The 72089-nt window shown below is 34.9% G+C and overlaps 1 protein-coding gene across 2 annotated transcripts; it reads left to right on the top strand.

The window, feature by feature from the left end:
- Positions 1 to 11952: 11952 nt before the first annotated feature.
- LOC143238705 (uncharacterized) lies at positions 11953 to 68775 on the top strand. 2 transcript variants are annotated; one of them, XM_076479167.1, is made up of 3 exons: positions 11953 to 12664; positions 52841 to 53025; positions 62907 to 68775. In XM_076479167.1, exons 1-3 carry the CDS (start codon positions 12289 to 12291, stop codon positions 63900 to 63902), a joined length of 1557 nt encoding a protein of 518 aa, XP_076335282.1. In that variant the 5' UTR covers positions 11953 to 12288; the 3' UTR covers positions 63903 to 68775. The 2 variants fall into 2 exon arrangements, with proteins under 2 accessions (XP_076335282.1, XP_076335284.1); XM_076479169.1 differs by lacking the exon at positions 11953 to 12664 and adding an exon at positions 37818 to 37925.
- Positions 68776 to 72089: the final 3314 nt, after the last annotated feature.

Here is a 72089-nt window from a genome sequence, read left to right as displayed (position 1 = left end):
ATTTTGCAGAATGTGTTCCAGGTATTATTTTGTAATTCAACGAATTTTGCAGAATGTGTAATTCAACGAATTTTGCAGAATGTTTCCAGGTACTATTTTATAATTCAACGAATTTTGCAGAATGTGTAATTCAACGAATTTTGCAGCATGTGTTCCAGGTTTACAGAAGGTATTTTGTAATTCAACGAATTTTGCAGAATGTGTTCCAGGTATTATTTTGTAATTCAACGAATTTTGCAGAATGTGTTTCAGGTACTATTTTGTAATTCAACGAATTTTGCAGAAGGTATTCCAGGTGCTATTTTGTAGTTCAACGAATTTTGCAGAAGGTATTCCAGGTGCTATTTTGTAATTCAACGAATTTTACAGAAGGTATTCCAGGTGCTATTTTGTAATTCAACGAATTTTGCAGAATGTGTTCCAGGTGCTATTTTGTAATTCAACGAATTTTGCAGAATGTGTTTCAGGTACTATTTTGTAATTCAACGAATTTTGCAGAATGTGTTCCAGGTGCTATTTTGTAATTCAACGAATTTTGCAGAATGTGTTCCAGGTGCTATTTTGTAATTCAACGAATTTTCAACGAATTTTGCAGAATGTGTTCCAGGTGCTATTTTGTAATTCAACGAATTTTGCAGAATGTGTTTCAGGTGCTATTTTGTAATTCAACGAATTTTGCAGAATGTGTTCCAGGTGCTATTTTGGTAATTCAATAAAGTTTATAGAATTTCTTCCCCGTGCTGTTCTCGTAAGTCAATGAATTTACAGAATGTTTTCAACGTGTTGCCCTAATGATTTAAAACAGGTTTGTAGACAGAATTTACTTTCTATCTGAATATTATGAAGCATTTTCTTTGTGCCAATTGTTCGACACTCGTCACAAATTCGTTGTTTCAAGTGTTCGATGTTCCTAATCTTTGTACACACATACCGATAAAAACAATTCACGGGAGCCAAGTCCCGAAATATTGGGCCTCATTCTTCAGAAGGTGTCATTCAACTGTAAACCATCTATGGTCTCAAACATTTAAGGCACCCTGTATAAAATTCCGGATTCAAAATCCACGACGTGTAGAAACAGCACACCAGATCTACCTCCTGTTTCCTACAAGTCATTATCCAAGAGGCTTTTCGTTGAGCCAGATGACGATAGACAAAGAATTTTCTGAGACACTATTTATACATCTAGTATTATACATTAAAAGTTATGCGCCTCTCATTTCCTTTTACTACCAAAATTACGATCCATTTCTCCGCATTATCTGGCTTAAATTCCTCAAGGCAGATGTTTGCGTTTAAAAAAAAACAAACCATTAACAACAAATCATTCAAGTTAAAAATCATTAATTGATGACTTTTATCGTATCCTGGACGATTACAACACGCCATCAAGCAGTCTTTGTTATCTAATGGAAACGTTTTTCACCTCTCTCTCTGTATATATATATCAATAAGTGTTATTATACTCAGTCATGTAAAGCATGATTGTACGAAGCATCATCATTACGTTCTTTATTTTATATTTTGAAATATTTTTCCGCATTTTGAGACTTCATTTCAATGGATGGTTTCGATGCAGGTGTTTTTACAATAACAGATCAGTAGCCCACCTCTTCTTGTGCCTATCTAAAATAATCGTTTAACGTTGATACGAGCACGTGTATTTTTCCTTCACCTGCGCGGTTTTTGTTACAATCGAAATTTATCAGTTGTCTCTTTCGTCTTATCTTAATACAATAGATGTATGTCATTCAGGAAACGTGTGTACTTGCTATCTGTGTATGGCCATCTTTAGCGAAATGACGAACGTTTTTCTTTACGCGATTATGCTCTCAGGTTGCCGATAATTTAAAACAAATTACTTAAATAAATGTTGTTTTTAATTGAAAGACGATAGAATTTGTTTGAGCGACGAACCCTTGAAGCGAAGCCCGGCACGGCCAGGTGGTTAAAGCATCCGAGTCGTAATCTTAGGTTTGCGGGTTCGAATCCCTGTCGCACCAAACAAACTCGCTCTTTCAACAGTGGGGAGGGTTATAGCGTGACGGTGAATCCCACTATTCTTTGGTGAAAGAGTAGCCCAAGAGTTGGCGGTGGGTGGTGATGACTAGCTGCCCTTCCCTCTAGTCTTACACTGCTAAATTAGGAAGGCTAGCGTAGATAGTCCTTGTGTAGCTTTGTGCGAAATTCAAACCAAATAAACCCTTGAGACATCATTATTTTTGGCCCCCCGCTAGTACAGCGGTATGTCTCCGGCTTTACAACGCTAAAATCAGGGGTTCGATTCCCCTCGGTGGGCTGAGCAGATAGCCTTTGTGGCTTTGCTGAAAAGAAAACACACTCATTATTTTTGTCTCCGGGGTATTCTTAAAGAACATGACGCACTCCCGTTTCAGTTTACACGTATGTTAAGACTATCGAATAGAGATGTACTCTAATTGAGCTCACGCATTAACCTTTAAATGGCCAGTGCGAGGCGTTTATCGACCCTTCTGCTTTACTACTGGGCCTAGCAACTAGAAAGTCGATTTGGAACCTGTAGCTCGCCGGTTCGAATCCCATAAGCAAACGTACTTGCTCTTTCAGTCCTCGGAGCGTTATATGTTTCAGTCTATCTCACTATTCATTGATAAAACAGTTGGCGGTTGGTCGTGCTGACAAGCTAAGTGCTTTCGTTCTAGCCTGTCACTTTTGAATTACGGAATTACTTTTCGCAAAATTTTGAAAACATTCAGGTTTACGGATACATAAACGTACGTAGTATACTACACACGCTTAAAAGGTGCCTTCTGAATTGCGTTTTTTAAATACTGTAGGGCTAAGCCAAGTATTGTCTTCTGTTTATCTCCCCCTTAGTACCGTAGCGCTAAGCCTAGCGTCGTCTTCTATTTACCTTTTTCTTATTACTGTAACGCTAAGTCCAGCGTTGTATTCTGTCTACTCCGATAGTGCTAAACCTAGTGTTGTTTCTGGTTGTCTCCTCTTCACTACTTTATCGCTGAGGTAATGTTGTTTTTATGACTGCCAACTCTTTACTACTGTAGCTTTAAGCCTAGCATTGTCTCCTGGTTGCCTCCTCTTTACTACTTTAGGGCTAAGGTAACGTTGTCTTCAGGCTACCTCCGATTTACTATTGTAGCGCAAAGCCTAGTTTTGTCTTCTAACATTAATATCTAGTTGAGACCAATCATACTGATACTTAGTTGAGACTAATCATATTAATACCTAGTTCAGATCAATCATATTAATACCTAGTTCAGACTAATCATATTAATACCTAGTTCAGATCAATTATATTAATACCTAGTTCAGACTAATCATATTAATACTTAGTCCAGATAAATCATTTTAATATCTAGTTCACATGAATTATATTAATACCTAGTTCAGACTAATCATATTAATACCTAGTTCAGATCAATCATATTAATACGTAGTTCAGATCAATCATTAATACCTAGTTCAGATCAATCATATTAATACCTAGTTGAAATAAATGGTATTAATACCTAGTACAGATAAATCATATTAATACCTATTTCAGATCAATTATATTAATACCTAGTTCAGATAAATCATATTAATACCTAGTTCAGATCAATTATATTAATACTTAGTTCAGATCAATCATTAATACCTAGTTCAGATAAACATTATTAATACTAGTTCAGATAAACATTATTAATACCTAGTTCAGATAAATCATATTAATACCTAGTTCAGATCAATCATTAATACCTAGTTCAGATCAGTCATTAATACCTAGTTCAAATAAATCATATTAATACCTAGTTCAGATCAATCATTAATACCTAGTTCAGATAAACATTATTAATACCTAGTTCAAATAAATTATATTAATACCTAGTTCAGACTAATCATATTAATATCTAGTTGAAATAAATGGTATTAATATCTAGTTCAGGATAATCACATTAATACTTAGTTGACACTAATCATATTAATACCTAGTTCAGATAAACATTATTAATACCTAGTTTAAATAAATTATATTAATACCTAGTTCAGACTAATCATATTAATATCTAGTTCAGACTAATCATATTAATATCTAATTCAGATCAATCATATTAATATCTAGTTCAGACTAATCATACAATTTTATAAGGTATTAGTTTTCACCTTGTTTTGATTTATGACATTATGTAATTACTTCACGTCAGTTTGTTGTATAGAATTGTTTTTTTTTATATAGTGTTTATGTTTTACTTCTGATCTATATGGTTGGCAACTTACTTTTGATTACATACGGGTTTCTAAACTACGGCTCTCAAACACTCATTCCTCCGATAAGTTATTTGCACGTTTAAACTAATATTTGATCAGATTTTGAACTATAATGTTCCGAGTGTGTCCAGACTGTGAAGCTGTTGGATCATGGTTCACATCCTGTTGCAGCAAAAACTCATTCTGCACTTTGAAACAAGTCAGATCTCACTATTCGGTCAGGCTGGAGTAGCCCAAGGAATAGCAAGGGCAAATGTTGATTGGTTATCTTTCTTCCAGTCTGTCCGTTTGAGATTAAGAATGGCTATTTAAGGAAAGTCATTGTGTAGCTTTGTGTGAAATTTAAACGAAGAGAGAGAAAGTTATGGCGCTAGGAATGATGGGTATATTTAGTACTAACAGAGTTGTTTCATGGTGAATTCTCGACAATTCTACAGTGTAGTGTTATCACAATATTCTTATGATTGAAAGATGAAGAATATTTATATAGATAATTTATATAGTAAAATAGCTAAATGATGCAGATACACAGATATTTCAATTATCTTCATGGAAGCAGAAGTACAGCGTTTAAGATAGCATCAGGCTTCAAACCAAGTCTAGAGCAATGCTGTCATTTGCAAAATGAAGGCTGTGTTAACGAAAAGAACCCTTCGACCCAAAAACAACCCTTTGTGGTGAAGATGAGATTTTTCTTGGTGCTGTTAACACGGTGATAAATGACTCATTGAAGTTCGTGAGGTATTACAGCCAAAAGCTTTCCAATCCTATCTTCAAATTAATAGTTATCTTCATGCGAAAGATGATGAAAAAAACTGGAATCATGGAACTTCAATTTCACCACATAACTGTTTAAGCTAACTGGAGAATGTCTTCAATTTAACCACATACGTACGTCCGGATTGGTAGGTCATTTGCCTGAATGTTGTGCTCTTGCGTGACCTTTGCACCAGGTCAAATGTAACAGGGGTGTCAAGCAATATTACAGAATTCGACGAAAAATGAAGTGATACCCAAGGTAACAAGAGGATAGAACATCGATCTTATAAACTGTACTCAATCCTGAGAAAAACACATGAAAATTGCCTAATAACAAAAAACAAATTACATGAATAGATATAACTGACAGTGTTATAATCTCTTAAAAATGTGAATATGTGTGTGTGTGTATTAAAATCAAGTACAAGATTCTAATTTTAAAAAAGGAAAGATGCTTATTTATTGCCAATCGTTGTAAATATTCATTAACTCATAATAGAAAGTGTCTGTGTTCATACGAATAAACACACATATAATTTAGTAACTCGTTTCGATTATATATGTCGGATCGTTCTGTCTTTAATCATTCTGAGCTTCTACTTTTGAGACGCTTTTTATTTTTCGTACATTTTGCACAATAAAAAATAAATATTCTTTACTTACGTAGTATGCCGTTTCGTCTTAATTATCCTTTTAATAAACTGTATAAGCATCCTTGTAAGGACTAGGAATTGCGCAAGTAAGCTCTTTTCTTTTTTTTCAACAGAACCTGCTAGATGGCGCAACAACCTCGAATAGATGTTTTAAGTATTCCACTGCTATATGAGTCATTAGTTTACTGATTAAACACAGCCTACAAAATAACTATCTCCTCTCTCATTAAGTGTATATATTTGTACAAATATGCGCAATAAATGTTCTTTAGGTATTTGTCACTGTCATACAGTGTTCCATGTCATTGTATACGTTCTTTCAATAAATTAGATACATACTATCTTATTCGACTTAGTTGTTACGAGATATGGAAATGAAATTACATAAAAATTTAATGATTTCTCACATTGGGGACTTTAGCCACACCTCACGAGGTAAAAAAAAAAAAGAAGACAAAAATCATCTCTTAGATTTTGTGGTAACATCGAGAAACTATTTTTGGTTCTAGGCTACATTCCCAAATGTATTCACTTGACACGTTCGTGAGCAGGTCTAGAATTTGAAAAACTCATTAGCGGAAGTGTCTCTTTAGTTATAGCGTTGCAACTGGTCAAAACTATTTAAAATATAATATACTCTAACGTAATGTATCAATTTATTGAGTATAATCTAAGGATGAGGTAAGTGATGGGTAGCAGTAAAAACGTACTTTAATGAAAATAGATCAAAGGTCTTCTATAGCATTAATTCAGCATTTGAACTCAGTTAACGTTTCGTTTTCTCATGTCGTCCTTTTGAAACATATACGTAGTATCACTTACACTTCATTCTATGACCTGTACTTTTACTCATAGGTCAGTCGCGTCCTTATTGATAAAACAAGGGTTCATAATGTAGAAAAGCTTCACCGTATCAGTCGCTATGTGTAAATAGTGTGTTATGACGAATAGGAGCTGAAGTCGGTGTTATTTGTTAGTGTAAAGTCACTCTTTTCACCGCGGGAACCGAACCCCGTATTTTAGCGTTACAAGTCCGTAAGATTACCGAGGACTCACTGAAGGGCAGGGAAAAGAGAATATAAACTTCCCGGTGTATAACAGTGTATTACGGTCATTAGAGGAAAACAAAACTTACTTACGTTAATGTTTTTAATGTCCACCCTCACCCAGTTGCACAGCGGGATGTCCACGGATTTATACGGCTAGAATCCGGGTTTCGGTACTCGTGGTGACCAGAGCGTAGATAACACATCGTGTAACTTTGTGCTTAGCTACAAACAAAGAAACACCTGCATGATCTCGACAGACTACCTCAAACAAATGCATATATTTCATTGGTGTATAAAATCATATGGCTTGTGGCAGAACACTAAACTTATTATAGTAAATAATAAAATGTCATCTTGACAGTTAGCCTAAAGGACAATCCAAAAGAGCCTTCAAAAATACCCTAAGTATTTCTAATGACGAATGACAAATTTTTCAAAACACCAGCCTCTTGATGGTGTATGCACTTACTATCTTGTTACTTTCAATGCAAGGAAAACATGTTTTATTCTATCGAGTTCAAAATTTGTTTTGAAACTGACATTTACAGAATAATATATTTTATTTTAGAGTGAAAAGTAAAAAGAAACATGAAGAAAATATCTAAGAGACACTCACCTTTCTAGTTGTTTTTGTCTTCGTTAACTCATTTATATTTATACTTTAACACCTCGGGCACTATTTTATTACGCGTATTATATAAACAATTAGCAGCTTATAAAAGGTTCTACTAATGAAGGACGTTGAACCCTGAAATATATAAACTCGGTTTTCTCTCTTTTTTTAACCAAGTTGTTCTTAATTTTTGCCCGAAAGTCAAGCTCCTCTCCCTAGTGGCTGAAACAGTTCTGTTTCTTTGTCCAAAATCATGCCACCCTCCCCAACTGGTTTAGCAGTAGATCTGCTAAAGTAGATCTGTTATAAGAAGTCTTATAACGCCAAAGAAACAGATTTCGATATCTGTGATTGGCACAACACGGATAGTTTGTTGTGTGGTTTTGCTCTTAGAAACAACTGAAATGAAACTAGAATCATGAGAAACATTTGGATATAAAGCAATGACATCAAATGACGCTTAAAGAACTTGGTCCACAAAATCTTTAATGTCTTTGATATAACTTTTCACATACGAAATAAAATATTTTTAAACAATATTCATAAATTATTCAATGATTCAATAGTTTTATTTCTTGCCTCTCATAGCGACTTAACATACGTAAAAGATTTGGTAGCCAATTATATTACAGAATTTTTCTCACTAAGCGTTCTCTGAGCATTTTTCATTTATAAAAGTTTTTATTTTCATAATGATTAATGTTATTAAGTGGTTCTAACAGTTTTTGGGGAAAATTATTTGAGTTTGCTTATAAATATTAATAGTGATTTAAAGTCAATATAAACACAAATTTCATTGACTTTATGTACGAAAAGAGTAAACGTTTAAAGTTTTCTTATTCTAAATGTTTCATTTTTAGTAAGTTTATGATAAAACTGTAATGATAACATCCGACTCTCCTCTGCAAACCTACTTTGAATAATACGTGTGTTACTTATATCTTCGTTAGGTCGTTCGATTGTGAGATACCGCGCGGTGACTCGGCGGTAAGTCAATAGGCTCATAACACTAAAAAATCGGGTTATGACAATCTCGGTGGGCAGAGCACAGTAAACATATTGTGTAACTTTGTACTTTGTAACAAATAAACAAAAATCATAGTGCGCTCTGCGCATCTCCAAAGTAAATCAGACTGTTACGTAAGTGCTTTGTAAATAATGATATGTTACATTATATTTATAATTAGTGTAAAATAATGATATGTTTCATTATATTTATAGTTAGTGTAAAATAATGATATGTTTCATTATATTTATAGTTAGTGTAAAATAATGATATGTTTCATTATATTTATAGTTAGTGTAAAATAATGATATGTTTCATTATATTTATAGTTAGTGTAAAATAATGATATGTTTCATTATATTTATAGTTAGTGTAAAATAATGATATGTTTCATTATATTTATAGTTAGTGTAAAATAATGATATGTTTCATTATATTTATAGTTAGTGTAATATAATGATGTGTTTCATTATATTTATAGTTAGTGTAAAATAATGATATGTTTCATTATATTTATAGTTAGTGTAAAATAATGATGTGTTTCATTATATTTATAGTTAGTGTAAAATAATGATATGTTTCATTATATTTATAGTTAGTGTAAAATAATGATATGTCTCATTATGTTTATAATTAGTGTAAAATAATGATATGTTTCATTATGTTTATAGTTAGTGTAAAATAATGATATGTTTCATTATATTTATAGTTAGTGTAAAATAATGATATGTTTCATTATGTTTATAGTTAGTGTAAAATAATGATATGTTTCATTATATTTATAGTTAGTGTAAAATAATGATATGTTTCATTATATTTATAGTTAGTGTAAAATAATGATATGTTTCATTATATTTATAGTTAGTGTAAAATAATGATATGTTTCATTATATTTATAGTTAGTGTAAATAAGTATTTTTATTTTATTCTTTATAATATTACATAATTATTATCTTAATAAATATTACACGTGTGAAGATTATTTTAGATTGTTGATTTAGTGCATAGATTGGGGCTAATCTAAGTTACATAAGCTGATAGAACCTCGTGTGATGTTCTTTGGATTACGGTCTGCAGTGTCACTAACAGCGAATATACTTATCCAATAACACAATGCAAACTAATTATGTAGGGTTTAGTTTTCTGATTAATAACAATAAGTACCGTTATCCACTTAACTATGCAAGCCTTACTCTTATCTTCCTTACTCAATAAGCTATGTTTTAAACTAATTTAATTCTGTTCTGAGAAATCAGCTTAAGGTGTGGATGATTTACAGCATACTTTAACTTTCTGTAGTTTCATTGGTCTGCTTGTTGTTTAGATTGAAAACGTCAGCACCAGTAATATATAATTTTGATATGACAATACTAGTTTACATATTCATACTTTGAGCCTGAAGATTCATTGTTCATGGTTCATTACCGAAAGTAAACAAAAGTCTCCACTCTTTGAGGCTTGGGTGCCTTATAAAAGTTCACTGTCAGACAGGAACAGCCCAAGTGTTGGTTGGCGTTGAGTGTTTTTGTCTAGTTACCTTGCCTTTGGTTCTTATCGATACAAAATTAGGGATAGTCAAGCGTATAGAGCCCTTTGTGAACAGCTTTGGACGAACAAACGCCTCTGATCCGATGTTGTATAACAAGATATTGAGCAGTAAGATAAAACGTCATTTCATTATAGCTCTTTGTTCCACCTTAGCAGACGGGGTTACCCAAATATAACTTAGCGAAAGAAAACAGAATCAAATAAGAGACAGAAGAACATTGAAATTTCAAAAGGACGCTGGTACTCAAGTTATCCTACAAAATGATGCTGGTACGCAAGTTATCCTATTGATTTCAATTGATTTACGTGTGAATCGGACTTCAGATCTGAGGGTCGCGGGTTCGAGACGTGATACCATCAAACACTTTTCGTACGTTCAGTTGTGAGTGTGTTATAAAAGTTACAGTCAATCTCGCTATTTGGTGAGATTAGCCACTTCAGATGACGGTTGCTATGGATGGGTGCGTTTCCTATGACCGAAAGTTCAGAATAAGGGGTGACTTATGGCTAGAGAAACAGACGATGTTTGACCTGGTAGGTTTGAGTGTGTGCGTATCGTGCAGATGAACGAATAACTAACTACTCATCAATGTGATAAACAACCTAAAGGTCCAGGTTAGCAGCAACTCCAAAACTCGACGTAACGTAATCAATAATTCCGTGACACATTAAGAGATTCATTACACCCTTTGAAACGTAGCCCTAAAATATTGTATTTTTATTATGGATAAGACATAGTTGAAAAGCACAGAATCTAAAAGAATAAAATCTGAATGAACAAATTACAAAACCATTTTGCTCGGCATGGCCAGGTGGTTAGGGTACTCCACTCGTAATCCGAGGGTCGCGGGTTCGAATCCCAGTCTCAACCAAACATGCTCGCCCTTTCAGTCGTGGGGGCGTTATAAAGTGACGGTCAATTTCCCTATTCGTTTATAAAAGAGTAGCCCAGCAGTTGGCAATAGGTGGTAATGATTAGTTGCCTTATTTCTAGTCTTACACTGCTAAATTAGGGACAACTGGCGCAGATAGCCCTCGTGTATTTTTGCGCGAAAATTAAAAACAAACCAAACTATTTAAAAAAAAAAAAGAAACAGTAATTTTCATTGTTATATCTTTTCATAGTGGAGTAAGTCAAGTAACCTGAATATTAAACAGAAAATTATTAATATACAGACGGCTGTATTACAAATATATACTGAAAGACCTCTAAGTGAATTAGGATCTCAGGACTTAATTATATATATATATACTCTTCGACCTTCATTAGACGTGGGATTATTTAGCTTTAGGGCTCAATATTATATACTTAAATATCTCCAGCGGAAGTATGACTCATTAGCTTTTCGTTTTTAATACCAGTTTGAACAAGCAGCTGGAAATCTCAAATTTCGGATTGTTCTTGTATTATAATTTCAAACTGTGGGTCATACCAATAAAAATAATTTAATGATACATTTAACGAAAGCAAGGGGGAGACAGTACCGTCCTTAGTCAAATCATATAACAGCTCCAGGATTTCTAGGAGTGAAAGTAGCATATTCAGTCCTACTAGTCTTAAATTAAAATGTCTCGTTCGTTCTTTTAACTGCATTAGAGTTTGAAATTTTACCTACCAACCTCTGACTACCTCGTCTTCTCGAATAACTGCTGTAATATTTATTTACCTCACAGTGTGTTTGGATGATTCACTGGTGTCAGTTTACTTTTATAGTTTAAAGTTGTATGGTACCGGATTTGGTGCGATTTAAAAAAAAATCATTTTTTATTAGTTTTTACTTTTTTGACAAAGATGTCTGGAGTTTCTTTCTTTTCGAAACAAAGTTGTCAAGCGAGTTGCAAAGATCAACTTGTTGATTGTTTTCCATTCTTACTAAAGGGTAGTTTGATAATTTGCGTTTGTTTGTCTTATTCTCATTAAACACGCCCTTCTAATCTATCATAACTACTTTTCTTCTGCCTATTCATTAAGGATTCCTATGATTGGATAATCTAGGGCACGCCTTAAAAGACAGGCGTGGTTTGGCACAGATGGATTAGCGACAGCCGCTGCGCAGGCTTACTAAGCTCAAGCTCTATCAGCTCTCAGAGAGTTATGGACCTGACAGGTTGCTATGCCAACGGTTGATTATCGACGCAAGTTAGTGGGTGATAACCGTGTATGTGTGTGAGGGACTATGGTTTGAAGAAACAGTTTCTTAGGGTGAAATTGGCAGAAGGAAGAATGAAACACAACAGTCACCACGGGTGAACGTGGGTCCTCATTGTTGTAGCTTACGCTAAAGTATGAAAAGTTAGTTGTCGGTGGCCACAAACTGGCCATCATTTTTTCTCCGCTAATTCTCTGTGATTGCACTCTAGAGCCAGTCCTCAGCAAAACGAATAAAAGTAACAGTTATCGGTAGAGGTAAAATGGATACTAGACTCTTAGAATCAGCATTTGGACAAAACCATAGCCACTTGTTTGCCAGATTTGGACGACCAATCCCTTCTCCATACGCTCATTTCGCAGCCCCACTGGCAAGCTACGCTGCCGTAGCTTTGGCAAACCCGTACGGTTACCGACATACTCACCCTGGTTCGCACGGAGGTTTCTCAGGTGCGGCCCCGGGCTTCCCCTACACTCTTGACGGCCTGATCGGCTCTGCCTCTGCTCACGCCAACAGCCTTTCCGCCGTTCCTGCATTAACTGTGACCTCTGCCCATTCGAGAAGCAGTCCGGTATCAACACACGTTAGGCTTACCGACGAATCTGCGGTGGACTCGAAAGGAAGTCCGATCAAAAAAGGTAGGAAAGTTTCCACCTTTTTCTTGTACGCAAGCCTAAAACTATAAGCAAACATTTATTTTTGCCCCTCTAACCAAGAGATAGTATCATACACATAAAAAGTAATATTCTACATTTGTGATATTTGTCTCTGATTTCTCCCGTCCTATATTTAAATAATTTGGGATACCAGACAAGAGCGTCATTTCTTTAAAAATAATCAAAACAAAACAAATAATTAGTAAAAAGCAAAACTCTACTGGTTTTATGCTTTTATGCGTAAATCATAAATATATCAGATCGTCATTCAATGTGACACAAACATGTCGCATGCAACTTGTCACGTTCAGGTTGGCGCTCAACTTGTCAAAAACACGTGTCTCGTTAAAACACCGTGTAAATTATCCAGCCAGTTGACAGACAGCTTGTCACAAATATGTGTCTTACTCGTAAGGATTAAGTATCCAGTTGACAATTAACCTGCCACAAACGTGTATCTAGTTGGTCTTTTTACATGCATACCATTCAACCAGTTGATAGTCGACATGATAAAAGCACGTGAATTATTCCTGTTTGTTTTTTTCTTGTTTTTTTTTCAGATCAAATTATGCGATCAGTGGAGTCACTGTGACTCAATTATAGATCCTGTCAGTAATTTTTTTCGCGTAGATTATGTATTCAGTTGACAGTTGTGTGTCACAAATGTGTCTCGTTAGTGTTTTTTATCATTGAAAATGTTCATCCATTTGACAGTTAACATGGCTGTCTTCGAGCTGACATTACGTTGACACACAATCTGTAAGAAACATATGTCGTTTGTTTCTTTAACGGATTATTTTTAATGCTAACAGAGAGGAATATTTTTTCGCCAAACTGAACAAAGGGTTGAAAATATACACTGAACAGATGTGGGACTTGTTTAGCGTCACAGATGTGAAAATACAGACTGTTTATTGCACAAATAAATAGTGATGTAATGCAATATACTCAGTTCGACTGTCAGTTTATCAAGTATAGAAATTAAATAAATAAATAAACAACAACATATAACGTGCTACTGTTTAACGTTAAATTATCGTTATCACGATGGCTGTACGTTTATCGTCAAATAGGAATTTTTATAAGAATTTCTGAGTTAAAAAGTTCGCATCGTAATGCATCAGCTAAGCCATATTTGTTACACTTGTTACTGACGACGCCTTTCGCTCGGTTACAGAGCTCTTTAGAGTGGTTGGGATACGGCTGATGTTATAGTGTATGATTAAGTCACTGTGTTATCATATTGTTTAAAAACAAGAACTGTTTCGGGGTTAACTGGGTTGACTTGGTGAAGTGTAATTTTGTCATTTTATGTACTACGTCTCTATACATCAGAATTAGGACAAGGTATTTTTACAATACATTTTATTGTTTAACTTCTAGGGAATTTTTTTAGTGAATGACCTTTAGCCTTAATCAGAAAACCTGAAGATCCAACAGTTGAATTAATAATTCATCTCACAGTATATCACTATAAATTATTCAGTTCAAACTTTTACGTGAATTTGTAGATTTTCATCTCAGTGCCTACGTTTACGTGGGCCTAAAACGTCTTACTGGTTGACGTGTCGGGCTGCGGGATCAAAAATCCAGGGTTTAAGGCGTTATGCTAGTAAATATCCTCTATGTTTTTGGTTGTGGAGAGATGGGTGAAAGTTACTGTCAACATTTCTAAGCCCCATTTGATGAGTAGTTCAAAATTAGGTTTGGGTGCACCTAATTCTTAGAGGTGTCTAGTCTGGATTTTAGTTCACGTACGGGTATGCTATAAACTCCTATTTATTTTCCTTGCGAGTATATGTACTTTTACTCATTATTGTGCAGGGGCTTACGGGCTTTTAAGACCAGATCTGGAGGCGGAACAGTACTTAGTGTGCTGGAAATGTGAATCCGCAAGTCCGTGGTTAGCGATCCAAATCCGTTAAAAAGGGCGTTTGGTCTTTTTAAGCCATGGGTGCGAAGTGACGACAAGACAAGAATAGTTCAAAAGTTAGTGGTGGGTGCTGTTGACTAACTGCCTTCTCCCCAGTCCATCAGTTTCAATTTTGGACGGCTATGTCCAAAATAGAAAAAAAAAGACCAGTGTTTTCGTGCGTCAATCGGACATTTTTGCATAAAGGAACCCGAAGGCGTATGTATGTACGGCAAGCGACTGAACGAGGCAAAGGTCGAACGAACCGCTAACGTTTCCTCCTATGTCGGCGCTACCAGAAGATAAATGTGTTACTATAACACGTTTTTCCGATAAGTCGGTAAAAAGAACAAAAGTAAACACTTATGTGGAGATTGCGAAAGTTATGGTTGGAGCTAAACGGCAAGTTTTGCACGTTGTAGTTTTTAAATAAAAATAGTATTTAATACAAGGATCTTAAAATCCTGCGTATATACGCTTGTAGTATCTGCGCATAGATATTTGTTACCAAGTACAGTATATCTATCGTTAGCGTTAACAAGTGCACAGAATCAAGTATAGTTTCGCTTGAAACTCCAAAGCACTATGCCATATATGTCCTAAAAACGACAGTTCTCATAAAGTATTAAGAACCCTAGAAACACAAAAAATCAGATGAAAACATTATCTAAGTGTGATAACTTTGTGTGAGTATCTACCATAATGGAGAATACATTGAATCCGACATGAGTTGAGCCTCTTGGTTCGCCTCACGTGACGAGGAAAGAAGTACATGCACTTGGAAATAACGTCAATTTCTTCAAAGTTATAAAGTAGGTGAAAGCCTGTTATGTCTATATTTAGCCTTGTAGTTTAACACATGCTGTGAGGTATCGTAAAATTTAATATTATGACTGAGTCATTAGATTACGTCTGGCCTGTTTATGATACATACGTACATATGTATGCAACTTACACTTCCATTAAGATGCGTCTGGCCTGTTTGTGATACATACATACTTACATATATATATATATAAAACTTACACTTTTATTAACATAACGACGACTACTTAGCAGTCCCTGTTTTCACGTGGCTCTTAATACATAGCATGAGAGTTCTACATTACATGTATGGTACAGCGTACATATGTTGTTCTAAAGTACAAAATTATGCTACAAAATTTGTAAAGAATTCCAAGTTCCATATATTTGTCTACATACATTATGACACACGAAAGTTTAAAACTAGCAACGCTTTTAAATTAACTCCAAAGCTCCATCGATTTAGCCTCTCGGTAATTTAGTGGCAAGCCCAAGGATTTATAACGGTAACATTAGAGGCTTGATCCCCGAGATGGTCACAGCACATATACCCCAGCTGTATTATTTTATGCTTTGCAATTAGACAAACAATCAAAGCATCGATTTTTTTTTTAACAATAAGATTATTTCTTTCTGCACAGGTAGCCCTCTATTGAGCGAACTTCAACAAAATTGACCATTATTTTGTTTTTCTATTTACCACTCAGGCTAAATATGCAACGATAAACGATAGCTATCTCTAATCCACCATAAAATTATATGCTTTATTAACTGTTGTTTAATAACGCTTTTCTAACTCATGGAATATTGTATACCAGACTCAAACTATTTTTGTGTGCGATTACAATGCCAGAAAGATGACTCGTATGCTAGTGTGCTGTTAATATTTTTGTCGAATTGTCTTTTCATATGAATTGTTCCCTGGCGGGTCAGCTATAAGTTTACGCACAGGGCTTACAGTCTAAAATCATAAACTCGATTCCTCACGGTGAAGGGGGCGTCGTATCTTTCTTTATCATATTATAATTACAACGATCAACAGATGTGTGACGTATGAATAATTTAGCCTGTGGCGTTGATAGGAAGGTAAACTAGACAAACTAATTAATGTCACACAAACACTTCCTTGTAGAACGATGAGCGTCAATTACTTTTGCCAGATATTAATCAATAATTCATTACAAACAGGCTTATTTTGTATCGGAGAAATTAGGGTCATATTGCATACAAAAGCTGAGACACACGTTTAAAGTAACAGTATTATTTTAATGCACGTGGGCTTGCATACAACTTTTAATTACGTTTGTTAGACTTTGAGACGACGTAAGCATGTTTCTTTGTGATTGATTCTAATGCTCGTTAAGCGAATTCATCCATCTGTCTTTATTACTTTGAGAAAACAAATTTTTCTTTCGTTCTCCTAATTGCGAACGAGAATTACCCTTTACTTTTATTGTTTTAAGACAAAAACAAGAGAAGAACCATCTTTTCATCTCTGTTGCCCATATTCCGTCTTATAATCTTGAAAGAAAACCATCCTTCCATCTTTATTTCCTTGAGAGAAAAGAGGAAACCGTTTTTCCATGTTATAAACCTTGAAAGAGAGTTATCAATTAATCTGTATAGATTGAATAAAAAACTCTACACGTGGTCGTGAAAAACATTTTTTTATCTTTTCATCCTTGGTTACGAGTTCGAATCCCCGTTACACCAAACATGCTCGCCCATTCAGCCGTGGGGACGTTATAATGTGACGGTTAATCCCACTATTCGTTGGTAAAAGAGTAGCCCAAGAGTTGGCGGTGGGTGGTGATGACTAGCTGCCTTCCCTCTAGTCTTGCACTGCTAAATTAGAAACGGCTAGCGCAGATAACCCTCGTGTAGCTTGGCACGAAATCCAAAAACAAACAAAATTTGGTATTGTTCCGTTTTAAACTTTGTTGTAAATTACACGGTGTTGTGTATTTATCTAATATTTATTTTACTTTGAATACGACCTTCTTACATTAATAATATACAAATAGAAAAGGCACTAACTCTGAACTTTTCGTTGACAAGTAAGTAGCACAGAAAATTTTAATAATAGATAGTAAATGACAATATTATTTTGGATTTTCTGTTGTTTTTTATCATTCAATGGTTACTGATGCGAACGCAGAGACCTCTAGCGACAAATTAAATACACGCCTGACAGCTCTTCGGGCACACACCGATAGCGTTAGTAAAATTATTCGTTCTGTGTGTAGTAAAATAATTTCCTTATATTTGTTTGAAACGACATCATAATTAAACTTGAGGATATAGTCGTGTCTTTGTTTTTAGTGATTTTTGCTTTTTATTTTACACAAACAAAAGATAACATAATATCTGATACTCAAGTTTAACTGTTAGGCGGATGGTACGTTTATAACAAGGATATAGGGGTAATTTTATGTGCACGGTATAAAGTATTATTGTTTCTTTTATAATATGAAATAATATTCTGTATGAATTTATAATTTCTATTATTATCGCCTCCCGCTAGTTCAGCGGTAAGCTACGGATTTACGACGCTAAAATCAGCGGTTCGATTCCCCTCGATGTGATCAGCAGATAGCCCGATGTGGCTTTGCTATAAGAAAACAAACACACAAACATACACTCTATAATAATTATTATTATTGTGAAAGCATAGATATAGATGTCTTATATTTTCAAACTTGGACTGGTGAGTGTAGTTTTATTTATTAAAATGTCCAGGTATCTATGGGTATTTATGCACAAATATGACTACTAGATATGTAATCAATATGCTGTATACCGTTCTGACATGTATAAGTTAATCGATTAAAACAATAAACTGCTCATTCACTGTTCCATTGACAATAACAACAACAGTGAGCAACAACAAATAACAGTGAACAATTTCTTTACAAGTACCTTTATTTATCCAAGCTCAGAAAATAAAGTCACACAAAGTATGACTTGAAACTACCAGAAAAATGTATTTTGCTTTGAAGGATCCATAATTTTTGGAATGTATAGATAGACAGGCTCCATTTAAAGATCGCGGGTTCGAATCCCCGTCGCACCAAAGATTCTCGCCCTCTCAGGTGTGGGGGCGTTATAATGTGACGGTCAGTCGCACTATTCGTTGGTAAAAGAGCAGCCCAAGGGTTGGCAGTGGGTGGTGATGACTAGCTGCCTTTCCCCTAGTCTTACACTGCTAAATTAGGGACGGCTAGTGCAGATAGTCCTCGAGTAGCTTTGCGAGAAATTCAAAAACAAACAAACATCCATTTAAAGAATGGCACAGATGTTAGAACTCCCTGGAGAGAAGCTTTATTATACAGATCTCCAAAACTGTAAACCACGTGAACGCATTAAATTAACAAATGTGTGTATATATACATATTTTTATATGTTTGTATCGTTTACTTCACTCAACAAACAAATTACACGAGACTCTAATGGTTTTATAGTCTTGAAATTTTTACATGTTCCTATATGCTTAATCCTAAAATGATATCCGTTTTTCTCCACCAAACGTCATATGTACTTTTACGTAAGTGAATCATTTTCACTGAAATCGGGTCACATTTTGTTATGTTTAAAATGTTGACAACCACTGCCTGTAGATTTCTCTAAACCAATCGCGACGTGGAAGTCTTATCGATTATTCTAGAACCTAAATATGACAAGCATGATGATAAAAAATGTTCATTGTGATAAGCGAAATAATAATTTGGTCCAGATAATTTTACCAGATCTGTAAAAAAATCCTTACGTGATACAAAAAAATAAATATTATTTGCGATAGCTGCTAAAGTGAATTATGGAAAATCCATTATAAAAACCAAAATAGTCCTGTTATACATTTCTTTTATACTCTGATAGATATTTTTGAACTCACCAACTTACAGTTGTACTCAATTAAATGCACTATAATTATACGTTGAGATTTCTGTACAACTTATAATTACACCAAATTAAACGTACTGCTATTACATGTTAAACTTCCTGTACAACTTACAATTACACCAAATTAAACGTAGTTATTACATGCCAAACTTCCTGTACAACTTACAATTACACCAAATTAAACGTAGTTATTACATGCTAAACTTCCTGAACAACTTACAGTTACACCAACTTAAACGTTCTGCTATTACATGTTAAAATCTCTGTACAACTTACAATTACACCAAATTAAATATACTGTTATTACATGTTAAATTTCCTGTACAACTTACAATTACACCAAATTAAATATACTGTTATTACATGTTAAATTTCCTGTACAGCTTACAATTACACCAAATTAAACGTACTGTTATTACATGTTAAATTTCCTGTACAACTTACAATTACACCAAATTAAACGTAGTTATTACATGCTAAACTTCCTGAACAACTTACAGTTACACCAAATTAAACGTTCTGCTATTACATGTTAAAATCTCTGTACAACTTACAATTACACCAAATTAAATATACTGTTATTACATGTTAAATTTCCTGTACAACTTACAATTACACCAAATTAAACGTACTGTTATTACATGTTAAATTTCCTGTACAACTTACAATTACACCAAATTAAACGTACTGTTATTACATGTTAAATTTCCTGTACAACTTACAATTACACCAAATTAAATATACTGTTATTACATGTTAAATTACCTGTACAACTTACAATTACACCAAATTAAACGTACTGTTAGTACATGTTAAATTTCCTGTACAACTTACAATTACACCAAATTAAATATACTGTTATTACATGTTAAACTCCTTGTACTACGAGGAATAAGAAGATATCAAACTTTGATACTTTTCTAATGTTTCGCAGGTTTTACTTAGAAATTCCTCTTGTAAAGTTTCATAAGAACAAACTTATTTGTTCTTTGTGTAATAGGCCATTTTATTTCATTTCTACTCGGCTTCACACATGATTGTTTCGAATGCATTTAAAAGTTTAAAGTTCAAACCCATTTCTGTACGCTATTAAGAACAAAGCTACACACCGCGGGCAAGCAAGCCTAATGCTTAAGACTTCAAGCCTTCAGACTGCGCCACCGAGGATCTGGGAAATTTACAAATGAAACTAAACATAATTAAAGTTGAAACCGTAGCTGTTGTCTTTTACAGTTTTTACTTTATATTTCCTATAAGAATGTGCGTGTTTTGTGAAGGCGTTTTGAAGAGGTGTGAAACAAGATGTGAAAATCATGACATGCTGTTTGTCAAAGTTATGGTTAACGTTCGAAAGCAATTTTGAGTTATTATTATTTTTAATGTTAAGTATGAACCGTATTTTGAGTTTTAATAAATATGTTTATGGTCAAAGGACTTCGATTTTTATTTTTTGCTTTTTACTGTACCTTTACAAAATGTCCAATATATATGAATATTGTAGAACTGTATTTGTCATACACATATTTATGAGTCTCCTGGTTAATCTCGTGGTATTTAATCTTTAAAGAGAAAAGCTAGGAAAACTGTTTTAGGCCTAAATGATAAAGAAGCCTTATCCGAAATTATACTGTCGAAAGAAGTCAGTTTAAGTGAATAATATATAATGCATAACTCAGATAAAACGCCTCGATTTATAGTAACCAGATCTATTTTAAACACACGTGATTGTATGGTTTGGATACCATAAATAATAATAGAACGTGGTAAGAGGGAATGGCTCTGGTGCATAACAGATTACGATATATTATATATGTAATAAAAGAGTGCTTCATATATTTAAAATGTGTATCATGAGAAACATTGCAAAATCCCGCAAAAAGTAATAACACATATTTAGGAAGACGGTATCTGCAGAAAACAATGTTTCTTACTAAATACTGGCTTCAACTTGTATAAAAACCGCAGCGACACCCATCACTAGGATCAATGAACGTCAATCGTTTTGAAATAACTCGAAACAGAATTTCACGTTTGTCTTTAGAGAACGTTCTAACTCAGAATAAACTTCGAAATATGGCTTGTACTGTTTACGCGTATCACCGTCACTGGATGTCTCGTCTCACGCGTGTAGGTCTGGGTGGTAGTTTAGTCACCCACTAAAGGTGAGCATATGTTATGTTAAGAACATGGATGTCCGTTTACTGCTGAAAATCTGTTCGCTTCCGCTAATGAAAAGAGAAAGACGGCATTACTATTTTAGGCCTTGCAATGCCATTTGATATATTAACGTAAGAAATAGATATCACAGCTTCGGGCTTCAGTGTAATTTGATGTTCGTACAATAAGATTGAAGTGATAGTCTGTTAAGCCTCGTGTTTGATTTGTTTGTGTTATGAAGCACAAATCAAAGAGTGGGCGACCTGTGATGTGTCCACCACTGGTATCAAAACCCGGTTTTTAAATAAGTCTTCTGACCTCTCGCTAAGCCGTTAACACTAATATTCTGATTCCGACGGTCCGTCTATCATTCTGTTTATCGTACACATACACTTTATGAAACTATATTGTATATCTGCTATCTTTATGGGATTGGATTCTTTATTAACAGGACAGCTGGTGATCGTTTATTATACTGCTATGGAGTTTAAAACATTTACATGGCTCTACTTATTATATATAAATAGCGACAGACCCGCAGGTGACAGCAGGCAGTTTTGTGTTATTTATATACAGTTATCCAGCACTTTTGTTTTGAGCATTTTATAACCTTTGCGACTGAGTTTGGCATTTAGCATTCTACTGGTTTCTGTGACACATTATTTGTCAGGTAATTTATTACTACTTAACGAGGTTATGGCAACCTCCGATAGGTGGGGGGATATGTTAGAACTGTTAAGATAATTTTTTTTTTTTTCTAGGGGCAAAAGTACATCTCATACAAACTCATGTATGAAAAACTTTTTCGCGTAATTGCTTTTGGTATTATTATGTTAATACATTTTGATAAGCCAGACTTCCAAGTTTTGAACTGAAACAATCATATGAGATAAAGCCTGTAAAATGTAAAATGATATTATTTTAGGCCTTATAATGTTTCATGTATTTGTGTAAGAGGAGTAGTTCACTTTAAGCCTTAATGCAATTATATTTCGATGTTAGAAACGTAAGATAAAGTAACTTTAAGCTTTAATATAATTTATTTTGAGCCCTATTGTAGTTATATTTGTATGTAAGAAACGTAAGATAAAGTAACTTTTTTTAAGCTTTAATATAATTTATTTTGAGCCCTATTGTAGTTATATTTGTATGTAAGAAACGTAAGATAAAGTAACTTTAAACTTTAATATAATTTATTTTGAGCCCTATTGTAGTTATATTTGTATGTAAGAAACGTAAGATAAAGTAACTTTAAGCTTTAATATAATTTATTTTGAGCCCTATTGTAGTTATATTTCGATGTAAGAAACGTAAGATGAAGTAACTTTAAGCTTTAATATAATTTGTTATTCGCACAATATTAAATTTAGAACAAGAGCTTGAGAGGTAAAGAGAACTGAGTGACAAAACCAGACTGGAGGTCTTAGTGACACCTTTCAAATGTTTGTTATTTTTACTGAAAACTGTGCATTTCAGTGGTACCCAAGGCTGTTGTTGTACCGTTTTAACGTTTTTTGTGCATGTATAGGTACTCTCCAGTGGTACAGTGGTATGTCTGGAGACTCACACTGCTAAAAACCGTGATTCAATACCCGTGGTGGGCAGAATACAAACAGCCCACTGTGTAGGTTTGTGCTTAATACCAAACATACAAACACATACAGGAGCACTTGCCTTCACCCGCCTAGAGTGGAGAGGTATAATGTTATGGTTTGTTGTAGTATAGTTTCTTGTGTTAAGAAAATAAAAACTGATATAAAACACACAATCGTACTGCAGTTTTTACCATATACACTCATGAAAATATCACTTTCTGTTTTGTGTCATTAAAATTTACTGATGATTTTGAAACTCCTTTGGTTAAAACATCATGCAATTTGATAAAACAAAAGCATTCTAACATTATCAATGTTTAATTTGTATTCATACAAGTAAGGAACATTGCACTTTGCAATCTTTATTTTGTACAATGAAAGCATGATATATCAAGTAAGAAAAGTTACTATAAATAATGGGCCCAACATGGACAGGTGGTTAAGACATTCGACTCGTAATCTAAGTGTCGGGAGTTCGACTCCCCGTCACACTTAAGATGCTCATCCTTTCAGCCGTGATGGCATTATAATGTGACGGGCAATCCAACTATTCGTTCATAAAAGAGTAACCCAAGAGTTGGCGGTGGATGGTGATAACTATCTGCCTTATATCTAGTCTTACACTTCCAAATTAGGGACGCCTAGAGAAAATGGTCCGAATGTAGCTTTGCGCGAAATTAAAAAGAACAACAATCATTTTAGCAAAAGTGGCGCTAGTGATACTTGTAGCGAATCAACATTGTTAACTTAGTTTACACTGATATGGAAACAGGATACGTTAGTTTTCATTCCCTTGTTTGTAAAGCACTCTATACTTTCAGGATAGGGTTCCAGATATTCCTGCTTTCTTCAGAACTATATTTGTCGTTTGTCATATGACTAATTTTAGGAAGACTCGAAAGGTTTTACATGTATATATGCATAGAACTGAACTATTTTAAAGCTTTCAGTGATTGTTTTGGATTGTTTACTAAATCCTGTCAGTCTATGACCGTTATTATCATAAGTTATTTTATACACTTCTAAACGGTGTTAGATCTATCTTATGGCAAATTTCAATCAAGTGTATTGTTTTCATACTTTTTGTGTTTGGCGGTGGGTGTTGATAACTATCTGCCTTTCGTTTAGTCTTACACTGCAAAAATAGGGACGGCCATCGTAGATAGCCCTCGTGTAGCTTTGTGCGAAATTGAAAACAAACCATTATTAGAAATAACGAATATATCAAAAGTACGTTCGTTATTTAATGCACAAAGCTGGCAGAGAGCGCTGTAAAAATGAAATGAAACGAGAAATTAAATAAAGAAATAACAAAGAGAAAGGTTATGTTCAACGTTTAAGATAGATAGTCTTTATTTGGAGATCTGTGAAGATAATGTTTATGGCTAACGATTTGACCTATGGCTTGCAACAAGACCACTATTTAGAGGAGATCTTTGGTCAACAGCTCGGCAAGTCGATCTTTTACAGGACAACTGTGAGAAAGAAGACAATGGTCATCTCGTTTCGTCCAGCTTATTGTTAACAGGACCACTGTGAGAAAAAAAGACCATTCATTGTTTCGACTAGTCGAAATTCAACATGACAACTGTGAAAAAGAAACAGAAAAAAAAAAATGACCATCTTTCCAAGTAGTCGACCTTTGTTAAGACGAACGTTGTGGAGAGAAATATTATGGTCAAATATTTTTTGACAAGCGGTGATAATTGAGCCAGAAACGTTATAATCGTGTTTATATTTTTATATTTGATCAAGCTGTATGCCTATCATTTGTGTTATTCAATATTTAGTAAGAACGTTTTTCTAGATGCTGTAAGTCTCTGCAAAAGACGTTTCTGAGACTTGACCATTTTTAGATTAACACAACAGGCCTCTGGACATCAAAGTTGGTAATAATTGGTACATTCCTATCCAAATATCTATAGATAGGCATTCTTGTAATAATCAGAATGATAGGGGAGATATCCTTGAAAGTTGGTTTGTGTGTTTCTCCTTAGTGAATATCTTAGATCGTTAAGCGATAAAATATCACATAAGTACACACTTGGAGCTCCAAAGTAAACGTTGTTACTGATTATAGGTCGTTACCTGGTGATTTGGTCCCTGGAAATTGATATGTGACCTCTCTACACGTGAGCCGGTTCTGGTGTGAGTCCTGACCCCAAAGTCACGGATGTAGGATTGGCAGGCCTTTGGCGCCGTAATTTTAACAGTACAGTGTTACTTAAACATAAAGCAAGCAATATTTACTTTTCGCTAGAACAAACGGCACTTATAATTGTAGTTGTTCAAGCCGCTATACGGTACTTCAAGTACATTCTCTTGGTAAAGAAAGGAGCGTTTCTTTCTAATACGGATTGCGTTCGGAAGAGCACGTGTTGGCTATCTAATATTCAATGAGCTAGGTAAGTAAACCGTACAGTTATGATTTTCCTCACAGAACTGAAGTATCGAATCAAGGATATTTAGAGCGCTATATATATCTTGATGTAACTTTCCTATAAACGTTTTCATCTTAGTATATTGTAAGGAGTCCAAAAGATGGCAGCACATGCTGTCAAAATTCCTCTCAAGGACGTGACTTGACTACGAATAGGGTAGTAACACAACACTTTTAGCAAGTGACACTAAAATCTAATTTATATGTATCGTGAATCGAATGGATACACATGTAACTGAGAAGTCAATTTGTTCTACAAGTATGCTAATTATCACGTAACAGAAAAGTCGCACACTAATAATCAAACTTTTTAAAGGTAATTTTCCGGTGATTCCAGACTTTAACTTAAGCTTTGTTACGATTTTTAATACACCTAGTTAGGACCAATAATTATAGTCGCCATCTACACGTAAAAGTAGACATTAACAATCGAAGGCCATCCTGAGATTGGAACTCCCTGTATACAAAAGAAGGAAACTCATGTATTCACTTGATACGTTTCTTCTTATTTCAAGTATATTTCTTGTGCAAATTGACAATTAGATTTCACTTATCCTTCCTTCCACATAGGTATTTTCTTGTACAAGCGTAAGTAGATTTTTTATATGGAATTATTTCTTTGTATATCCTGACGTGTAGGCCACTTTTCTCCATAGAGATATTTCTTTGTATATCCTGACGTGTAGGCCACTTTTCTCCATAGAGATATTTCTTTGTATATCCTGACGTGTAGGCCACTTTTCTCCGTAGAGATATTTCATTGTATACCCTGACGTGTAGGCCACTTTTCTCCATAAAGATATTTCTTTGTATACCCTGACGTGTAGGCCACTTTTCTCCAAAGACATATTTCTTTGTATACCCTGACGTGTAGGCCACTTTTCTCCATAGAGATATTTCTTTGTATACCCTGACGTGTAGGTCGCTTTTCTTTATTGAGATATTTCTTTGTATATCCTGACGTGTAGGCTACTTTTCTCCATAAAGATATTTCTTTGTATACCCTGACGTGTAGGCCACTTTTCTCCATAGAGATATTTCTTTGTATACCCTGACGTGTAGGCCATTTTTCTCCATAGAGATATTTCTTTGTATACCCTGACGTGTAGGCCACTTTTCTCCATAGAGATATTTCTTTGTATATCCTGACGTGTAGGCCACTTTTCTCCATAAAGATATTTCATTGTATACCCTGACGTGTAGGTCACTTTTCTCCATGGAGATATATTTCTTTGTATACCCTGACGTGTAGGTCACTTTTCTCCATAGAGATATTTCTTTGTATATCCTGACGTGTAGGCCACTTTTCTCCATAGAGATATTTCATTGTATACCCTGACGTGTAGGTCACTTTTCTCCATGGAGATATATTTCTTTGTATACCCTGACGTGTAGGCCACCCTTTTCCATGAAGACATTTCTTTGTATATCCTGATGTATAGATTATCTTTCTCCATGAAGACATTTTTTGTTTATCCTGTTTTGTACAGACACCTATCTTAATGTAGTTGTTTCTTTGCTTATACGTTTATATATACTGAAAACACGCTTTGATTAAAGTGTAAACACTCCAGTTAAGATAAATGAAGTGAAAAAGAAATAAACAAATCTTTGTATGTCTACTACGAAAAACATAAAACCGTAGTAGAGTTGTTAAAAATGTTTAGGAAACCACTGAGAATTTCTAGTTGAGATTTCACGAGCATTTACAAATATAAAGAACTTTGTGTAATATCGATTCATTTCAGCACTTATGTAATGAAGCAATATTTACAGTTGTTTTCATTGAATTAAAACATTTAATTGTCGATGGCTGAAATTATTATCTGTATTTTAACACTTCTAAAATATTTTTTATTATAATTATCTGGATCGAATTCACATTTTTCAAATATGCTGATAACATAGCAAGAGGCCGTCTCTGCTGAAACTCCGCCTTCCTTCGTAATTGACGTTGTCAGTTTTAGCTACAGACAGCCGTCAACGAAAAGCCGCGAAAAGTGAACAAAATGTAAACTGAAGGCATTTAAAAAATAATAACTGCCATGTACAAACCAAACGTTATATTTATATATGAGTGCGTTATCTTAGTGCCTTTAAATTGTAATTTATTTCTTGTTTAACAACTTGAAAAATATTATCTTCTGTTTATTTGCTCTACGCTCTTGCTTGAAAGTTACTTCTATTTTTACAAGTAAAAACAATTGTTCACAAATTTTCAAGTCATAAATATTTAATTTTTAACCTGCGACAACAAAATATACTATGGATGAACACCAAACATGTTACAGTTTATTAGGATGAATTATCAACCACGAAACGAAGGGCAACCCTGTGATTGCCTTATTACCATATAATATGACATAGATATGGTCATTAATTACAAATCTATGTTTTAGCTTTTTCTGATCGGGAGTTGATATTAAATCTCAGATTTTAAAATTTTAATCTGTGACACGTGTTCTAATAATCTGATTTTGTTCTCCTTTACAAACGTTTACGTAATGAGCTTTGAAGTTCTACAAGCTTTGCATACATTAACTAAAAATTGCGCTACAGAAATCATGGTTGAAAAATGTGTACATTTCATTATTACTCCAGTGTTGTCTAATGTTAACAAAACTGTATTTTCATGTCCCGTGTTCTTAGTATTTTCAAGTACTTAAGTTATACACTCAAACAAATCTGTAAACCAGATCTGAGAACTGCGTGTTTCCTTAAAATATGTGCTCATAGAATGTTTATTTTCTTTTTAAGTTCTGTTTACAGAACTCCACCACTTAAAACATGACTGTGTCAATTTAACTTTATCAGTTTTGTTTCCAACGTCCTCTCAGTAATCCAGCCCTTTCTATTCAGACACTGTCCTATTGTTTATACGTCCACAGAATCCTAACCCTTACTTTATAACTGTGCCTATAGAACTATAACTCCACGTTTACAATTGTGTCCAAAGCACTCCTCTCTTTCCATCAGCGTTCGTAGAACTCCAGCCGTTTCAGAGCTGTCTCCACAGATTTCGAAACTCTTGCTTTGCATTTGTGTCTACGGAACTCGATCCATATTTTTACAGCCAGTGTTCACAGAATCCCATTCCTTTTACAGCTCTCCAGTGACTTCAAAACCCTTGCTTTACAGATGCGTCCGTAGAACGTGAACTATTCAGAGAACTCCAGACCTTCTACACTTGGGTATACGGTTTAACCTTTTGCAAACTTTACGGCTGTGTTAATTATTATTTAAACGTTTATTTTTAATGATACTCGTTTTTAAGTAGGTAAATATAAGTTATTTCAAGATTCTCAGAATGGACAAGACACCCAGTGAAGACGTGGCTTTGAGGATGTAAAGATTAAATTAGTTTTTCATCAAAAACTCACTATTAACGTCACTTCGCACCTATATAAACCACTAGAGAATCAATGCGGGTTTCAACATCATGGACTTGTTTTCGTACGCGTCCTGTAACCCTGCTGTGCGCTGCTGTATGCAACATTTCATAGATCAACCCATGCATGTGGGCAGGATGTTTCGTAACAACGATCACCACGAAACTGATCATAAACCTGTCGAATCTTCGCTGAGCTGCTCGCGTTGATAAGTGGCAATGCCAGTTTGAAAATGTAAAACTGAAAGAAAATGTTATGTATCACAAGCAGTGGTTTCAAATGACATAGCGTTAAGACCTCGACTGTACTAAGTACTCTGAATTTACGAGTTGGATACATACACTTTCGTGTAAATATGCTTCTAACCAACTTGTGTTATGGACCATGCTTTTTGGACCACTTCAGACAGAAGACGAACGATTTGGAATTTTTCACTTAATGAGCTCTCTACTAAAGCCCAAACTATCTAACAACTCGCGCACCTACGACGTCGTGAATTCTCACACACGTGATTAAATAGATCTTTGGGATAAGAATATATAGCTTTAAAGAAAATTTTCTATAAAACTCATAATAAAACTGAAGCCCCCCGCTAGTACAGCGGTAAGTCTACGGATTTACAACGGCAAAAGTAGAGGTTCGATCCCCTCGGTGGGCTCACCAGATAGCCCGATGTGGTTTTGCTGTAAGTAAACAAACAATAAAACTGAAATTCTTTAACACATCAGTTGTATGTGGCCATGTCTTATTAACGCCATGACCATACACCATGCAATGTTTTTTTTGTCTTTTCAATGCCTGAAATAAAATAAGATTTAAGGCGTTCTCTGGTGGACTCTGATTCTGAGTAAACGTAATAGTGCGTAGTACTCTACATACAGTGTAGTGGAAAGTGTACTGTAGCTTATATTCTCAGTATGTATTTTTGAGAAGCTTGAATCAGGACTGAATTTTATTAATAAATCAAATACAATTCAATATTTGACAACTATGGTTTGACCAATACACAAACACAAGCAACTGGTAGGTAAGATAGAAATGTCTAATTCTAACTTCTAATAAAGACGAATTCTTTTTTGTTAAATGGTAGATCAAATATTTATTAATGCATAAACTGAAATAGGTTTACATACACATGTTAAAATTGCTATTGTCATAGTGCCACAGTTTCAACCCTGTATTTTTAAATGAGACATTCGTTTTTCTCCCTCGGTCAGGGGCCACTTTCGCTCCGCCCTACAGTAATCCACTTCAGGATGTTTTATCACAATAAGTATCCACTAAGAGATCAATTTTGCCGTTTGTAGCATTTCATAGGCTGAAGGTTTTCATTCTACAGTTTCTCGTGTAGCTAACAACTACGAAACAAAACAAAAAAGGAGTAACAATAGATAGAATGTATACTAATTAATTAGAAAAAATCAATAGTTATGATGTTTTCTAATTAATTAGAAAAAATCAATAGTTATGATGTTTACTAATTAAGTAGAAAAATCAATGGTTATGATGTTTTCTAATTAATTAGAAAAATCAATAGTTATGATGTTTACTAATTAATTAGAAAAAAATCAATAATTAAAAGTGTGTTTGTATTTAGCAAAAGCGAAGGAAGTTATCGCCTCACTCCACTAAGGTGAATCAAACCCCCTATTTGTAGCATTAGAAACCCGTAGACTTGCCGCTGTACTAGCGGGAAATGATAGTTATGTTCTTTAGAAATAAGCTATAAAAGCAGTATTAATAGTTAGGACGCTTAGTAACAAATTAGAATAAATGAAATATTTTCTCTGCAGTGCTTCCGCATGTAAACTGATTATATCTGCTTGGAGCAGAGTGCATGTATCGTGTTCCATTCAACATAGTATTATATATTTGATGTTAGGGTTATCAACTTTTCATTCTATCATAAAGTGCTGATTTATCAACAGTTTCTGGTAGAGGAGGGTAACTAATAGGTGCAATACACTAGGATGCCGAAAAACCTGTAGATACACATTTCTTAGGTTATAGAGGTTAACAATTTTCGTAATGGATACTATTATTTTTTATTTGAAAATCATCTTTCATTCCCCGTCTTGTCAGAGTTTGAATCAGACTAGTAGTTTACACACACACACACATTTTGTAACACATCTGAACCTATCTTACAGCATTTAATATAGACACGCATAATTAATTGTCAATTATAAATAACATTCTTCACCAGTACAGGGTTGGTCTTATGGAATAAGTCCGTGAGCATTCGGTTAATAAAGGTATCTGTTCTTTTTATTGCAGATAGGTGGCAATTTTATATACTTTAATTTTTTATTATTATTAATATGTTTTTTTTCATCGAACGTGATAATAATTGTTAGTTTGTTTGTTTTTTGAATTTCGCGCAAATTTACACGAGAGATATCTGCGATAGCTGTCCCTAATTATGCAGTGTAGGACTAGAGGGAGGGCAGCTAGTCATCACCACCCACTGCCAACTCTTGGGCTACTCTTTTATCAACGAATAGGGGGATTCACTGTAACATTATAACGTCCCCACGGCTGAAAGGGCGAGCACGTTTGGTGCGACAGGGATTCGAACCCGTGACCCTCAGATGACGAGTCGAGTGCCTTAATCACCTGGCCATGCCGGGCCGTGTGTGTTTCTTATAGAAAAGACACATTGGGCTATCTGCTGAGTTCACCGAGAGGAATCGAACCCCTGATTTGAGCGTTGTAAATCCTTAGCCTTACCGTTGTACCGGCGAAGGACATGTGACAATAATATCGAACTGAATGTTGTATTTATCCGCCACATACGATTATTAATTTGTCTCGTGCGCATTCAGCGAACACTCATACGTTAGGATATATTTAGTCAGTTATAATTTCTTAAATACATTTCTACGTTACCGAAAAACTGAAGCGTTTAAATGAATTTAACCAATATTCTGTAATGAACTTTCTTTCTTTAGTTAATATACAGACGCATGGCCCTATGTTATTTCATACTTACCCAATGGGGCACGGCATGGCCAAGTGTGGTAAGGCGTTCGACTCGTAATTCGAGGGTCGCGGGTTCGAATCCCGGTCGCACCAAACATGCTCGCCCTTTCAGCCGGGGAGGCGTTATAAAGTGACGGTCAATCCCACTATTCGTTGGTAAAAAAAGTAGCCCAAGAGTAGGCGGTGGGTGGTGATGACTAGCTGCTTTCCCTCTAGTTTTATACTGCTAAATTAGGGACGGCTAGCGCAGATAGCCCTCGAGTAGCTTTGTGCGAAATTCCAAAACAACCTTACCCAATGCACTGATAGTACCACTGTTGGAAATTTACTTTCCAAGAGAAGCTAACAGAAATCATTTTCTTATTTTCCACCTACTTTAGATTTCTACTGGTCATAAAAACTCACAGATTGAATTCAATAGTTCAGACGTATATAAATGAAATTATGAAATGGTAATAAATTCGAGGCTGGGCGTTAAATAGTACTTAGAGTTTTTTACTCTATATCGAAAGGCCCAAGGTTCGAGACCTGATGCTGCTGAATGTGGTACCCTCTGTCAGCTGTGCGACAGTTCGTGTGGCGACGGGTCTACCGGCTGACTGGTTTAAATTTAAAGGGGCTAGATCCTCAATCTTAAAGAGTCCTTCATCTGGCCGTTTTCATCCTGTGAACAAAGGTGCCTCCATGTTTTGTTTATGTGATGACACATCAGAGTATTAGATGTGACGTCATGATTATTTTACTTACTTTAAAAAGATGTAACTGACATAAAACAATTTAATAACATTTATAAATTACGGGTTAAACAATACAAAAACACAAGCAATTGGTATAAAAGACAGAAAGGCCTAATTATAATGTTTATATTAAGTATAAATAAATGAAGACGAATTGATTTTTGTAAAATGGCTGATCAGATATTCATGAATGCATAAACTGAAATAGGTTTACATGAAACAGCGACAATTGCTACTGTCATAGTTTTAAACATATATGTTTAATGAGACATCCATTTTTTTTCTCTGAATCGGGGGTCCCCTTCAATCAGTCGGTCACATTAATCTGCCTCAAGGCGTTTTATCACAATAAGTATCCACTAAGGGATCAGTTTTACCATTTGTAGCATTCCATGTTTTGCTTATTTTTAAGAATGTGTAATTGACATAAAACAAGTTTCCTTGAATATTTTATTTTCTCATAATTTTACATGATTTTTTTTTATTCTTTGCTCTTCAAACATATTTTTAGATTGCGTTGATATAGATCAATTTGCTGCCTTTACAAATTTGAGATTCTCTTGTTTGTACAACCACAGGTAAAAATGTGACAAGCTGTTAAATAGATTACTCTAAAAACTAAAAATATTACAGTATAAAAGCACTAACTTCTCTCTACATGTCCACGGACTTACAACGCTAAAATCAGGTGTTCGATTCCCCTAGGTGGACTCAGCAGATAACCTGATGTGGCTTTGCTATAAGAAAACACACACACTCTCTCTACATAGGCAAATATTTCGATTAACTTAGTGTAAACGCTTTTCACTGGTTAAACGTGACTATATTTATCATGAAACAATTCTATTAGTTTTATTATGTTCTTTAACACTACATTTTTATTCATCTCTTTAGAGTTTTCTGACAATAATAGTGTATTTTTACTATTTGTGGTTATGGTTGAAGTACTAGAATACACTGTTCTAAACACAAACCTTAATGAGTAAAAAAAAAGTACAATAAAGCAAATAGTATTGATTTGTGAAATGGATAATTAATTATAAGAGAAAATATAGTTTCTAAATTATTTTTAGCTACTCGGAAACTTTATTTATAATCATTTTATTAAGGTCACAAGTTATGCACTTTATTTCTGGGTTTTTTTTTCATCTGATAAGTGCTCTTTTATTGGATAATTCTTTTGTGTTAAAAATAAAAAAAAAAATAATTCAATAGAGTTTTATAACAAGAACCAGAACCAGTTTTGTTCCTGACTCCTTTTCTTTGTTCTTGTTTGCTGATTCTTCAGCTTAAATGTGTCCTCTCACGTGGAATATCTTAAGTTAAACACAAGTTAATTAATCAGGAAAACGTTTCGTTTTTGTTGTTGTTTTTAATCAGTAATTTCTCGTAATGGCAAAGCAATCATATATTAACATATTGTGCCATAATTTTAAAATATGATCCTTGACGCCCCCTATTAGCACAACGGCATGTCTGCGGACTCATACTGCTAGAAATCTGGTTTCGATACCTGTGGTCGGCAGAGCACAGATAGCCCACTGTGTAATCTGGTGATTAATTACAAATAATCAGTCAATATATCAACGATTCTTGGCTCGAAACCAATAGCTAATCAAGTCACGTGAACCAAAACTTCATATTAAATTGGTTTATTTTCAATTTCGCAAAAGCTACATGAGGGCTATCTGCGCTAGCCGTCCCCAATTTAGCAGCTAGTCATCACCACTCACCGGCAACTTTTGGGCTACTCTTTTGCCAACGAATAATGGGATTGACTGTCACATTACAAGACCCAAACGGCTGAAAGAACGAGCAAGTGTGCTGTGACAGGGATTCGAACCCGCGACCCTCGGATTACGAGTCGAGTGCCTGAACCATTTGGCCATGCCAGGCTCAAGACATTACTGGAAATATAAAATATTGTTAACATCTCACTGATGAAACAATGGATTCTAATATTCACTTAAAAACAGCCTTCGAACGTTATATTCATTTAATTATACTTATTGTCCGGTTGATATTTATTTAAGTTTCTTTCTAAGTTGGTAACTAGCTCCCTTTCTGATCGGTAGTTCACATATTGTAATTCCACCTGTTAATAACTACTCTGATCGGAAATTGACATATTGTAATTCCACGTGTTAGTAACTACTCTGATCGGAAACTGACATATTGTAATTCCACGTGTTAATAACTACTCTGATCGGAAACTGACATATTGTAATTCCACGTGTTAATAACTACTCTGATCGGAAACTGACATATTGTAATTCCACGTGTTAATAACTACTCTGATCGGAAACTGACATATTGTAATTCCACGTGTTAATAACTACTCTGATCGGAAACCGACATATTGTAATTCCACGTGCATTGTTCTGATCGGAAGCTCACATATTGTAATTCCACGTATAAGCCATTGACTTCTAGCAGATTGGACTAATCTCGCCTGATTGCTTTCGTTCATCACGAGATCAGTTGTTACATTAGGAATGTGCATGTGAATGTTTTATTCCAACGTAAATCTCACTATGACCAGTTAATTCGTGTGGCTGCAAAGGTTAAGTTGTGAAACATAATAACCACCTGTGATTTTCAGCGGATATATTGTGCATAGAAGTGATGGGAAATGCATTATAGTTTGTGCTGTCAAATTACCGAAATTGTACATTATGTTCTGATTACCAGGTCTGTTCACGGTTCAACAGTGTTAAACGTTTCTGCGAACAAGAAAAAAATGACTTTGACTTAATTTGTTCACCAGGGCTTCCTACACATTTGTATCACTTACTAAACATTTGAAAAAGCGGTGCTGAAATTACTTGACGGTCCCCGTATCGATGGGCACTAGGAGCCAATCACAATGCAGCGGTGTCAATTCTCGATGACAAGGCACCAGACCGGAGTGGAGGGGCGGCAACAAAAATAAAGGCACCGAAATCCTCTCAGAAAGTTATTTTTGAAGAGGTCGGTCGGACCGTACAAACACTCTGAAACATCGTTTGTTAAATGTCTGTAAGCCTAGCTAATTGTTGGCGTGTCCTGTTTTTCAATGACAGCACATGTTAAATTTAGCTTTGATATATAAATCATGGCGCTTGTGCACGCGCGCTATACTCTCAAACTGCCGTGGTTTCCAATTTCACTTCATTCTACTTCAACTACCCTTTGATGTGCTCTCCCCACGCCACCCCTAAGCCTATCACATTCTACGTTAGGACGTGGGGGATAAAGGTAACCTGTTTGTTCTCAAAATAAACCAAACAGAAAGTAAGTTTACTCACATGAGTATCGCACGAACTCGATAAAGACTTAAACTACGTCATCATATGAGGCACAGTTGTTGTTGTTTTGTTTTATATTTCCCAGGAGCGCGTTTTACCTAAACAACTGTTCACTCAACTAAATGTTACACATCTGAATCTGTTCTACCTTTAATTTTTATACCCTCAATAAAATGAGAACACAAATAAATGTTCTGAGACCTGTTTTTGTTGTGTTTTCGGTGGACAGATTTGTCTTCATTGAAAATAATTGGTGTGTGCGTGTTTTCTTACAGCAAAGTCACATCGGTCTACCTGCTGAGTTCACCGAGGGAAATCGAACCGCTGATTTTAGAGTCGTAAATCCGTAATTAATTGGTATTAATTAGATAAAAGCTGTAATCGTCATATAATTTTTATCTAACAGTTCGATTTTGCAGGGTTTTTTCAGCTAAAAACTGTACCTATTAATTTTAAACTGTGAACAAAATCTCAATATAAACCAACAACTCTTCATAAATGTTTTAGGTTCACCTGTTTCCAAGATCGGAAAGCCAATTTAACATTGAGAAAGACTCAATAAAAGAAAAAAACAAATAAACGCACGTTTAAAGAAAGAATTACCTCGTACTCAAGTTAGATTTATATTGAAAATACGAATACCTGCACAGATATAAATAGGCCTAGTATGGCTAGGTGGTTAAGGCACGCGACTCGTAATACAAGGGTCGTGGGTTCGAATCCCCGTCACACCAAATATGATCGTCCTTTCAGCCGTGGGGGCGCTATAATGTGACGGTTATTCCTACTATGCGTTGATAAAAGAATAGCCCAAGAAATGGCGGTGGGTGGTGATGACTAGCTGCCTTCCATCTTGTCTTACACTGCTAAATTAGGGACGGCTAGCGCAGGTAGCCCTCGTGTTGCTGTGCGCGAAATTCAAACTTGACCAGATATAAATAAAACGTTTTTAATTAAGACCAGTGCTATTTTTCGTACGATATTAACAATATTTTTACAACCGATTTTAATGGATTATTTGCAAATTATTTATTATAATAACGTATGAGTAACATACGCGTAAAAACAAGATATGATTCTTATATAAATAATTCCATTATTTACTGCTAATGCCCTCTATGTGTATCACATGGAAAACAGAATAAAAATAACATGATAAATCTGAGAGCTAACTCTTTATCCAACAGTGTTACATGTCAACACCTAAACAATATCTCTACAAGTTCGTCTTTCCTCGGGAGTAATGTGAGTTTTTGGTTCGTGTATTTGTTAATAGGCTGACTTCAAACTATCAGAAATAAACATTCCTGCCATATCCATTAGAAATACGTCAATAGATGTGATACAGGTTATACAGTCGTCCGTTTGTTGAAGTGAAACGCTACTTTTATATATATATATATATACATCCTTGTAGCGATTACAGTCTTACACGTGTTAAAACCATCTATATTAAGCTATTCGAGAAAAAAAAACAAACAACTCTAAATAGGCGTCCGAATAAAATATTCAGACAGGTTAACAGCACATATCTGGCGTATTTTGAAACACACGTTATGACCCACTGTGCGTCACGTGAGAAGTACCCTAAAGTTTCGCGTGCAATGTGTTTGGTGAACATTAAAACCACGTTTTATATATGGAAGTGGAACGAGCTCTCTGTGCGTGACCATCATCGAATTTTAATGTTGTCATGACAGCTGTTTGTCACAATTTTGGATTTGTCTCTATGGCGATGTGCGTGTTGTTAATTACTTGGTATATGCTCTTTACTCACGAAAAATGAAGTCAGCTTCTGGCAAGGCGAACATAACTTACCAACTACAAAGACAACTATAGGAAACATTCGAAGCTCTAACCTCTCCTTAAAGTCGATCGATTTTTCAATAGAAATCACCTATCAGTTAACACAAGCGAATGCTGGCCACGTCGCACAGTAATGGCTGCAGTCTTAGATGTGGACTTTAGAGTCTGTTTCAATTCGCTGGATGTTTCGAAGAGAGACACGACGTGGAATATTAAGCAGAAAAGGAAAACCGGGTGATATATATTTCTATATAAATACAGTTCACGTCTTATGTTCATTCAATATTAGCAGAACACACATTACGAGCGCTCTTCTAAGCTAATTTCAAGTCAGCTAAGCGTGACTAAATTGTCTTCCTTTGTCGTAGATATATATATAAGGAAAGACAACGTTCAATGAATTAGACGATTGATAAATTGTGGAAAAAAAAGGAAGGGCAGGAGGGAAAGAGACCTAGATTATGTAAATAGACAAAACTCTAACTTATTCTCTCGATTTCTTTCCATACTGCTTTCTGTAGACTTCTCAAACTTTGAATTATATGTGTTGCATCTATCATTTGAATCGCAATGAGAGATGTATATATTTAGATAGACAGACACACCCAGAGTGAATATAAATATTACCCCATAGTTAAATTAGCTTTATATTAAAAATATGTAAACATAGAAAGAATCGTTTTAAAAATACACCGTATTTAAATTAGTTGTATTTTAAAAATTAGCTGTCCTAATAGAATAAAATTTCACCAAAAACATATCGACAACCTTAAGTTTTATTCAGAATAGCTTAGACGTGGTACAGAGTGTTAGAAACCCGTCACAGAAAGGTCTTCATTATGCAGTTGGTCTATCTCAATTAGCATGCTAACCCTATTTTTAAATGAGCTATTGTAGACGTTTCATGTTCTTTCCCGCCTTCATTTACAGTCTTCTGAATTAGTTTATTCGGAATTAACCAGGAAGCTACACCATGGGCTATCTGTGCTCTGCCCACCACGGATATCGAAATCTGGTTTCTAGAGGTGCGAGTCCGCAGACATACCGCTGTGCCATTGGGGGTTACTTAGAGTACTAACACATCCTAATCCTATCCTAAATACCAAACAAAACAATCCGGTAGATAAAAGAACAACAAAACGTAAATATAACGTTTCTTTCTTTCTCTACATTACCAACGTAAAGTATTTGGAATATATATTTTTTTTATTTTAGAAAAGAAATAACGTTATAACGTTAGAAACCGAATTTCGATACCTGAAGTGGGCAGAGCACCGATAGCCCTTTTGATAGCTTTTAATAATAATTTTGTTTGCACAGAATTAATTGTTCAGCTGGACTCACTTTGAGAGAGTCAATCAAATATTTGGCTATTTTGTTTTTATTCGACTATTTCTATACTTGAAACAATCGCACGAAGAAATGTGGCGAGTGTGTTTCATAGTTATTTATCTGTCTTGTTGATGGCGCCCCATTTTCGATTATAAAAGGTTCAAAACCAAATATCTTTGTTATTCGAAAGCTTTTGCATTTGAGACTTACTAGTACATAGTGTGTATTACAGTGTGTGCATCTAAGATCTACTAGTTTATAGTGTGTATTATAGTGTCTGCTTTTGGCAGCTAAGATGCACTAGTACATATGGTGTATTAATGTCTGCTTTTGGTATGTAAGATGTACTAGCATATAGTGTGCTTACAGTGTCTGCTTTTGGCATCTAAGATATACTAGTACACGTCTAAAGTAACTTAGAACTCAGTGTATAAAACTTTGAGATTTAATGTATGCTATTAGTGTTTATTATAGTGTCTGCTCTGTACTTTTGTTAAGGCGTTCACAATCTCATAAAGACATATCATGAAGAACAAGAACAGACATATCCAACACCTAAAACTCTAAGTATACAGATTAATGCAGTAATCTCTCTGAATAAAATAGTGTTAAAGTAATATATTTACAGTTAGATATATAGACTTTTCAGAGTCTTGCATATGTTATCAGATAGGTGAAATAGAATGCACTTGTTTGGAGCCCTTCAAGAGTTTAACATATATAATAAACAGCGAAACAGTTTAAGGTAACGAGAGGACAACATAATACAGTGAGGACAACATAATACAGTGAGGACAACATAATACAGTCCAGAAGTGCTAAGCAGTAACAATAATGTTTGCAAAAATACAACTGACCTTTACGAGCACAATTAGCTTATATGGAAACACGATTAAGGCCTGATGTATAACACAAATATGAGCGAAAGATCCACCCATGTTGAGTAATATAAACATATGTGAAATAAACAACTGACTCCTTGTGAGAAACATCTCTGGTGAGAAATCGTTGTTATCGGTTGTTGTTTTTTATATTATTCACACTTGAAACCAACAAAACAAAAGTCAAAAACTTGCAAACCTTTTTAAAGACAAAATTGTTTCTATAGACCGGTAGAACAAGTGAAATAAAAGTTAAAACAATTTTAGTTTTATCAAAACTAATTTTTGGAAAGATATTTGATAGAAGTCAGGTTCATAAGATTTTGATGTATCTGATAGAAGTCAGGTTCATAAGGTTTTGATGTATCTGATAGAAGTCAGGTTCATAAGGTTTTGATGTATCTGATAGAAGTCAGGTTCATAAGGTTTTGATGTATCTGATAGAAGTCAGGTTCATAAGGTTTTGATGTATCTGATAGAAGTCAGGTTCATAAGGTTTTGATGTATCTGATAGAAGTCAGGTTCATAAGGTTTTGATGTATCTGATAGAAGTCAGGTTCATAAGGTTTTGATGTATCTGATAGAAGTCAGGTTCATAAGGTTTTGATGTATCTGATAGAAGTCAGGTTCATAAGATTTTGATGTATCTGATAGAAGTCAGGTTCATAAGGTTTTGATGTATCTGATAGAAGTCAGGTTCATAAGGTTTTGATGTATCTGATAGAAGTCAGGTTCATAAGGTTTTGATGTATCTGATAGAAGTCAGGTTCATAAGATTTTGATGTATCTGATAGAAGTCAGACTCATAAGGTTTTGATGTATCTGATAGAAGTCAGGTTCATAAGGTTTTGATGTATCTGATAGAAGTCAGGTTCATAAGATTTTGATGTATCTGATAGAAGTCAGGTTCATAAGGTTTTGATGTATCTGATAGAAGTCAGGTTCATAAGGTTTGATGTATCTGATAGAAGTCAGGTTCATAAGGTTTTGATGTATCTGATAGAAGTCAGGTTCATAAGATTTTGATGTATCTGATAGAAGTCAGGTTCATAAGGTTTTGATGTATCTGATAGAAGTCAGGTTCATAAGGTTTTGATGTATATGATAGAAGTCAGGTTCATAAGGTTTTGATGTATCTGATAGAAGTCAGGTTCATAAGGTTTTGATGTATCTGATAGAAGTCAGGTTCATAAGATTTTGATGTATCTGATAGAAGTCAGACTCATAAGGTTTTGATGTATCTGATAGAAGTCAGGTTCATAAGGTTTTGATGTATCTGATAGAAGTCAGGTTCATAAGATTTTGATGTATCTGATAGAAGTCAGGTTCATAAGGTTTTGATGTATCTGATAGAAGTCAGGTTCATAAGGTTTTGATGTATCTGATAGAAGTCAGGTTCATAAGGTTTTGATGTATCTGATAGAAGTCAGGTTCATAAGGTTTTGATGTATCTGATAGAAGTCAGGTTCATAAGGTTTTGATGTATCTGATAGAAGTCAGGTTCATAAGGTTTTGATGTATCTGATAGAAGTCAGGTTCATAAGATTTTGATGTATCTGATAGAAGTCAGGTTCATAAGGTTTTGATGTATCTGATAGAAGTCAGGTTCATAAGGTTTTGATGTATCTGATAGAAGTCAGGTTCATAAGGTTTTGATGTATCTGATAGAAGTCAGGTTCATAAGGTTTTGATGTATCTGATAGAAGTCAGGTTCATAAGGTTTTGATGTATCTGATAGAAGTCAGGTTCATAAGGTTTTGATGTATCTGATAGAAGTCAGGTTCATAAGGTTTTGATGTATCTGATAGAAGTCAGGTTCATAAGGTTTTGATGTATCTGATAGAAGTCAGGTTCATAAGATTTTGATGTATTTGATAGAAGTCAGGTTCATAAGGTTTTGATGTGTCTGATAGAAGTCAGGTTCATAAGGTTTTGATGTATCTGATAGAAGTCAGGTTCATAAGGTTTTGATGTATCTGATAGAAGTCAGGTTCATAAGGTTTTGATGTATCTGATAGAAGTCAGGTTCATAAGGTTTTGATGTATCTGATAGAAGTCAGGTTCATAAGATTTTGATGTATCTGATAGAAGTCAGGTTCATAAGGTTTTGATGTATCTGATAGAAGTCAGGTTCATAAGGTTTTGATGTATCTGATAGAAGTCAGGTTCATAAGGTTTTGATGTATCTGATAGAAGTCAGGTTCATAAGGTTTTGATGTATCTGATAGAAGTCAGGTTCATAAGGTTTTGATGTATCTGATAGAAGTCAGGTTCATAAGGTTTTGATGTATCTGATAGAAGTCAGGTTCATAAGGTTTTGATGTATCTGATAGAAGTCAGGTTCATAAGATTTTGATGTATCTGATAGAAGTCAGGTTCATAAGGTTTTGATGTATCTGATAGAAGTCAGGTTCATAAGATTTTGATGTATCTGATAGAAGTCAGGTTCATAAGGTTTTGATGTATCTGATAGAAGTCAGGTTCATAAGGTTTTGATGTATCTGATAGAAGTCAGGTTCATAAGGTTTTGATGTATCTGATAGAAGTCAGGATCATAAGGTTTTGATGCATCTGATAGAAGTCAGGTTCATAAGGTTTTGATGCATCTGATAGAAGTCAGGTTCATAAGGTTTTGATGCATCTGATAGAAGTCAGGTTCATAAGATTTTGATGTATCTGATAGAAGTCAGGTTCATAAGGTTTTGATGTATCTGATAGAAGTCAGGTTCATAAGGTTTTGATGTATCTGATAGAAGTCAGGTTCATAAGGTTTTGATGTATCTGATAGAAGTCAGGTTCATAAGGTTTTGATGTATCTGATAGAAGTCAGGTTCATAAGGTTTTGATGTATCTGATAGAAGTCAGGTTCATAAGGTTTTGATGTATTTGATAGAAGTCAGGTTCATAAGGTTTTGATGTATCTGATAGAAGTCAGGTTCATAAGGTTTTGATGTATCTGATAGAAGTCAGGTTCATAAGGTTTTGATGTATCTGATAGAAGTCAGGTTCATAAGGTTTTGATGTATCTGATAGAAGTCAGGTTCATAAGGTTTTGATGTATCTGATAGAAGTCAGGTTCATAAGATTTTGATGTATCTGATAGAAGTCAGGTTCATAAGGTTTTGATGTATCTGATAGAAGTCAGGTTCATAAGGTTTTGATGTATCTGATAGAAGTCAGGTTCATAAGGTTTTGATGTATCTGATAGAAGTCAGGTTCATAAGGTTTTGATGTATCTGATAGAAGTCAGGTTCATAAGGTTTTGATGTATCTGATAGAAGTCAGGTTCATAAGGTTTTGATGTATCTGATAGAAGTCAGGTTCATAAGGTTTTGATGTATCTGATAGAAGTCAGGTTCATAAGATTTTGATGTATCTGATAGAAGTCAGGTTCATAAGGTTTTGATGTATCTGATAGAAGTCAGGTTCATAAGATTTTGATGTATCTGATAGAAGTCAGGTTCATAAGGTTTTGATGTATCTGATAGAAGCCAGGTTCATAAGGTTTTGATGTATCTGATAGAAGTCAGGTTCATAAGGTTTTGATGCATCTGATAGAAGTCAGGTTCATAAGGTTTTGATGTATCTGATAGAAGTCAGGTTCATAAGGTTTTGATGCATCTGATAGAAGTCAGGTTCATAAGATTTTGATGTATCTGATAGAAGTCAGGTTCATAAGGTTTTGATGTATCTGATAGAAGTCAGGTTCATAAGGTTTTGATGTATCTGATAGAAGTCAGGTTCATAAGGTTTTGATGTATCTGATAGAAGTCAGGTTCATAAGGTTTTGATGTATCTGATAGAAGTCAGGTTCATAAGGTTTTGATGTATCTGATAGAAGTCAGGTTCATAAGATTTTGATGTACTTAATCACATACAATGTAATTAAAATTGTCTATAATTAGTTTATAACATCTTGTACAAAATTATACATGTATTCAATTATTTTAGATAAGTAGATGAAAAAAAATGATATTGTACTATTTCTAGACGCTGCCAAAGACCTATCGATTTAAACATGTTTATAAAGAAAAAAAGTGGCTAATATATTTTAAAGGCTGATTCTGTGGCCCAGTCTGCCACTTTAGGGTGCTCAACTCGTAACTTAAGAGGTGCGGGTTCCACCAAACATGCTCTCTCTTTCAGCCGCGGGGGCGTTATAAAGTGACGGTCAATCCCACTAATTTTAGTAAAAGAGTAGCTCAAAAGTTGGTCGTGGGTGGGATGACTAGCTACCTTAACTCTAGTATTTATTAAATTAGGGACAGCTAGCCCAGACAGTTCTCGTGTAGCTTTGCGCGGATTTCAAGGTAAATCAAACCTGATACTGTAGGTTATTTTTAAAATGAGCAAAAAGTAATTTTAATTTTTAAAAGTAACGTTATATATGTATATACACTTATATATTCGTACAATATTATTTTTAAGAAATGTTTAACTACATGAGAGCTTTCGAAAGGTAAATGCTGACAAACTAGATTTGAAGAAATACACTCGTGATGGACGGATAATAGAGTATCGGTTGTGTGTGCATGAGTGACATTGTTTCTATATTTAAAGTAGTTATTTTTTAATCAATCTGGTCTCGTGACCCTAGATTAGAGGCGTGTCTCTGGCTGTCTATCTTCATAGTTGAATATGCGTACTTGTGTGCATTTGGGAATATCTTGGTGCCCGAGACCTCAAGGCATATTGGTAGTATTGTTCAAAACAAGCGTGGTATATTAAATATTTACGTTAGTAGAAAATATAAAACATCGTATCTTTTACCTTTATACTCGCGCGTGCGTGTGTGTTCGTGTGTACGAATGGAATTCACTTTGTGTTTTATTGAAGACTGTTTAGATATAAACATAAACTCATACAACGAAATGGTCCTTTTTTCTGCTACACAGATTTAAGTGGTTGACACGAATGTCAGGTTTTCACTTAAAAATTGAGAAAACGTTGGTTCTTTCAAAATACCAGGAAAATACCCCTTTCACGATTACGCCTCTGATACATATGTATGTATACAAAAGGGCTGAAAAGCCTATATACCCGTTTAGAAGTACGCAAAGCACTTCATTATTTTTAAATAATCTGACGCATGCGTACATTGATCAGTGTAGATTGATAGGAAAATAAGACAAATGTATTTACTGGAATTCGATCAGTTTTCTTCTTCGCTTTGCATCATTCTTAGATGTTAAACGTTTAGTATAAAATGTATCTTTTATTGTTAAGAATCGAAAACTCTTTCATCTTAATTTATACACGTGTATTGTGTGTAAATACACACACATTAGGCCTTGTTATCCGTTGAATCATTAGATTCGTGGCTTCGCTCTGAGAAATTAGCAACACAAATTAAATCTCATATTTGATTTCGTCTATCTTTAGGTTTATTTTCTGGAATTTCTGGGCAATTTCGGGTTAAACTGTGTTATATTTTGGTTGTTTTGAAACTATTAACATCTATGATTGTTCGTTTGTTTTGAATTTCGCGCAAAGCTACACGAAAGCTATCTGTGCTAGCCGTACCTAATTTAGCAGTGTAAAACTAGAGGGAAGGCAGCTAGTCATCACCACCCATCACCAAATCTTGGGCTACTCTTTTACCAACCAGTAGTGGGATTGATCGTCGTATTATAATGCCCCCACAGCTGAAAGGGCGAGCATGATTGGTGCGACGGGGATTCGATTAGGAGCCGAGCGCCTTAACCATCTGGCAATGACGGGCCATAATTTTACGTATTCATGGTTTGTTAGAATAAAACTCAGATTATTATTGTGACAAAAAAGTATTTATTACTGTGTTACTTTCTAAACTTTGACGTAACAAAATAACCCTTACTTTGTTTGACGTATTGGGCATGATATAACTGTTATTTTTCTTCTAAATGTGGATCTAAGAAAAAATGCTGCAGTAGTTTTTTATATACTGAGTGAAACGAAAACGCATTCGTATCTAGAAATTGGAACGCATTAATTCCAATTAGTATATAAACGGCATTGAACAGTTACTGTTCTACTCGTAAACTATACATGGATTGCTGACAGACCAATAGGTGTTTGTATATTAGTTGATCAGTTTGTTTAATTTAGCAAGAGTAACCGTAGTTTTCTTCCGAGGTCTCTGTTGATTCGTTAAAGACAAATCAGTTTAATGAACGTTCATATAATATCATTCCACATATGTGTTTCTTCATATTCTCATAGCGAACTCGCTAGCACAAGTGTAGTGCAATAAATGCCATAAATGAAAACAATTCACCCTCAAATTTGTAATCTGGGTATTGTTCCATGTTACTTGTGTCTTATGTCTCTCATGAAGGTGTTTTTAGTTACAACACAGAACGTAATAAAATGATTATTACACATTAAATGAAGACCTTACAACACAGAAACTTATGACGTGTTTATTACACAATAAATAAAGAACTTAAAATATTGAAACTTATGACGTGTTTATTACGCACTAAATAAAGACCTTAAAACATAGAAACTAATTACGTGTTTATTGCACATTAAATAAAGACCTTACAACACAGAAACTAATGACATGTTTATTACGCATTAAATAAAGACCTTAAAACATAGAAACTAATTACGTGTTTATTACACATTAAATAAAGACCTTAAAACATAGAAACTAATGACGTGTTTATTACACATTTAATAAAGACCTTAAAACATTGAAACTAATTACGTGTTTATTGCACATTAAATAAACACCTTACAACACAAAAACTTATGACGTGTTTATCACGCATTAAATAAAGCCCTTAAAACATAGAAACTAATGACGTGTTTATTACACATTGAATAACACAAAAACTAATTTCGCGTTTATTGCACATTGAATAGCACAAAACTAATTACGTGTTTATTGCACATTGAATAACACAAAAACTAATTACGTGTTTATTGCACATTGAATAAATACATTAAAACACAGAAACTAATAAATGCATGTTAAGGTTTCTTTGTTTTCACTATTATACAAACTCTTGAATGGTGTTGTGAAAGCCAGGTATATTAGAATACAACACAGAATGAAACAGGGGTATGTCAATTGACATTGTGTAGTTCAGTACTCACAAAATTAAATATATCTTAAAAATAACCGGGAATTTTCATTCAACACTGAAAACAATATACAGTTTTATTTCACGGAATATCTTACCTCGGTACGCGTACTAGCAGTAACATAACACAAACAGGACAACGCATACCAATAACGTGAATAATTTTTACTTTATCATAAAGGAAGCAAGAGAAACAAGAATTATGCAGAATGTGCGTCAACCAGTGAAGAACCTTGACTTTTAACATTTTACTCACAACTACAACGGTTTAAGTTATGGTATTGAAAGCTGCTATTAAAACAATTAGAAAACTGAATTTGTATGTTTGACGATCTCGAAAAAATCCACTATTTCAAGAAAGATTTCAGGTTGTCAACACGTATCAGCGTTTACTTTATTTTCATTTTCTTTCCTTCTTCTTTGGTTAAGGTTACTCAAATATGGAAAAATACAAAAGATAAGTTAAATCTTCTCCGGTCTTCTCTCTTACAAAAGTTTGGAAAAGGCTTCATAATGATGGTTAATTAGAATCTCCGAAATGTCCTAAATAGGCCCCGGCATGGCCAAGTGGTTAAGGTACTCGACCAGTAATTTGAGAGTCGCGGGTTCGAATCCTCATCGCACCAAACATTCTCGCCCTTTCAGCCGTGGGGGCGTTATAATGTTACGGTCAATCCCACTATTCGGTGGTAAAAGAGTAGCCCAAGAGTTGGTAGTAGGTGGTGATGACTAGCTGTTTTCCATCTAGTCTTACTCTGCTAAATTAGGGACGGCTAGCGCAGTTAGCCCTCGTGTAGCTTTGCGCGAAATTATAAACAAACCAAACCAAACCTGGGTCAATGGAAAGTCTGTGGTCTTGTTCATTTGGTTGTTTTGAATTTCGCGCAGAGCTACACAAAGACTACTTGCGCTAGCCGTCCCTAATTTAGTAGTGTAAGACTAGAAGGAACGCAGATAGTCATCATCACCCACCGTTAACTCTTGGGCTACGAATAGTGGAATTGAGCGTTACATTATAACACCCTCACAGCTGGAAGGAGGAGCATATTTGGTGTGACGGGGATCTTTTGACGTATAACGATAAAATTCAGGGGTTCCATTCCCCACGGCAGGAAGAAACAGACATTCTAAGTAACGTTTTCTTTGCTTTCAAATGTTTCATGAGTTTCATAAGTTTTAACATAAATAACTATTATTTCTATGTTTAAAATTATTAATAAGTTTGTTAAGATGCGTGTTGCGTTCACTATAGTTAGTAAGTTTTTATTCATTACGTCCTAACTTAATTAAGTTAGTAACGATTTATAAATGTAGGTCTTATTTGAGTAAGTCCTATTAGTGACCTTAAAATGATCACCTGTAATGTGCAGCTCACAAATAATTAACCTATGTCCCTAATCTGTAATATAAAAACATAGGTTGTCATAATTTTGTTTATAGTTTTGTTTTATGTACGTACAGCTATTTAATATTAATTTGTGATCAAAGCCAACGATTTACCGAAATAAGAAATATATGGCTAGTGACGAGTATACTTAATTAAGTATAATGTTTGAACTGTACTACTTGTAATGATTAATAATCATAGTTTCATTAATTGGGTATTCTTTATGTTAACATTTTCGGCCATAAACCCAGCAATATTTCACGAAGCTCAATCAGACCAGGAAATCTGAGTGAGTCCTAAAATCATAACACAAAAATCATAAAAATTATTACAATGCAGCATAATAGGATAATAAACATAAAAATAATCATAATTATTAAATAAAAGTAGAAATTTGTTTTAACCAGAAATGTAAGTACAAGTAAAAATTATCAGACTTTGGTAAAAATCTATGCTTCGCTCGACCAATTTATTTTGCTTATTTTAGTCCGAAATCAACAAAATAAGGTAAAAATCTGAAATATTTTTCTAATGAAAAACGTTTAAAGTGGTCGTTCTTCTAAGACAACCTAAGTGTCGAAATAAGAGGCTTGCTAATCCTGATTTTAATCTTTATATAAAAAAAAAGCAACTCATTGACAGAACATTGGTATAATCAACCTGATTAGTGAGTTGTGTAAACCTCAACTTTCTGATAAATTTCATTTTATTCTGTAGCACACGCTACATTGTCCTAAGAACCTATGAATAAAAGCAAGAAAGAGAGTACAAGTAATAATATGTCAACCATACTATATCAGCCCCCCGCTAATACAGCGGTAAGTTTACGGATTTTCAACGATAAAATCAGGAGTTCGATTCTCCTCGGTGGGCTCAGCAGATAGCCTGATGTGGCTTTGCTGTAAGAAAAACATATACACCATATCTGCTCTCCCCCCAGTGGAATAGCGGTATGTATGTTTGCGGACTTACAACACTAGAATCCGGTTACACTATATCTGCTCTTCCCCCAGTGGAATAGCGGTATGTATGTTTGCGGACTTACAACACTAGAATCCGGATTTCGATATCCGTGGTGGGTGGGCAGAACACAGATAGCCCATTGTGTAGCTTTGTGCTTAAATACAAACAAACAAACAAACACATTGCAATATTCACTGCCAACGAGGCCTTTCACTAGATATCGGGTCTCAGCGGTCTGACTGACGTATGAGAGACACATTTCAGGAACAATAATGTTGTAGAAACACAGGTATAAAGAACAACGTTTCCTCATGTATATATTATCCTTAATAATCTGTCAAATAACGGACTGTAGTTATTATCATTTACATCTGAACCAAAAGATTTGGTGATCTAGTAAGTTAGTTATCGTAATGTTGGATGTGCGTCATTACGTATATTTCACGTATTACATGTATGCTATATATGGTTTAATTAGAAAGCACACCATAAACCTTTTACATATTTTTCGATTATAATTAAAATTACAAAGCAAAATTATTTGCATTTTTATTTCGGCGTATATAGCAAATCTGAATCACTTTGGCTGGTCAAACCATATCAGTATTATCGGGATTACGGACGAAAACATCGTTAACATTCAGGATAATCAACTTATGGTTCGATGCAACCTATTTTTATAAGCTTTAGATTTCAGCGTATTGATCTAATGGATTAAGCATTTCTAGTGAGTTAATTGTACCAAATATTCTTCAATTTTATTATTTATGCTATTAACTGTTATATATCAGTCATTTTACACTGCTGGCCAAAATCTTAAGGCCAATGAACATAAAGAAAAAATATGTATTTTGCGTTGTTAGACTCAACCACTTATTTGAATACAGCTTTGAAAGATGAAAATAAGAAAAGGGAAAATAAAAATAAAAAACTTTTTAGCATTTAATAGGGAAAATGTGAACACTGTGAAATTAGCTTAAATACTAGCTGGTCAAACGTTTAAGACCACACCAAAGAGAAGTCCTAAACAGGGTAGGAAATGTCCAACAAGAGGTCTTCGTAGTGACTGGCACGGCCGTCATTGCGAATAACTTCAAAAATTCTCTTTAGCGTGGTCGATATAAGCGTTTGCAGAAGTCTGGCTGGAATGTCATTCCAAGTGGTGAAGATGGCTTCACGAAGATCATGCACTTCCCTTGTCATCCACCCCCACACATTTTCAATGGGGCTCAGTTCGGGTGAACACGCTGGATGGTCCAAAAGAATCACGTTTTTCACCATGAAAACGTCCTTTGTCCTGCGGGCATTGTGGATTGCAGCGTTATCCTGCTGAAAGATCCAGTCATTTTCAGACAAGCGAGGGCCTTCAGTCAATAAGGATGCTCTCCCCAACATGCCAATGTAGCCAGCTGCTGTTTGACGCCCTGTATAACCTGAAGCTCCATTGTTCCATGGAAGGAGAAAGCACTCCAGATCATGATGGAACTTCCTCCACTGTGTCGTGTAGAAAATGTCTCCGGTGGGATATCCTTATCGTGCCAGTAACGTTGGAAGCCATCTGGACCATCCAGGTTAATTTTTTTCTCATCAGAAAACAAAACCTTCGTCCACTTTTCTAGTCCCATGTTTGGTGCTTCTCAGCAAAGTTTAACCGAGCTGTTTCGTGGTGTGGAAGGAGGCGTGGCCTTTGAAGACGTTTACGGTTTTTAAAGCCTTTCTCTCGTAGATACCGTCTTATTGTTCTTGAGCTGCACTGTGCGTCCGTAAGGGCATTAATGTGGTTCGACGATCGGCTGGTGTCTTGCCAGACATCCGTCAAATCCTTCTGCTCAACGCCGGCAAAATTTTCTTGAGACGACCACTTGGAATTCTCGTTCCGTATCCCTCAGGGTCTTTTAAGAAATTTGCAACATCAGTTTTACTACGCCCAATCTCACCAGTGATGGTACGTTGAGAGAGACTTTGCTTTTGCAGCTCGACAATTCTGCCACGTTCAAACTCTGTCAACTTTTAGCCTTTGCCATGGTTTTTACCCAATGTAACACAGGAGATGTCAGTGGGAGATGTTGACAACGCTAATGCTTGAACACAAATGACTAAATTTCGTTACGTGTTTACCGATTAACGCTTCGTTTCAGTATGGTCTTAAAATTTTGACCAGCTAGTATTTAGACTAATTTCATAGTGTTCACATTTTCCCTATTAAATGATAAAAAAAAAATATTTTTATTTTCCCTTGTCTTATTTTCGTCTTTCGAAGCTCTACTCAAATAAGTGGTTGAGTCTAACAACGCAAAAAGCATATTTTTTCTTCATGTTCATTGGCCTTAAGATTCTGGCTAGAGGTGTTTATAGTTAGTTTAATTATGATTCACCTTCATTTTATTACTTGTTCATATAAAACTGGCTCTTTATTAGAAAACATTACAAACTTTTCGAACATTTTTTTTAGCTATTTCAATTGAGGCATGGTGGCTCAGTAGTTTTATAACATAAAAAATCAGACTTCGACACCCTTAACGGACAGTTCTGTTTGTTTGTGAATTTCGCGCAAAGCTACTCGAGGGCTATCTGTGCTAGCCGTCCCTAATTTAGTAGTGTAAGACTAGAGGGAAGGCAGCTAGTCATCACCACCCACCGCCAACTCTTGGGCTACTCTTTTACCAATGAATAGTGGGATTGACCGTCACATTATAACGCTCCCACGGCTGAAAGGGCGAGCATGTTTGGCGCGACGGGGATCGAACCCACGACCCTCAGATTACAAGTCGAACGCCTTAACCCACCTGGCCAACTGGCCATCCTTTAACGGACAAAGCACAGATAATTCATTGTGTAGCCTTATGATTAAGAACAAATTAACCGACTATTTTAATTTCCTTATAAAAATGCTGTTTAATTTTCACTTTTTCCACACGTAGTTACAGAGGGTACCAGTCCCTTAACTTAATATTATCTCCAAAATTAGATATTAGCTGGAGATATAGGTGTCGACAACATAGAACATATAAAAACACATTATTCAATAAAATGAACGGAATTGTGTCGATAAAACGTTTTATTTTACAGAAACCTGGAGGGTCACAGAACAAGGGTTAGTAAAGTGTGAATTTGATTTATTGATTGCTTTGTTTTTGTATGCCTCTGAAGCTCGATATAGTTATATTTAAATACGAATGTCGTGTTTGTCTCGAACTTTCAAGTCCAGGTGGCTGGAATAAGAGATGATTTTGATGAAATGAAATTGACTGATTTGTTGTGAAGCTTCTTTCAAGGTAATCGTCACGTATCTGATATTTAAACGCTGCTTTCTGGACGAAGTGATGTCATTTGGGAGACATTGTTGATGCCAAAATCCTCGTATTGTGTGTCATCGTTGTATGTGCTAATTAATGACCGATTATGTGCGCATTCATTTGATAGGTGAAGCGCTTCCCTTTGAAATAATAATGTTATGTGAGAAGTAAAATTCGTACATTTTAAAGTGTGGTCTAACGTAATGCTTTCCCATCACAGACTCGGACAGCGAAAAGGACTCACTGGGGAGCAGTGTGCAAGGCAAAAGGCGCCGAACGAGGACCAACTTTAACGGCTGGCAGCTCGAAGAGATGGAAAAAGCCTTTCAAGCGAGTCACTATCCAGACGTTTTTATGAGAGAAGCCCTGGCGATGAGATTAGACTTAGTGGAGTCGAGAGTGCAGGTAACGTTTTTGATCCAACGATTAGCTTATGTAGAATGAACATTAAGACAATTTTATGAACATTTAAAACCAAATCGTGCAATTCTCATTAGATATCAAATTAGCCCTGATTTAAGGTTATTACAGTTTTAAGTATTTAGGTAAAACCAGTGCAGTTTTTCTGACACTAGATTTCAAAAAAGTTGAATGTTGCACGAAACGCCTCATGTGCAACTTAACATATTATAATTATTCCATGAACCCTTTCTGTTTTTCAAATGATTCATATAAAAACACTTACATTAGGAATTTTAATGTGCATTTTTCTACAATAAAAGATGAATAAAAAGTGGAACAAATTGGTTACGTAGTTCCACATCTGGTTTTCGTTTGTTTTTTTCACCCAGACGACACTTGAAAACATATGAAGTCTGTGTTGGCTGAACGAAATAAAATTTTTCGTTACAGAAACTAGTGGGCGTTTTTTTATTGGATGATTATGTGTAGCAGACGTTGACGAGGTACGATTGTGTAAGACATGTGTTTTACATAAAGATAATATAATAATGACCTCATTAACCATCTCAGATAAGTATGGTGAATATCTGAGTTAACGAAAGGAAACCTCAAATTTATTTAATCAGTATTTGTTGTAGTAATTATGCCCACTAAGTTAAAAACAACAACTAAATACACTGGTTTTAATAAAGATGCTCGAGAGAAACATTTGTTCGTTTGTTTTTAATTTCGCATAAAGCTACACGAGGGCTATCTGTCCTAGCCGTCCCTAATTTAGCAGTGTAAGACTAGAGGGAAGGCAGCTAGTCATCACCACCCACCGCCAACTCTTGGGCTGCTCTTTTAGCAATGAATAGTGGGATTGACCGTCACATTATAACGCCCCCACAACTGAAAGAGCGAATATGTTTGGTGCGACCGAAATTCGAACCCGCGACCCTCAGATTACGAGTCGAACGCCTAGAGAGAAATTAAGCGAAGGTTTAGATACAGAAAAGAAGGGTGAAAAAAAAAAAGTAGAAAATGCGCATGCGTGTTTGAAGTGACGTGTCTGTTCTAGCTATTTTTTGATGAGTCAGTTTTCATCTATTTGACTAACCACAGCTAGGAGGGCTGTAACAGAGATAATGTAAACCAATTAACCATCTTTATAATGGTAAGCAGCGTGACATCACGCAGCAAAAATTTTACCTCGAATAATTTTCAAAAAGAATTTTGAGAGTAAGCGAATCAGTTATTTTAGTTATCACAGTTTATGGATATAATGAGTTTTATTTTCTAAGTGTTTTTATTTTTAATCACAAATGCAATGTCACCAACTTACAATTAATCTGTGACGACTAAATATATCGGAACATTTACGAGTAGCAGTTTTAAAACGATAATTTTATCACTTACGTTTCGTTCGCACGCGAGCAAAATATAATATATTCGACAACAATATACGCCGTGAATGGTAAGGTAACACCACTTGTTTTCTTTCGTTAGAAATTCTCCTTACCAGTGTTTACCACACCACGAAAGCAGGAAATGTAGCTGGTTTCCCCATAAGCCTTAAGGAACCACAAATAATTTTAAGTCGTTTCAATGATGCTAAAATTAAACGTGGCGTTTTTATCATCGTTCTGAAATACCAGTTAATATTACGAAGAGAGAAAGGAAAAAATGACTCACAGCACATATATTACAATCCAATACCACAGCACTGCCATCTAGTAGTAATTATATAAATTAATGCGTAAGGTTGGTTGCTGCAAAATAAGTTCATATAACTATTAACGGTAAATTCAGATATGAAAAACTATTATTAAGTTAGAGTTAAATGAATGGAAACGTTTTATGGGATGGTAGAAATCCACTATACATTGGACGTTATGTTTGTGTCGAAACGTTATTTGCATTGTGTTTAACGTAGCAACATCATTGGTTCGATACCTTGGCACATGTTGCCTAATTATTTGTAAATATATTTAGCTGATACGATTGTAAAAACAAATTTCTGGAATTTTCACTTTAGTTTGTGAGCTTGTCGGTTGATCTAGGTAATGTTCCTCAGATATTTCCAGTGAATCAAACGGCCCAAACTATCAGGTCGTATCAGGCCCACGAATTTGGACAGTAAGTTATTTACGTGTTTTACTCGTATATTCTGTGGCATTTAATCAATGTAAGTAACACACCTTTTAAACCACAACTATTTCTTGTTACAAAACAAGGGTGATAAAAACACATAGCAAATTGTTTTCGTTTCGCAACAACAAATAATATTACTTTAAAAGGTGGCCCCGCATGGTCAGGTGGGTTAAGGCGTTCGATTCGTAATCTGAGGGTCGCGGGTTCGATTCTCCGTCGCACCAAACATGCTCGCCCTTTCACCCGTGGGGGCGTTATACTGTGACTGTTAATCCCACTATTCGTTGGTAAAATAGTAGCCCAAGAGTTGGCGGTGGGCGGTGAGGACTAGCTGCCTCGCCTCTAGTCTTACACTACTAAATTAGGGACGGCTAGCGCAGATAGCTCTCGTGTAGCTTTGCGCGAATTTCAGAAACAAACAAATAAATAATTGTTTAAACATTATACTTGTTTGATGTTGTCAGTTGTCGAACTACTTTTTTCAGCCAAAAGGTTCACATGGCCGCTCATAAGATTTTCTGTTTATTTGTTTCGTTTTCAAGGACTCATATTCATAGTTAGTTAATTTTCTCATTATGGGAACTGAAGAGGAAATAGAAATAAACACGACTTCAAAATAAAAATAAAAACAGTGTAAAGAAAATGATCCTAAGTGATGAAGCACCGAAGCTTATGCAATTAATACGATTGTTATTTATAGTTAAGCACAAAGCTACACAATGGGTTACCTGTGTTCTGCACACCGTAGCTATTGAAACTTGATTTCTAGCCTTGTAAGTCTGCAGACATCCCGCTGTGCCACTGGGGGTCGATTAACACGAGAAAACACTTGGAACAAAGTTAAACGATTCATGTCAAAAATTGGTGTAGGTTTGGTTTGTTTTGAATTTTGCGCAAAGCTACGCGAGGACTATCTGCGCTAGCCGTAGTTTATTTAACGGTGAGAGACTAGAGGAAGGGTCATGCTGGGCCTCATTTGATGTTGGTTAAAATATATATATATGCATTGAAGAATGGATGAAGTTATCTTTTATATTTAGGTGTGAACATTGGAGTTCACTTATATTTGATCCAGCAGGGCCAGGTGGGTTAAGGCGTGCGACTTGTAATCTGAGGGTCGTGGGTTCGAATCCCTGTCGCACCAAACATGCTCGCCCTTTCAGCCGTAGGGACGTTATCCCTAGCGCAGATATCCCTTAGTATTGCGCGAAATTCAATACAAACAAAAACAATCACTTGTATTCAGCAATAGACTAATAAATAGGTTTGTCAGTTTTGTTTCAAACACCTTAAAATATTTTTTTAAAACAAAATGTTTGTTACACTTCTTTCTACACTTTGATTGGTTATGAAAATTAACGAAGAGCCACGAGAGGTGATATAGGGGTAGGGGAAGGTTCAGCGTTTTAACCTGCCATTTACCGGGAGTCATAATGGTTTATGCCAGATTTAATGACAATCGGTTCAGTTGTTCGCCAGTGTAACACAATGTATGAGCTATCTATATATATAAAAACGGCTGGTATGGGTAGAGAAAGCACTAATAGAGGAGCGAACAACGTTTCGACCTTCTTCGGTCATCTTCAGGTTCGCAAAGAAAAAAAGGGTTACTGACTGGAAGCTAACCACATGTTTGAAGGCGGTTGTGTAATTGAGAGTAGGAATGTAGAGGGCGTGCTTAGATGTTGGATTATATTTATTGATCTATTTAACATCTGGAGTGGGACAAATCCGAACACAAACTCTCCCATGTCACTCCTCGAGGGAGTGTTTAGGTACAGTTTTGGTTTGGTGACAATCAGTCTAGCGGTTCGGCAGTTAAAAGTAGAAAAAGTGAAAGAGGATTTACACTCTCTTCAAATCGCTGGTTTGAAGCTTTAAACTTGATATTATGAAATGGCATTACATAAGAATGAAATAGTAATTTGTTAAAATAATAAATTCCGGCCAGGTTTAGTTGTGTATCTATTTTAAACTTGTATACAAGCGCCAAGAAAACAATACTAAATAATACAATAATAAAACAATACTTAAAAATCTTCACGCTAAGCAACATAAAGCGCTATCGGGCAGCAAGCCACAAATACCTGAACTCATAATATTTATGTGAAAACGGATCGCTTGGGTTGAGATTTTTTTTTTACGTTGAGGAGCGAACAACGTTTCGACCTTCTTCGGTCGTCGTCAGGTTCACAAAGAAAGAAAGAGGTAACTGACCGGAAGCTGATCACATGTTTGAAAGGGGTTGTATAACTGAATGTCGGAATGTAGAGGGCGTGCTTAGACGTTTGATTATATATATTAATATAGGTATAAAGGTGTTCCTTTGTATTGGTTTATTTTGGGTTTAAGTTGTTGTATAAGTCAGGCTTCTTTAATTTTGCGTTTGTTTACGTTTGTTTCTTTATTTAGTATTTGGGTGTTTTATATGGTTATGTTGTGTTTATTTGACTTGCAGTGTTCGAAAACGTGTGAAGGTGACTTTTTGTGTTCTGTGAATCTGTTTTCTATTTTTTTACTTGTTTCTCCAATATAGAAGTTATCACATTGTATTTTATAAATAATGTTGGTGTGGTGTTTGTCATTGTAGTTTTTACATAGTATAGAACTCAGTTTTGTGCCTGGTTTTTGAATAAATCTGGTATTAACTGGAATGTCATATTTTTTTGCTAATTTTTGTCAAATGTTGGTTATTTGTCTGCTGATGCCGGGAATATATGGTATGCAGCAGTATATGGTTTCGTGATTTTTTGATTCGTGAGATATATTTACTTTTGTTGGTTGATTTTGCTTTCTGTCTAGATGTGTGCGTATAATGTTTTCTACGGTTTGTGGGGGAAACTTATTGATGTTGATAAAGTATTGTTTTATTTTGTCTAATTCATCGTTAATTTTATCTGGTGATCATAGTTTTATGGCTGTGTTTATTTGGTTTCTTAGTATATTGAGTTTTTTGTTTTGTTTCATGTGCTGAGTCCCAAGGAATGTATACTCCAGTATGGGTGATTTTTCGGTGGATTTCTGTTTTAAATTGTGTATCGGTTCTTGTAATTTTGAGGTTAAGAAATGATATTTGATTGTTTTCTTCCTGTTCACATGTGAAGTTAATGTTGGGATGCATAGAGTTAATGTGATTGAAAAAATTAAGTGTGTGTTCTGTAGATGTGAATTCCGCAACCGTGTCATCTACATATCTGTACCAGTATAGTGGTGGATGTAATGCTGTGTTAATTGCTTGTGTTTCAACTTGTGTCATAAAAATATTGGCTGGAACTGGTGATATTGGGTTGCCCATGCTTAGGTTATTTGTTTGTATACAGTTGTAGTTGTAGAACATGAAGTTTGTCTTTATTGTGGTGAATTCTGTGAATGTTGCTTATTGGTTGGTGGGAATGTCTTTCGATGGGTTAGGGTCTCGGATATAGAGTTCTAAAGTTGTCTTGCAGGCTTCAACGGTTGGAACATCTGTAAAGCGAGATATAACATCGAAACTGGCCATTAAGGCTTTATGATTAAGTTGATTGAGATTAGACTTGAAATTAAGAGAGTCTTTGATGAATGAGTTGTCTGATGTTACATATCTTTGTAAATACATGGCATGGACATTCTCTAAATATGGCTCAGTGGAAGATATGAGAGCTTGTGGCGCTATAAATCTGGTTTCGATACTCACGGTGGACGCAGCAGAGATAGTCCATCGTGTAGCTTTTGGTTAATAACAAACGAGAAGCTCCATTTAAGTTAACCAAATACATTGTGACTGCTTGAAACCTGTACAAGTTTATAGATGAAGAAATTTAATTTTTTAAGGTTTTTACAATGACGCAAGTACGTCAGAAGATGGTTTTCTCATCTGTTGCTGATAATCAAGAAAACAGGAATACTCAGAGTTGAAAATGAAAGTGACAAGAAAAAAGCTTTGGTTTTTGTAACCTTTTTTATGACGAACTCGTTACATCATTGACACAAAACATTATCTGTACTTGTGTGCATAGTGAAATTATCTAAATCCTAAGAATTAGTGGTCATGTAGGCCTATCATAGGACTTAGGTTAAAGTAATTTCTTAAATATTGGAATCGTTTTGTTTTTTGTTTTTCTTTTGGAAAACGGCAAAATAACTTGTCTCACTTTTAGGTTTCAAAATATTCAACAGTTTGAATTTTGCGCACAGCTACACGATGGCTATCTGCGCTAGCCGTTTCTAATTTAGCATTGTAAGACTAGAGGGAAGGCAAGTAGTCATCACTACCCACCGTCAACTCTTGGGCTATTCTTTTACCAACCAACGGAGGGATTGACCATCACTTTTTAACACGCCCATGGCTAAAAGAGTGAACATGTTTGATGTGACGTGGATTCAAACCCGCGGCCCTCGGATTGCGAATCTCAGAATCGCCACTGGTCAATCTCCACCAATCTCGGAGAGCTGTGCTTTTAATCAGCAACCCTGAACAAGGTCCTCTGCAGAAGATTTTAGAAGTTATAATGATTACGTGTGTATTCCTCACACGTCTATATAGTGTCATGTTCTTTGTGCTAACTAACAATAACTCGAACACCCACCACCTAAACGTTCTACACAACAGAAACCGAGTACACGGACGCGTTACAAAACATAAACCTACACAAACTTAGAACAGAGACAAATTCTACTTCCTGCCAATCAGCACTTGGTTCAGACGTCACGTCGAAGCTTAAAAGTTACACAAACGATTCGACTACTTATTTTACTCACCTTATCAGTGCTGCGATCAGATCTATGTGTTAATGACATAGCAAGTTATAAGTGTTTCTTGCCACACCACAAGAGGATGTATTAATACACTATGTGGTCAAGCCTAATCATCTACCGCCCCTGTTCTCAGTGCTTATATCACATCTTCTTTGATATCTCTATTGTTGAGGGGTTTCAAGGACAGCTTATCTTATTAATTTACAGTATCCAATTAAGTTTTGGCGCATCATTATTCGAGCACGAAACTGTCAGTTTACCATACGAGTTCATACCAGGTTTTTCTAATTACCTGACACGAACAATTTTTCAGGTTTTCCAATTTCCTTCGTAGCAAGATTTCGTGCAGTGGATTTTTTTAACATGAGATTTTTTAACGGTTTTTGCTTTAGAAAGTGTTCAGGAACTGCATCTATAATTAAAGGTGAATGGATAGCGCCTTTTAATTAAGTCGTTGGGGAGAGATTGTGGTGTCAGTTTTAAAAGCGGATAACTTCGTATGTCAGCCTTGGGTAAATAAGCTTCTATCAGTTTATGCATATTGTTAACAATTAAACTGCAAAATATCTCAGAAATTAGTTACATATAAAGACCTTGAAGCATCAATTAGAAAGAGAAGTGGAGGATTTTAAAAATATAAAAAAAAAATGAACATTTTAAGTTTCCATTATTACCTACAATAATGTTTAAATAAATCAGAGAAATAAATATTATATTTTAGAAAATCTTACATTTCAACTCGATCAGTGCATAGTAGTTATAGAATTATATGAATCTTCATAGTTTTTATATAAAATAATTCAATTTTTTTAACTACCCGTCACACCAAACAAGCTCGTTCTTTCAGCCGTGGAGGTGTTATAATGATACACTCAATCCCAGTGTTCCATGGTAAAAGAATGGCCCAAGAGTTGGCGGTTGGTGATGATAACTAGCTGCCTTCCGTCTAGTCTTACATTGTAAAATTACGGACGGCTAGCGCAGATAGCCCTATGGCAGCTTAGCGCGAAATTCAAAAACAAACAGTATTTATCGGTATAAGTTATTCTCTAGATACCTATCAGTTTCAAGACTGTAAGGTACTTAAGAAGTGACACTGATGTAAGCCTACACTCTTTAGATTCGTGTTAAATTGAAATTCTTTATTTCTTGATATAATTTTATAAGACAAAATCATTTAAAGAAATGTTAATTACTTAAAAGTTAAACTAAACCCCTGTTCTGCCTTTACTTTGACCTATGCCATAATATCTCAGTTTTTATAAAGTTTGTTAAAATTGCCAAAGCAAAAATTTAATTAAACATTAATGGACAAAACGCGTCGTTCGATTGGTTTGTTTTGAATTTCGCGCAAAGCTACGCGAGGACTATCTGCGTTAGCCGTCCCTAATTTAAGAATGTAATACTAGATAGAGGAAAGGCAACTAGTCATCACCACCCACCGCCAACTCTCGGGCTACTCTTTTACCAACGAATAGCAGGATTGACCGTCACATTATAATGCTCCGTGGGGTGCGGGCTCAAATCTCGGTTGCACCAAATTGCTCGCCCTTTTAGCCGTAGGGGCATTATGATGTTACGGTCAATCCCACTATTCGTTGGTAAAAGAGTAGCTCAAAGAGCCATTCCACCACTAGAGACCGATTTATTACGGCTGTACGAATTAGTTGGATGAAGATGTCAGACAACGGACGCTGGTAGAAAGGTAGTCTGAACAAAGTCATACCTGGCTCAGGATGGTCAGGTGAGTAAAGCACTCGACTCGTAATCCGAGGGTCATGGGTTCGAATCTCCGTCACACCAAACATGCTCGTCCTTCCAGTTATGAGGGCGTTATATGTTTCGACCAATCCCACTATTCGTTAGTTAAAAAGAGTAGCCCAAAAGTTAGCGGTGGGTGGTGATGACTAGCTGCCTTCTATCTAGTCTTACACTGTTAAATTAGGGACGGCTAGCGCAGATAACCCTCGTGTAGCTTTGCGCGAAATTAAAAAACACACAAACAACTTATATTGTGTTAAGAAACTAGCTTACACTTTGTTGTTTTAAAGGAAAATCGCATTGCTATGAACTTTTCTACCCCCCCCCCCTCAAAGAACTTCGGTAGGAAGAGCCGTCCGGAATGACCTCTATCCAGTCTTTACCCCTTCCTGAAATAATATATAATTTATTTGTTCTGACAGTTCATATTCAACATATGAATAATCAGGGAGCATGCATATCGTATTTCATGAAGTACCTCTCCATCTAGTAGTGTAAACACGAAACACTTTTGCTCCCAGTAAGTAAAGATTTGTCTCGACGGTGTGTAAAATTGGCTTGCATCAACCAGTTGAAAAGAAAAAGATTAATTTAACATTTCAATTTGTTTTATTTACGCATTTGAGTCGATTGTTCATTTATTATTTGATATGTATAGAACTAACTACATGCAAAATTACTACTGCCAAAAAAGTTTTTTCCAAAAAGGCTTACGGTTGCCTGGAAATGGGCTTAAATATCGATAAGTATATCTGTAAGTTAAGGTCGTTAATTATAAAAAAAGAATCTACTAGGAAGCACGAGATATTGTTTTTTTTTTTTAAATTTTGCACAAAGCTACTCGAGAGCTATCTGTGCTAGCCGTCCCTAATTTAAGAGTGTAAGGCTAGAGGGAAGGCAGCTAGTCATCACCACCCACCGCCAACTCTTGGGCTACCCTTTGACAAAGAAATAGTGGGATTGACCGCACATTATAATGCCCACACGGCTGAAAGGGCGACCATGTTTGACGCGACGGGGATGCGAAACCGCGACCCTCATATTACGAGTCGCACGCCTTAAGACGCTTGGTCATGCCGTGCCGTACGAGTTATTGTGTGTTTTTTCTTATAGCAAAGCCACATCGGATTATCTACTGTGTCCACGGGGAGGAATCGAATCCCTGATTTTAGCATTGTAAATTCGAAGGTTTACCGCTGTTCTCTTTGGGGACGCCCGAGTTATTAAATAACATTATTTTTTATTGGATCTTTCAGGTTTGGTTTCAAAACAGACGAGCCAAGTGGAGGAAAAAGGAGAACACCAGGAAGGGTCCCGGTCGGCCTGCTCACAATGCGCATCCTCAGACCTGTAGTGGGGATCCCATTCCTCCTGAAGACTTGGAACGACGAGATCGGGATAAGCGGGAGAAGAAGCTTCGGAAACAACTGGAGAGACAGACGAAACGACTCCAACAATCAAAACTGAAACCTGGTCTCAACATTTCCAGCTCCACGGAGTCTATCCATCACAGTCTGAATGAGCTGAGAATGGCAAACCCATTGAAAGAGCCGAAGGAACTTCTCGGTTCTGAACTCTTCAAACTACTTGAAGTGTTAGGTTTTGATGTCTGTGATATCCTGAATAAGGTAGACCTGGATGGTAACAACAATGGCAGGTTTCATCTGTCAGAGAATTTTGAAGAAGAAAATGGAGACACAGTCACAGTTGATGTCGACGAAGATAATGATGATTCTTCTGAAAACATGTCTAGCATATCTGAGGACTCTTCCCAGGTTCACTCCCAAAAGCCATGTTCTTTCAGCATTGAAAATATCCTCTCAGACAACAAAAAACATCGCATTGAAAGTTCGAAGGAAAATATTGGGGCGCCATCTTTCATGAACTCTGTTACTCAACCAATGGGATTTTTTATTCGCACGTCTAGCCCAGAGAACAGCACTTGTCTCAGCAGCCCAGACAGCGGGAGCGAACATAGCGTTACTAGTGTTCCGTGTAGTCCTGACAATTTAGTGCCACCTAACGGTTTACAACATCATGACGGAACTATTAAATCTATTCCTTCAAAACATTCAGAAACGTTTAAAATGTTTTCAAAACATATCAAAAAAGATTTAAGTGTTCCCAAATCAAAGAAATGCAGAAATGGTGCTGTTTTGGACAAATCATATGATCTGGGACCAGCTGTCACAAACGAAACCGAACTGGAGAGTAGAAAGTTAAGTAACACCTCCAGTGATGGGGTCCACTGATGATATTATTGAACTTTCGTATTCACTAAGTATTGTGTAAAAAAAAAAAAAAGGTGACTTTGCTGTCCACTGTATAGATAGATGTTGGCTGCATGGTGCTCATGGTTGATGTGATTTATAGACCAAAAGTGACCCATAGTAATGACCTTAAATAGGATGTTTGATTGTAAATATTACCCTCCAACTGCATGTATTTTCCAAAGATTTCTTTTTGTCGAAGCATAAACTAAATTTTTAATTATTAGGTGCATTATTAAATTTTTTTTTAGATTGTTATTATTAATACCAACAAAAATTATTCGAAACTAATACGGATGAAGGCCATGACAATGAAACATTCTATGTAATTTAATGTAATAACTGCATATTACCTAATCATTCGGTTTATTCGTTATTAGTTGGTACAGAACAGAAGAATTTCAGGAGTAACATTGATTTCAAATGATGAAGTGAATTTTCACCATAGTTCTAGCTTACATGGTTTTATTAAATCTTTTGTAATTTCTATAAGTCAACATTTGTCTTCAAAAAATCAACTTTAGTTCACACGTGGGTTATTCTGGAACTTGTTAGCACTTGTTCAGTTCTCAGACTGTTTCTTGCAGAGATGTGTGAAGTATTTATTTTTAAGAATACCGCCATCTTTTGTTGTTTTCTCAGTACTAAATCAGGTGGCGATACTAAGCAATATAAGCAGTAGACCTCAATTCAGAAAACTGATTATATAACGTTTCCAGTCAGTAAAGGGCTAAAATAATCACTTATAAATATAAGCGTCAAGTCAGATTCTTATACTGAAAAAAATAAAAAAACAGTTTAAAAATAATTTAAAACTTCTAAGATCGGACACTAATCTCTAAACTTATAGTATTTTATTTCATTGTGCAATGAAAATAAGCAGATGTACTTTACTTACTATTTCTAAGATTTCAATGTCAGAATTGTAGTTTAGAAAAATCCAAGCGTTAACAAACTGTGAATAGAAAATAAATCATTTCTACTATTTAAACTGTTAGTTTATAATCAAATATGCAAAAAAAAAACATTACTTACAAAAAAGTCAAAATGAAACAAAGCTCAAATATTATTGTGGCTGTCAATAGAACAAATGACTAGTAGCCATTTTCTAATGACTTGTTTCTTTGTTTGGTTATTATGTACAAAGCTACACAAAGGGCTATCTGTGCTCTTCTCACCACGAGTATCGAAACTCTCTTTCTGGCAGGATAGGTCTGCAGCCACACTACTGTGACACTGGCGGCTTCTTTAATGGTAGAAAGAAAATCTTAATTACCTACTTTGCTTAATAGTTCATGTTATTTGTTGACTATCTTTTATGAAATACAAGCTTAGAGTTTCATTAAACAGGCTAAAATATTTCTTGTTGCTCCGACATACTCAAAAGCTTTAAACTTAGGACATATTTATTTGGACTTTAGTGCCCACGATCTGCAATGTCGTTGGCGTACGGTACAAGAAAGAAACATGTCACATTCTTTAGTAATAGTTAGTAATGTAAGTACGGGAGTTTTATATTTCTCACCTAGATAGTACACGATTTTATTGAACATGTAGAGCAAAAGGAAAGTGTTAGTTTGTGTAAAGACTTAGTCGATCAACTACAAGAAAAACTATGATTACAATACATTCAGAATATCAAAAAGCCTACAGGATTGTTTATTTGTCTTGTTTTTGAATTTCGCGCAAAGCTACACGAGGGCTATCTGCACTAGCCGTCCTTAATTTAGCAGTTGAAGACTAGAGGGAAGGCAGCTAGTCATCATCACCCACCGCCAGCTCTTGGGCTACTCTTTTACTAACGTATAGTGGGATTGACCGTCACATTATAACGCCCCCACGGTTGAAAGGGCGATCATGTTTGGGGCGACTGGGATTCGAACCCGCGACCCTAAGATTACGAGTCGAACGCCTTAACTCACCTGGCTATGCCTGAATGAAGTAGTTAATGATTCGTAATTTGGAGTAATAAGTGAAATTAGGAGGACTTATTTTAGCACTTACCCTTATAAAACAAAACATAAAACATAACATTGATTGTGAGTCAGTGCGACAGAGAACTTATTCGTATATGAGTTATTAAAATACAAGCTTGAAATGTTATGGTAAGACACCTATCATAGCTACACAATGTCGGAACATTTTATTTTATTACTAATGTCACGTAATTCATGATTATATCGTTTTCAAATGTATCCAGCATCAATCGTTTATAGGTTGAAAAAAAGATAGCTTTATTTTTCATTTAATTTTACAAATCATTGCCCAAATCATGGTACTTAATACTGGCTTGTGTTCGCTATATTATCCTAGATTGGTACTACTTATGTGGTGTCTAGAGTCCAGCTTGGTACTTTCCTTATATAAAAGCTGTTCCAGAGATTTATAAGAGTGCAGATTTATATATATATATATATATGAACGTACACACGAAACAGATTTCACGACCTTATTATATCCAAGATGATATATATATATATATATATCGATATTAGCTCTTCCTCATTTGCTTTGGTTATGTGGTCTCTTCAGACTATAAATACGCAAGAGTTTTCAAGGTTGTGAACCAACGTAAAATATAAACATTTCTTGAAGTTAATAAAGGCAAATATTACATATACAGTAGACTTTAAAGTCACAGTGACGAACCATTTAGCAGCAGTGAATAGCATCGTTATGTTAATCACAAAACTGCTTGCACTATAGCCACGCACCTTGCAAACGTGCGCCCTGTGCAAACAGTAATATAATGTGTAATGTCAGATAATGAAAGGTGCGGCTTAAAAATTAAAATATCACTCCACACTGTACTTCTGAACTTGCACTTAGCGGAAGAGATGATACAGAATTATATATATATATATAGTGCTGTATAGAATTAATAAATAATTGGACACTATTTATATTGACGGATCAGTGAACAAAACGATCATACCATTGCCGTTTGAGCAGTATTTGTTTAAATGTTTGTCTTTTTTTTCTTTCTTCCAGCAATGTAGTCGTTATTGCTGTACTCAAATATTTAATGTTCTATTGAAATTAAGAAGAGATGGAGAGACCCTTTAGCGTTTTCTGGCCAGTTGTGTATATATATATACACACACATATATTTCATATAGCTGTCAGTTCTATAATAAAACAAGTTCGCATCCAACGTCGTAATATTAGGTTGAGGAATAATTCGTGAGCGTTTTTAAATAATTTCATTCAAGCATTACATGCAAGACTATACAACACTTCAATGCATGAACACATTACACCCAAAACATTTATTATGATACTTTATTTCATGTAATATCTAGGTATATAGTATGCATTGTTGTAAACGAAATTGCAAGAAATTAAATGCGAAAAGCAGATGGTGTCGAAAATGCTCGATTTTGTCCACTTGACATTCCATTTAATGAGCTGAAAATGAAAGCAAAAATTAAAGACATATGAAAATCAAACACACCATCTATTAGAGCAAAAAATTATCTATCAAATGACATGAACTATTTTGCCAAAGCGTTTCATTTATGAATATATTTTGTTAACTTGAAAAAACGCTCACGAATTATTCCTCAACCCAATAGTATTATTTTCAACCTGCAGAGGTTCCAGTATCACATGGTTAATTAACACGGTATTATATAAAAGTTTAAACAGGAAATTTATTTATTATACAAAGAATTTAATGAGTTTTTGGTTTTTACAAAAAAATTAAATATTTTTATTCGTAAGTTTTGAAGACATTTTTAAAGTTTCAAATCTAACAGTTCAAATAAATATGTTTTCTTTTTCATATTTAGGTCAGAGTTTGACTAAAATAAGTAACAGTATTTCTGAACTGTATATTAGAAGGGCCTGAAACTTCTAAAACCATAAATTATAACATAAGACAAGTGATTTTCAAAAGTCGCTTATTTTCTGTAACCATTAAAAATGATTTAAAATCACAAATGATTATTCTTATAATGTTCAAATCTGTAGTAAAAATTAACTGAATTTGCGATATATCGGATGACATTTATTTGAAATTCTACTGATTATTTATTTTACTTTTATCACATTTTTGCACAAAACTTGAATGCTTTTTAAAATTTATCTAGAATTCTGGAAAGTTCGAAAGTGTAACTTCCATAATATAAAGTCGCTTTTAATGAACTGTGGTGACCAGGATGCATCTTTTTTCGAAATAAACACCTGTATGGATAGTGAAAAGATGCCGACTACTGCGCACATGTATCTGCCGTTGCAACCTAAGTCGTCATACAACAAGAATGTTAACCGAAACTAAAACCTTCACACCCTGCTGGCAAAAACTTCTCCTGCATGCATATATATTTTTATTTTCAATTCAATATAACGTTAGGTACTCTTAAACCATATTTATATAACAGTCTTCCCTCGCTTTTATTGTGCTATTCAATTTCATTCACTGAAGAAAACGCAGCTCTAGGATTAAGACAGAAGTTAAAGTTCAAATCATTAAGAACGAAATCACACATCATAACTTACTTGAAAAGATTTCATTTATAATTTAAGGACAACAAAAAAACGCCTGGTGGGTCCATCTGGGCCGTCCTAGTCTGTATTAGTTTACTTTTATAAGATTTCATTCTCAGAACTTATTCGTAGGTCTTATTACTACAAGCATAACCAAGTGTTTTGTTATCAAATACTGTATTACTTATGATTGAATGTATCATGATGGGATACCAAGTGTTTTGTTATCAAATACTGTATCACTTATAATTGTATGTATCATGATGGGGTACCAAGTGTTTTGTTATCAAGTACTGTGTCACCTATGATTGAATGTATCATAATGAGATACCAAGTGTTTTGTTATCGCTAAAATTAAAAATAAAAATTAAACAATCAAAGCCAGTCCTTATCTTTAAATATTTATCATGTCTTCCCTTAAACTATTTTAAATTAAATGTACCTATCACATCTTAGGGCAACCTGTTACAAAAAACAACAACAAAAACGCACTGTTAGAAAAGTAAAGCTGTTTTAGCTGAATATGAGCCCTACCATCGCCCGCCAAAATCTATATTTGTATCCTTTAGTCCTACCATTCTCACTATTATGCATCTAGGAAACGAAAGTGTCTGAAAGAGAAAGAGAAACAGATTTCAGGACAGAACTATTAAGACAACTTCGCGTCTTATGTCTATTGTTTTTATATTTGTACGTCTGTCTCACTTCTTTGGTAAGGGTATATAGTACATTCATTGTTTAATTCATCTGGTAATTATTTCTTACTATTTAAGTTTAACAATGGTACGTTTTGTTTATTTAACACATAATAATAATACTGCCTGTTTTAACAATTACAGTCTTGGGTATTTATATGTAATTAACCAAAGATAATGACACTTCAGTACATAACGTATAGAGGAAGCTAATAAATTATCTATCGTACTTTTACAATGTGACAGTCTGATCGAATACAATAATGAAAAGCTTACGTAAAAGTTTCTTTTTTTTAATTACAGCGGATTGGCATATTTTTGCATAATTACTTTTAACAATCACTTCCCGAGATTATAACAAAATTTGCTTTTATGTGACTGATTTTTATTTTATTTTTATAATTAGGCATCCATCTCATGAAATTATAACAAAATTAGCTTTTAAACCAACGGTTTGTTAGGTATTTCTACGCTTAAGGATTCATGAAATTATAACAAAATTAGCTTTTAAACCAACGGTTTGTTAGGTATTTCTACGCTTAAGAATTCATGAAATCATAACAAAATTAGCTTTTAAACCAACGGTTTGTTAGGTATTTCTACGCTTAAGGATTCATGAAATCATAACAAAATTAGCTTTTAAACCAACGGTTTGTTAGGTATTTCTACGCTTAAGGATTCATGAAATCATAACAAAATTAGCTTTTAAACCAACGGTTTGTTAGATATTTCTACGCTTAAGGATTCATGAAATTATAACAAAATTAGCTTTTAAACCAATGATTTGTTAGGTATTTCTACGCTTAAGGATTCATGAAATTATAACAAAATTAGCTTTTAAACCAACGGTTTGTTAGGTATTTCTACGCTTAAGGATTCATGAAATTATAACAAAATTAGCTTTTAAACCAACGGTTTGTTAGGTATTTCTACGCTTAAGGATTCATGAAATTATAACAAAATTAGCTTTTAAACCAACGATTTGTTAGGTATTTCTACGCTTAAGGATTCATGAAATCATAACAAAATTAGCTTTTAAACCAACGGTTTGTTAGGTATTTCTACGCTTAAGGATTCATGAAATTATAACAAAATTAGCTTTTAAACCAACGATTTGTTAGGTATTTCTACGCTTAAGGATTCATGAAATTATAACAAAATTAGCTTTTAAACCAACGGTTTGTTAGGTATTTCTACGCTTAAGGATTCATGAAATTATAACAAAATTAGCTTTTAAACCAACGGTTTGTTAGGTATTTCTACGCTTAAGGATTCATGAAATCATAACAAAATTAGCTTTTAAACCAACGGTTTGTTAGGTATTTCTACGCTTAAGGATTCATGAAATTATAACAAAATTAGCTTTTAAACCAACGGTTTGTTAGGTATTTCTACGCTTAAGGATTCATGAAATCATAACAAAATTAGCTTTTAAACCAACGGTTTGTTAGATATTTCTACGCTCAAGGATTCATGAAATTATAACAAAATTAGCTTTTAAACCAATGATTTGTTAGGTATTTCTACGCTTAAGGATTCATGAAATTATAACAAAATTAGCTTTTAAACCAACGGTTTGTTAGGTATTTCTACGCTTAAGGATTCATGAAATTATAACAAAATTAGCTTTTAAACCAACGGTTTGTTAGGTATTTCTACGCTTAAGGATTCATGAAATTATAACAAAATTAGCTTTTAAACCAACGGTTTGTTAGGTATTTCTACGCTTAAGGATTCATGAAATTATAACAAAATTAGCTTTTAAACCAACGGTTTGTTAGGTATTTCTACGCTTAAGGATTCATGAAATTATAACAAAATTAGCTTTTAAACCAACGGTTTGTTAGGTATTTCTACGCTTAAGGATTCATGAAATTATAACAAAATTAGCTTTTAAACCAACGGTTTGTTAGGTATTTCTACGCTTAAGGATTCATGAAATTATAACAAAATTAGCTTTTAAACCAACGGTTTGTTAGGTATTTCTACGCTTAAGGATTCATGAAATTATAACAAAATTAGCTTTTAAACCAACGGTTTGTTAGGTATTTCTACGCTTAAGGATTCATGAAATTATAACAAAATTAGCTTTTAAACCAACGGTTTGTTAGGTATTTCTACGCTTAAGGATTCATGAAATTATAACAAAATTAGCTTTTAAACCAACGGTTTGTTAGGTATTTCTACGCTTAAGGATTCATGAAATTATAACAAAATTAGCTTTTAAACCAACGGTTTGTTAGGTATTTCTACGCTTAAGGATTCATGAAATCATAACAAAATTAGCTTTTAAACCAACGGTTTGTTAGGTATTTCTACGCTTAAGGATTCATGAAATTATAACAAAATTAGCTTTTAAACCAACGGTTTGTTAGGTATTTCTACGCTTAAGGATTGTAATAACTGTTTTGAGAAACATTTCAAACCTCTTCTCTTTTATAAATCTTTAGGAAAGATTATTTTGAGCATTTGGTTGGTTATAATTCATGAATGAAGCCTATATGTGCACCCAACTCGAAGAAAATAACATTATATAACCATTTTTATGATACGTATACTTGAAGCGGTATTTGAGTAATTTCAGTCTGATGGTGACGTATGTACTATGACGAAACAATGAGGTGGTTGGTGTTTGGCTGTCATGTTTCAGAAATCAAAAACACTCGAGGAAATTTACTGACTGTATTCATTTTAATAGTTTGGAGATGACAATTAGTTTAGAATTCCTACTATTACCGGGTCGGATCATGCATGTTTCGTAACTACAGAAGCATGAACTCGGGGCGACGTAGATACCAAAAAAACGTCATAAACGTGTCGTTCGGTTACAGCTGATTGATCAAAGATCATTCTTTGTGAATAATTTACAAATATTATCATACAATTTTGGGGACAAATGAAACGTTGTATTTGATTTGAAAGATGCTCATTCGAACCGAAATCTGGCAACTGTGCTCACCAAGGAATATAGCTGAATTCACCAATG

The sequence above is a fragment of the Tachypleus tridentatus genome, chromosome 13 (assembly GCF_004210375.1).
Source record: "Tachypleus tridentatus isolate NWPU-2018 chromosome 13, ASM421037v1, whole genome shotgun sequence".
Lineage (NCBI taxonomy): Eukaryota > Metazoa > Arthropoda > Merostomata > Xiphosura > Limulidae > Tachypleus > Tachypleus tridentatus.
This window is presented reverse-complemented; position numbering and strand designations above follow the sequence as displayed.

Excerpts from the sequence above, each read along its gene's own strand:
- LOC143238705 (XM_076479167.1), top strand. The coding sequence starts at position 12,289 with ATGGATACTAGACTCTTAGAATCAGCATTTGGACAAAACCATAGCCAC. Across the intron at positions 12,665-52,840 it reads AGGAAGTCCGATCAAAAAAG|ACTCGGACAGCGAAAAGGAC; the intron begins GTAGGAAAGTTT and ends TTCCCATCACAG. Across the intron at positions 53,026-62,906 it reads TAGTGGAGTCGAGAGTGCAG|GTTTGGTTTCAAAACAGACG; the intron begins GTAACGTTTTTG and ends TGGATCTTTCAG.